This window comes from Papaver somniferum, chromosome 9 (genome assembly GCF_003573695.1).
Source record: "Papaver somniferum cultivar HN1 chromosome 9, ASM357369v1, whole genome shotgun sequence".
Taxonomy (NCBI): domain Eukaryota; kingdom Viridiplantae; phylum Streptophyta; class Magnoliopsida; order Ranunculales; family Papaveraceae; genus Papaver; species Papaver somniferum.
This window is the reverse complement of record NC_039366.1, coordinates 120,292,691-120,364,779: the sequence shown is the minus strand read 5'-3', so window position 1 is coordinate 120,364,779 and position 72,089 is coordinate 120,292,691. Positions and strand designations below refer to the sequence as shown.

General features: G+C 38.7%; 1 long non-coding RNA gene and 1 other non-coding gene across 2 annotated transcripts; one reads left to right on the top strand and one right to left on the bottom strand.

The window, feature by feature from the left end:
- Positions 1 to 38,690: 38,690 nt before the first annotated feature.
- LOC113309622 lies at positions 38,691 to 40,137 on the top strand. Its single transcript, XR_003340690.1, has 2 exons — positions 38,691 to 39,679; positions 39,806 to 40,137. It is a non-coding gene; the product is annotated as an uncharacterized LOC113309622 (long non-coding RNA).
- Positions 40,138 to 48,126: 7,989 nt separating this feature from the next.
- Positions 48,127 to 48,210, bottom strand: TRNAL-CAA. Its single transcript has one exon. It is a non-coding gene; the product is annotated as a tRNA-Leu (tRNA).
- Between the last annotated feature and the right edge of the window lie 23,879 nt (positions 48,211 to 72,089).

The following is a 72,089-nucleotide window of genomic DNA, read 5'->3' as shown; positions in this document are numbered from 1 at the left end:
GAAGAATGGCTTGTTGCCAGTCCGCGAACTCAGTCCGCGAACTGCCGAAGTTCTCAAACCCGAGAATTTCTGATGGAGTTGATAAACTACTTGCATGAGCTAAGTCCGTGAACCCAGTCCGCGAACCGACGGAAGGTCTCTTGCCGAGATTTTCTGCTGGAGTTTGTAAACTCTGCCGGTTGCTTAAGTCCGCGAACCTAGTGTGCGAACTTAAGAAGGTTATATATCTGAAGATGATTTCTGAACTTAAACTTTAAAAAGACTAAGGAATGCAGTTTGCAAACCGTGGCTATAAAAGTTCATGAACCGATTCAAGTGAATCAAATCATCTTTGCTTCAATTGTGTCTTGTGTAGTTACATAAGATTTCCTTGCAATTGAACAAATCTCTAACTAGTTCATTTGAGTCATTTTAACTAGTTATGGTAAAGAAGAACATGGTTGATATGAAATGCTCATATGGCTAAGCTTTTGGTTAACTATTGTTGAACCAACAATGTACACGTTTGGGTACGGTTAACAAACCTAGAAGCGTGCAGTTCATTTGTGTATAACAAGCTAAGTTTTCGATCTAACGGTTGAGAAATATTAGCTTGAATCTAAATCAGGTTTTCATCTAACGGTTAATATTGATTACTTTGTTACCAAGGCAAAACCCTGATTTGAAAGACTATATAAAAGAGACATCTAGTATTGTGCAAAACTAATCCCCACACCTTACGTGTGATACTAGTTTGCGTACTAGAGTCGGTTCTCCTTTAACCTTTGGTTTTCTTCTTCTAAAACCAGGTTAAAGACTTAAAGACTTCATTGGGATTGTGAAGCCAGACCGATACTACTTTTATCGTAGTTGTGTGATATGATCTTGCATCTTCATCGTACGAGTACAATCAGATTGATTGGCTTGAGATTTGATATCTCCGATAGGCAAGATATAAAAAGTAATCACAAACATATTCGTCTCATTGTTTGTGATTCCACAACATCTTTCTTCGCTAACATACGATTAAGATTGTTGTGAAGTGATTGATTAATCTAGGTTGTTGTTCGGGAATATAAGACCGGATTATCAATTGGTTCCTGTTCACTTTGATTATTATCAAAAGACGGAACAAAAACTTTAGGGTTTTTCTGTGGGAGACAGATTGATCCTTTGATAGACTTGTCTGTGTGAGACAGATTTGTTTATTGTCAAAGCCTGCGATTTTGGGTCGTAGCAACTCTTAGTTGTGGGTGAGATCAACTAAGGGAATCAAGTGCGCAGTATCCTACTGGGATCAGAGGCGTAGGGAGTACAACTGTACCTTGGATCAGTGGGAGACTGATTAGGGTTCAAATACAGTCCAGTCCGAAGTTAGCTTGGAGTAGGCTAGTGTCTGTAGCGGCTTAATACAGTGTGTGTTCAATCTGGACTAGGTCCCGGGATTTTCATGCATTTGCGGTTTCCTCGTTAACAAAATTTCTGGTGTCTGTGTTATTTCAATTTCCGCATTATATTGTTTTATCTTTATAATTGAAATAATACAGGTAGTGCGTTAGATCAATCAATTGGAGAATCCGACCTAACAGTTGTTGATTGACACTTGGATATTGGTCTTTGGTACCATCAAAGTTATTCCTTGTATTTGATTAGTACTCGCAGTTTCTGTTTGAGGAAATCAAATCAAGAGAGAGATATAAACTCGTTGATATACTTTTAATTGATTGAGTCTTGTTGATTCTCTTAAAAGTATATTCGAGTTTGTCCATACAGATTGCTAAGCGAAATATTGGGTGGTGTTGTTAGACCCCCGCTTTTTCAATTTGTATCAGAGCAGGCAAACATGTTTAAGACCTCAAAAGTCTGTGTTTGTAGCGATCTGACTATATGGACCATAAAGTCTCAATTGACGCCTCACCAGGTTTAAAAACCAAACGTAGAAAAAAGTCTGATAAACTGGTTACTCTTCAAAAAGGGTTGGATGAAAAAATCCGGATCAACTCTGGTCTTGTTGCAGAAATTGCAAATCTTAAGGATTTGATATCTTGTGAAAGTCCCTTGATGAATCTGAGTAACTCCAGTTTTTCCTCCTTAAAGAATAGTCGTAAATCAGATGGTAATCAACGACCAGTTGTTATGAAAACTGATATGACTAGGAACCACTCAGACAAACTTGAAATTCTTGGCACATGTTGGTGTTGTGATTATTCCGATCACCGTCAACAAGTCAGTATGTCGTTTCAAAGGAGCCTAAATGTTGCAAGTGATCTTTGTAATAAAGCTAAACAACTTTTTGATACTCAGAAAGGACATACAAAACTAGTAGGAAACTCTAAACAGAGAAGTACTAATAGTATGGGTGCCTTTGCTTTAAGATCTACGTCTCCCTTCCAATGGTTTCTTGATAGTGGATGTAGTAGACATATGACAGGCGATGTCACATGGTTTGTTTCGTTTATTGACTATGAAGGAGGTCATGTAACGTTCGGAGATGGGAGTTGTTGCTACATCAGCAAGAAGGGAACGATCAAACTGCCCGGTGTTCCAGAAATCCATGATGTAGTATACGTAAAAGGTATGACTGCTAATCTTCTTTCTATTAGTCAAATCTGTGACAAAGGCCATCGAGTTGTCTTCAATGCAAACGGATGTGACATTGTAGACAAAACCGGGAAAGTAATTTTTCATGGAACTCGTGGTAAAAACAACTGTTATCTTCTCGATACTCAGTTCAGTAACCGTTGCAATTGACTAATGTGGAATATACACATCTTTGGCATGAGTGTTTTGGTCGCATCAATTATCGTCTTCAAACTAAGATCATTAACAAAGAACTTGTTAGAGGCATTCCCAAAATTAATGCAAAGATTGAAGGTGTATGTGGTGCCTGTCAAAAGGGTAAACAAACGAAGGTCCACCACAAATCATCTAGAGATATTCTCACTAAAGCTCCACTTGATTCAATTCATATGGATCTCTTCGGACCAATTCAACAACCCACTATTGCTGGTAAGAAGTATGCTTTAGTTATGGTAGATGATTACTCCAGATTCACTTGGGTTGCATTCCTATCTCATAAGAATGAAACTCTTAGTGAATTCAAGATTATTGTTAAAAGGATCCAGAACGAACAAGGTCGCAAGCTAAAGAAAACTAGAAGCGATCGTGGAACTGAATTCAAAGACACCAAAGTATTTGAATTCTGTGACGAACTGGGAATCATTCAACAATACTCACCACCTATTACTCCTCAAGCTAATGAAGTTGCTGAAAGAAAAAATAGGAATATTCAGGAAATGGCCAGGGTAATGCTCCATAACAAAAACTTACCATTAAAATTTTGGGGAGAAGCTGTTTTTACAACATGTTACTTGATCAACCGTGTGTATTTACGGTCTAAAACCCTTAACACTCCTTATGAGTTGTGGTATGGAAGGAAACCCAACCTACAATATCTCAGGGTGTTTGGAAGTAAGTGTTATATTCTGAAAGATCGAGAACAGAAAGGGAAATTCGACACCAAAAGTGATGAAGGTATCTTTCTTGGCTATGCTTCTGATAGTCGTGGTTTTCGAGTATTTAATCTCATAACACAAGTCGTGATAGAATCTGCAAATGTTATCATCAACGACATTAGTAACTTTCGTCATGATAATCCTCCTGTTGAGTTGCCTCTAACCGAGACAATTGAGAAAGTCAAAGAAATTCCAGAATCAGTTGAAGTTATCCCAACGGTTACTGATCCTGACATTTCTAATGACGAGGAGAAGAGCACTGATCAAGCCATTCCTGACGAACAAGAACGTGTCCCTCCACGACATCTCTGGGTACAAAGGAATCATGATCCCAACAGTATTATTTGAGGAACAGATTCTACAGCCAAAACAAGAGGAACTTCAAAATATGTGCAATTTTGGTTGTTATCTTTCACTAGTAGAACCAAGGAATATTGATGAAGATCTGAACGATCCCTTTTGGGTGAATGTGATGCATGAAGAGTTAAATCAATTTCAAAGACAAGATGTGTGGGAACTTGTACCTTGTCCCTCCAATATCAATATTGTTGGTACCAAATGGATATTCAAGAATAAGTCTGATGAATTTAGCACGATTGTCAGAAACAAATCTATACTTGTCGCTCAAGGATATTCACAGATTGAAGGGATTGACTTTGATGAGACCTTTGCTCTTGTGGCACGTCTTGAGTCCATTCGTCTCTTGTTAGCTCATGCTTGTTTTCTTAAGGTTAAGCTGTTTCAAATGGATATAAAATCCGCGTTCCTATACGGAATTTTAAAGGAAGAAGTCTATGTCGCTCAACCTAAGGGGTTTGAAAATCCTGAATTCCCAGATCATGTGCTAAATCTCAAAAAGGCATTGTATGGGTTGAAACAAGCACTTAGAGCCTAGTTTAAAAAACTTACTACTTCTCTCATCAGAAAAGGTTTTTCAAGAGGCGGAGCTGATAAAACTTTGTTTACCAAAGGGAGTGGGAAAGATGTGGTTATTGCTCAAATCTATGTAGATGATATCATCTATGGATCAACTTCTGAAAAATTTGCAAAGGACTTCCAAGTCTCTCTTGCTAAGGAATTTGAAATGAGCAATGTTGGTGAATTAAAATTCTTCTTAGGATTACAAATTCAATAATATAAGGATGGAATTTACTTATCCCAAGAGAAGTATGCTCGAGCCCTTGTGACAAGGTTCGGTCTGGATAAGTCTTCCCCAAGATTAACACATATGCCCACTACTAGTAAACTACATAGAGATGAGAAAGGACCAAAAGTGGATCAAAAGTTGTATCGATCTATTATTGGTAGCCTTTTGTGTCTTACAGCTACTAGACCTAATATTTCCTTCAGTGTTGGTTGTTGTGCCAGGTTTCAGGCAAATCCAAAGGAATCTCATCTTGCAGCTGCAAAAAGGATCGTTAGATATATTAATCACACTGCCGGGTATGGTTTATCTTACACTTTTGATACTAACACTGATCTATCTGCTTATTCATATGCTGATTGGGAAGGATGTGTAAAAGACATAAAAAGTACATCAGGGGGTTTCTACTATGTAGGACTGAATCTTTTAGCTTGGCATAGCAAGAAGCAAAATTCTCAATCCCTGTCTACATGTGAGGCAGAATATATTGCTGCTGGATCATGCTGTACTCAACTCCTATAGATGAAACAAATGCTAGCTGACTATGGAGTTGATACTGGAATAATGAAGATCTTTTGTGATAACTCTAGTGCGATTCGAATCACTGAGAATCCCGTTGAGCACTCAAGAACAAAGCACATTGACATAAGGTACCATTTTATTCGTGATCTCTATGAAAATGGTATCATAAGTATGGAATTTGTGCCTTCCGAACAACAATTGGCTGATATTCTTACCAAACCATTAGACACTGCTACGTTTCAACACTTGCGGCAGTCTATTGGTGTTGTTCTGGTTCATTAAAACGTTTCTATAACTCTTGCCCCTATGCTTGTCTCTATATTTTGGGCAATTGAGTTTGAAACTCCAGTAGGTTTACTCTAGTTCAGTTTCTGTAGAGTTGTCTTTGTCTTGTTAGTGTCATTTTTGTTTCAAAATCCTTCTTTTCTTTTGAAATTAAGGTCGCCCATGTTGTTCTTTCGGGAATTACATCAAATGGGGGAGAGTTATTTTGAACTTGTGCTTAATGGTCATATCTTGAGGGGTGTGCAGCTGTGGAATTTTAGAGGGGTTATCTTGTATCTTTAAACTCCTTGATGAATTCTATTAGCTTCGACTATATGATTGCATCTAAATAATATGATGTGTGTTCTTTCTTTTTAGTCATGAAATGTCTCTTACGGAAATTTCATTATGATCCCGTTCTTGTACCTTTGCCAATTTTATTGACAAAAAGGTGGAGAATTAATATGTAGTTCACACTAAAAATACATATGGTCTTCGGGTCATTATGTACGGGGGAGTGATTTCCATGTGAGATGGAGTATTGACTAAGGGGGAGTGATACATATCACCATAGTATTATTGTTGAAGTTGTGATACAATTGAACTTTGACGCTGTGTAATAATACTATGACACTGTATAACAATGATCGAGACCGATGCTTTCTCATTGTTATAGCTACGGATCTTCAACAGCGGTGATGCTAAACTTACAACCTCTGGGATCATTGGAGTACTTGAAAGTGATGAAGATTTCGAGGAATGTTGAAGATTAGACATGTGGAATGGGAGCTACTTAATTTTCTTTATCTTTTTGGTATTCCATATGTATTGATAGTTTTGTCACTAAAATTGACAAAGGGGGAGATTGTTAGAGCATTGCTCGGTCGAACTCGCATGCGTTGCTATCTCAAGCATGTTTGTCAATATTAGTGATCAAAACTATAAGTCTTGATTTCTAGTCTATTATAGCTAAGTCTCGGACTAGGATAGAAAGTGTAGTTGAGCTCAAGGAATTCATGGCGATTCATCATACAAGTAGAATAACTACTCTCAAGGAACCGGTGAAACTTCTCGACAAAAAGGTATGTGAAGACTTGAACTTATCTGTCACTCAAAAGCCTATCTAATCTATCTCCTACTTCTTGAGATAAAAAGTCGTATGCTATATATATAGACTTAGATTATACACATTTGGTATTTCGAGCCGAGTATACCTCGCATATCTATATCTCGAAATATGTGTTGGTAAGTTTTTCGCTTCGACCAAGTTTATCTTTACCTAGTAACGAAAGTCATGATATGTTTCAATCATCTTGAAAATTGCTTTGACGAAAAATGGTGTAACAACTATATAACGTCCTCTAAGAATATTTCAATGATTGGAATGAGAGTTTAGATTACATAACCAATGATGGACATAAGCATTGTTGTGGAAACACATTTATGTATAAGTCCTATTCCTTGAGCCAAAGTTTGCGAACTTTGTTGATCAAGAGAAACCAGAAGAATGGCTTGTTGCCAAGTCCGCGAACTTAGTCCGCGAACTGCCTAAGATCTCAAACCCGAGAATTTCTGCTGGAGTCGACAAACTACTTGCGTGAGCTAAGTCCGCGAACCCAGTCCGTGAACCGGCGGAAGGTCTCTTGCCGATATTTTCTGCTGGAGTTTGTAAACTCCGCCGGTTGATTAAGTCCGCGAACCTAGTGTGCGAACTTAAGAAGGTTATATATTTGAAGATGATTTCTGAACTTAAACTTTAAAAAGACTAAGGAATGCAGTTTGCAAAACGTGGCTATAAAAGTTCATGAACCGATTCAAGTGAATCAAATCATCTTTGCTTCAATTGTGTCTTGTGTAGTTACATAAGATTTCCTTGCAATTGAACAACTCTCTAACTAGTTCATTTGAGTCATTTGAACTAGTTATGGTGAAGAAGAACATGGTTGATATGAAATGCTCATATGGCTAACCTTTTGATTAACTATGGTTGAACCAACAATGTACACGTTTGGGTACGGTTAACAAACCTAGAAGCGTGCAGTTCATTTGTGTATAACAAGCTAAGTTTTCGATCTAACGGTTGAGAAATATTAGCTTGAATCTAAATCAGGTTTTCATCTAATGGTGAATATTGGTTGCTTTGTTACCAAGGCAAACCCTGATTTAAAAGACTATATAAAGGAGACATCTAGTATTGTGCGAAACTAATCCCCACACCTTACGTGTGATACTAGTTTGCGCACTAGACTCGGTTCTCCTTTAACCTTTGGTTTTCTTCTTCTAAAACCAGGTTAACGACTTAAACACTTCATTGGGATTGTGAAGCCAGACCGATACTACTTTTATCGTAGTTGTGTGATCTGATCTTGCATCTTCTATCGTACGAGTACAATCAGATTGATTGGCTTGAGATTTGATATCTCCGATAGGAAAGATATAAAAAGTAATCACAAACATCTTCGTCTCATTGTTTGTGATTCCACAACATCTTGTTTCGCTACCATACGATTAAGATTGTTGTGAGGTGATTGATTAATCTAGGTTGTTCTTCGGGAATATAAGACCGGATTATCAATTGGTTCCTGTTCACCTTGATTATTATCAAAATACATAACAAAAATTTTAGGGTTTTTCTGTGGGAGACAGATTGATCCTTTGTTAGACTTGTCCGTGTGAGACAGATTTGTTTATTGTCAAAGCCTGCGATTTTGGGTCGTAGCAACTCTTAGTTGTGGGTGAGATCAGCTAAGGGAATCAAGTGCGCAGTATCCTGCTGGGATCAGAGGCGTAGGAGTACAACTGTACCTTGGATCAGTGGGAGACTGACTGGGGTTCAACTACAGTCCAGTCCGAAGTTAGCTTGGAGTAGGCTAGTGTCTGTAGCGGCTTAATACAGTGTGTGTTCAATCTGTACTAGGTCCCGGGGTTTTCCTGCATTTGCGGTTTCCTCGTTAACAAAATTTCTGGTGTCTGTGTTATTTCAATTTCCGCATTATATTGTTTTATCTTTATAATTGAAATAATACAGGTTGTGCGTTAGATCAATCAATTGGAGAATCCGACCTAACGGTTCTTGATTGATATTGATTGACACTTGGATATTGGTCTTTGGTACCATCCAAGTTATTCCTTGTATTTGATTAGTACTCGCAGTTTCTGTTTGAGGAAATCAAATCAAGAGAGAGATATAAACTCGTTGATATACCTTTAGTTGATTGAGTCTTGTTGATTCTCTTAAAAGTATATTCGAGTTTGTCCATACAGATTGCTAAGCGAAATATTGGGTGGTGTTGTTAGACCCCCTCTTTTTCATAAACAAGTTGATATGTACTTTTCTTTGGTCTTGAAGCATCTCCATGGAAATTTCATTAGGATCCCGTTTTCGTACCTTTGCCAATTTTATTGACAAAAAGTGTTAGAGCACTGTTCGGTCGAACTCGCATGCGTTGCTATCTCAAGCATGTTTGTCAAGTTTAGGTGTCAAAACTATATGTATTGATTTCTAGACTACTTATAACTAAGTCTCGGTTTAGGACAGATTAGTGTAGTTGAGCTCCAGACTCCATGGCGATCATTTTACGAAGACGAAAAACTACTCGAGGAACTAGTGGAACTTCATCCGACTAAAAGTTATGTGGAGACTTGAACTTATCTATCATTCAAAAGTATATCTCTCTATATCCTACTCTTGAGACAAAGTCGTATAAGTATGATAATTTTCATACATACACATTTGCTATTTCGAGCAGAGTTTACTCGCCTATCTTTTACTCGAAATACGTGTTGGTAAGTTTTCGCTTTAACCACTTTTCATCTTTATCCGTGACGAAAGTCATGATGACGTTTCAATCTTGAAAATATCTTTGATGACGATAGTCGTGAATAAAGATTGTTATGACATTATAGAAGAATGATTCAATGATTGAAATGTAGAGTTGAGATTATGTAACCAACTACAGATATAAGCATATATAGTGTGTTCGAAAATTAGTGTATAAATCCATGTGCCGGAAACCAATTTTGTGCACTTGTGCATGCGACATTGGTAAAGGAGACAGGTTGGGTACGCGTACTGGCGGAAGTTTTCGACCGAAAACTTCTGCCGGAGTTTGTAGTTTACAAACTGGAAAACCAGTCACCTTAGGTACGCGTACCCGTACGCATACTCATGGAAGTTTTCTAACCGAAAATTTCTGTTGAGTTTCCAAACTCAAATCCGGTAGCTAAGGTACGCATACCCGTACGCGTACCCAAGCTGGTTATTTCTCAAATCGGAAGTTCATGAACTTAAAACAATAAATGCAATCTTTCAAACCGTGGCTATATTGTTCATGAATTGATTCAAGTGAATCAAACCGATTTTGTTTCAATTGTGTCTATTCATAAATAACTAAGCAATTGAACAACTCTTAAACTAGTTCTTATGAGTCATTTTAACTAGTTATGAGAAAGATGAATACGGTTAATATGAAAGTGCTCATATGGCTAACCATTGGTTAACTATTTGTGAACCAACTAAGTGGACACCTTTAGTACGGCTACTCAAACCTAAATGAAATACATTTCATTTGTGTGTGACAAGCTAAGTTTCGATCTAACGGTTGAAAGATATTAGCTTGGTTAAATCAGGTTTTCATCTAACGATGAATATTGAATGCTTTGTTACCAAGGTAACTTGGATTGCAAACCCTGATTTGAAAACTATATAAAGGAGACATCTAGCAATTGGAAAAACTAATTTCCACACCTCATGTGTGATACTAGTTAGTTTGCTAGAGTCCATTCTCCTTTAACCTTAGGTTTCTTCCCGAGACCCTATAGGTTAACGACTGAAAGACTTAATTGGGATTGTGAAGCCAGACGAAACTACTTCTCTTGTAGTTGAGCGATCTGATCTTGCCATTTTTTATCGTACGAGTTCAATTGAATAATTGACTTGAGATTATATCTCCGATAGGGCAAGATAAAAAGAAATCACAAACATCTTCGTCTCATCGTTTGTGATTCCGCAACATCTTGTTTCGCTACCATACGATTAAGATTGTTGCGAGGTGATTGTTAATACTAGGCTGTTCTTCGGGAATATAAGTCCGGATTATCAATTAGTTCCTGATCACCTTGATTTATCAAAAGGTGGAACAAAAACTCATAGATTTATCTATGGGAGGTAGATTTATCTATTATCATAGACTTTTCTGTGTGATACAGATTTGTTTATTAAAGTCTTCAACTTTGGGTCGTAGAAACTCTTGGTTGTGGGTGAGATCAGCTAAGGGAATCAAGTGAGTAGTAACCTGCTGGGATCAGAGGCGTAAGGAGCGCAACTGTACCTTGAATCATTGTGATATTGATTAGGGTTCAACTACATTCCAGACTGAAGTTAGTTTGTAGTAGGATAGTGTCTGTAGCGGCTTAATACAGTGTGGTTTTCAATCTGGACTAGGTCCCGGGATTTTTCTGCATTTGCGGTTTCCTTGTTAACGAAATTTCTGGTGTTTGTGTTATTTCTATTCCGCATTATATTTTGTTATATAATTGAAATATCACAGGTTGTGCGTTGTATTGATCAGTTGTGAAATCCAAACTTTGGTTGTTGATTGGAAATTGATTGATCCTTGGATATTGGTCTTTGGTACCATCCAAGTTTATATCTCTTGTATTTAATAAAGACTCGCAGATTTCTATTTGCTTGAGTATAGATTAAATCAAGAGATCGAGATATTAACTCCTTGATATACTTTTTATTAAAGATTGAGTCTGACTGTCTAGTTGATTCTCTTAAAAGTATATTAGAGTTAGTCCATACAGATTGCTAATCGAAATATTGGATGAGGTTGTTAGACCCTCGCTTTTTCAAAAAGGGGGAGAATTAATATGTAGTTCACACTACAAATACATATGGTTTCCGTGTTTTACGGATCATTATGTAAGGGGGAGTGGTTTTCATGTTGAGATGAAAGTATTGACTAAGGGGGAGTGATACATATCACCATAGTATTGTTGTCGAAGTTGTGATATAAGAACTTTGATACTGTGTAATAATACTATGACATTGTATAACAATGATCGAGGGATTTTGTTTTCTCATTGTTATGGCTACAGATCTTCAACAACTATGATGCTGAATTGAACATCTATAGAATCATGGGAGTACTTGGAAAAGACGAAGTTTTCGAGTAATGTTGAAGCACCAAGGAGATCAAGCATGTGGACGAGAAGCTACAAAGTTTTATTTATTTTGTAATCCATATGTATTGATAGTTTTTCCACTAAAATTGACAAAGGAGGAGATTGTTAGAGCATTTCTCGTCGAACTCGCGTGCGTTGCTATCTCAAGCATGTTTGTCAAGTAGTTGTAAAAACTATATGTCTTGATTTCTAGACTACTTATAACCAAGTCTCGTTTTAGGATAGTTTAGTGTAGTTGAGCTCCAGATTCCATGGCGGTCATCTTACAAAGACGAAGAACTACTCAAGGAACCAGTGGAACTTCATCCGACTAAAAGGTATGTGGAGACTTGAACTTATCTATCACTCAAAAGTCTATCTACTCTATCTCCTGCTCTTGAGACAAAGTCGTATAAGTATGATAGTTTTCATACATACACATTTGCTATTTCGAGCCGAGTTTACTCACCTATCTTTTTCTCGAAATATGTGTTGGTAAGCTTTCGCATTAACCAATATTCATCTTTACCCGTGACGAAAGTCATGATGACGTTTTAATCTTGAAAATAGCTTTGATGACGATAGTTGTGAATAACGAATGTTATAACACTATAGAAGAATGTTTCAATGATTTGAAATGTAGAGTTGATATTACGCAACCAACTATGGATATAAGCATATATAGTGTGTTCGCACATTAGTGTATAAATCCATGTGACGGAAACCAAGTGTGTGCATATGTGTGCATACGGTATTGGTGAAGGAGACAGGTTGAGTACGCGTACCAGCGGAAGTTTTCGAACCGAAAATTTCTACCGAGTTTGTAAACTCAAATCTGGTAGCTATGGTACGCGTACCCGTACACGTACCCAAGCTGGTTATTTCTCAAATCAGAAGTTCATGAACTTAAAACAATAAATTATAAGGAATGCAATCTTTCAAACCGTGGCTACATTGTTCATGAATTGATTCAAGTGAATCAAACCGATTTTGTTTCAATTATGTCTATTCATAAAGACCTAAGCAATTGAACGACTCCTAAACTAGTTCTTATGAGTCATTTTAACTAGTTATGAGAAAGAAGAATACGGTTAATATGAAAGTGCTCATATGGATAACCATTGGTTAACTATTTGTGAACCAACTACGTGGACACGTTTAGTACGGTTACTCAAACCTAAATGAAATACATTTCATTTGTGTGTGACAAGCTAAGTTTCGATCTAACGGTTGAAAGATATTAGCTTGGTTAAATAAGGTTTTTCATCTAACGGTGAATATTGAATGCTTTGTTACCAAGGTAACTTGGATTGCAAACCCTGATTTGAAAACTATATAAAGGAGACATCTAGCAACTGGAAAAACTATTCCCCACACCTCCTATGTGATACTAGTTGGTTTTGATAGAGTCGATTCTCCTTTAACCTTAGGTTTCTTCTCGAGACCCTGTAGGTTAACGACTGAAAGACTTCATTGGGATTGTGAAGCCAGACGAAACTACTTCTCTTGTAGTTGAGCATTCTGATCTTGCCATTTTCTATCGTACGATTTCAATTGAATAATTGACTTGAGATTATATCTCCGATAGGGCAAGATAAAAAGAAATCACAAACATCTTCGTCTCATCGTTTGTGATTCTACAATATCTAGTTTCGCTACCATATGATTTAAATTATTGTGAGGTGATTGATAATTCTAGGATGTTCTTCGGGAATTTAAGTCCGGGTTATCAAGTAGTTCTTGTTCACCTTGATTTTATCATAAGACGGAACAAAACTCAAAGGTTTATTTGTGGGAGACAGATTTATCTATTATCATATACTTTTCTGTGTGATACAGATTTGTTTATTAAAGTTTTCGACTTTGGGTCGTAGCAACTCTTGGTTGTGGGTGAGATCAGCTAAGGGAATCAAGTGCGTAGTATCCTGCTGGGATCAAAGACGTAAGGAGCGCAACTTTACCTTGAATCAGTGTGAGATTGATTAGGGTTCAACTACAGTCCAGACCGAAGTTAGTTTGTAGTAGGCTAGTGTCTGTAGCGGCTTAATACAGCGTGGCGTTCAATCTGGACTAGGTCCCGGGGTTTTTCTGCATTTAGGTTTCCTCGTTAACAAAATTTCTGGTGTCTGTGTTATTTCTATTCCGCATTATATTTTGTGAAAAAGCGGGGGTCTAACAACACCACCCAGTATTTCGCTTAGCAATCTGTATGGACTAACTCCGAAATACTTTGCTAGAGAATCAACTAGACAATCAGACTCAATCTAGATAAAAGTATCTCAAGGAGTTAATATCTCTCTCTTGATTTGATTTTTACTCAAGTTAAAAACAATAGCGAGTCTTTAGCAAATACAAGGAATAACTTGGACGGTACCAAAGACCAATGTCCAAGTGTTAATCAATAAAATCGACAATCACAAGGTCGGATCTCCAATTGATTAACCTTTAACGCATGATAGGTGTCTAAAACACCTAATTTTATATCTTGTATTTATACTTTCTTTGCTATTGTCTTTGTAAATTATGTATCTTATTTTTGCTTTCGAGTGTTATTAGGTGTTTTGGAGTCATACGGAGAAAAAGAAGAAGAAATCATCCAGGTTGAGTCAAAAAGGGCAAAATAATCATTTCGCAGGCTTAACACTGTTTGGAGCCAAAGCAAAGGTTAAAGGACGACCCTTTTAGAGGAGTGTTAAACAAAGATCAGTCGAGGCTAAGGGGATGCTAGCTGGGTGGTTCTACAGTTGGGTGTCTAAATCCCACCCAAATCATTACAAGTTTACAACCCTAATATTGAGAAGAATTGTTTCCTCTCAATCATTATTGACACCTGAACCTGAAATTGAGAAACAAAAGAAAGCAGCGCAGCTGCTGCTGAAATCGAGAGAGATTGGAAGGGACATAAGAGCAAAGATGATGTTCATAGCTCGTAGAGAGGAAGAATTAGCAAGACCTGTTGCTGGAATAAGAAATGATGAAGAAGGAGCAGTTGGAGTTAGGGTTTGCTGAAAATGGAGAAATTGAAGCTCTGTAATGAATTACTGAGTTGGGATTGAGCTCGATTTGAAACCAGAAGAAGGTATTGATGTTCCTGCTACAATTCGACAGAAAGGGAAGAGATTAGACGCGGGTTTGGTTTAACATCGAAAATGGGATTTGTTTGGTGGTTGTTCTTGAAGGGGTTGAGAGCATCAATCAGTGATGTCATGGCCGTAATTGATTAGGGTTTCAGTTAGTTTCTTGTTAAGGGAGTGATGGCAAGAAGGTTCAGGGTTTGATTTCATGTAATTTGAAGACAAGAAGAATCAGAGATGTTGTTGTTAAGGAGAGTTGATGAGCCATAGACAAACTCCGCTTGTAATACACACAAGGCGTTTGAGTGAATGCCTGAGTTACCAGGGAAGCTGAAGTTGTTGCAGCTGATTCTGCTAGTCATGGTTCAAGGGCCAAGTAGAAGGGGTGTGTTCGACAAAGCCAAGACTTGTGGGCTGTAAGTTGGTGGTGATGCTGTCAGGTTGAGTTGGAGTTAGATGGAAGAGTCTGTAATGAGTTGAGCTTGAGACAGCGTGTTTGATATTGAAGATGACATGGAGGTGATGCTCAGATTACAAGAATTGTGGTGGCTTAAGGCTGGGAAATGATTGCAGTTCAGATGGAACTGAGTAGAATGTTGCAGTGGTGATTGCAGGTGGATGGATGTTGAGCATATGGTTGTGACAATTGGTGGATCTAGACAGCTAAAATGAGTTCTGAGATAGAAGTTGTGAGCTGATGAGATGGAGGAATTGAATTGCAAAGGTGTTATGGACTGATGCACTGCAATGAGAATGAAGTGTATTAGATGTAAGCTAGGACATTACAATGGAAGCTTGATGAATTATGGGTCATTGGTGTTGCTATTGTGGGCTTGAGGATCTGGTGGTGCTGAGTTCAAATGGTGAAGTTGAACTGGAGTACAGTTGGCTGGGAACAACGATTGCAAAGCTGAGTATGGCTCAATGGTGAACAAGAAGGGTTAAGCTCATTCTTGAGCTGTGAAGTAACAGAGAAGGTGGTGGTTGCGGCTACAAATGGGTTATGCTGGTTGCAGGTGATGCAGGGTTACAGTGCAATGCTGTGAAGGGTGCAGAACCTCAATGACAAACGTATGATGGTCCTGGTGGTGTTGTTTTGGAGATGCAATGGACAAGTTTGTGGTGGTTGAATGGTTCAAGCTTATGAAATTGCAGGTGGTAGCTGGTGCAGTTGATGTTGCAGTGCAAAACTCAAGGAAACGGTGAACTGAAATTGCTTGAATTTAGAAGGCTGGCGAGTGCCTGAGGTGGAATGAATTGCAAGCTGATGAGCAGGTGCTGGATGAATTGAGTCTGTGCATTACAGGGAGTAGGCCGTTGTGTTACTAGGCTGAGTTCTGGTGGCAATGGGAATGTAATGTTGGCTCAACTATGTTGCTGTTGGCCTTACTGAATAGCTGGGAATTATGAATTGGTGCTGAGTGATTGTTGTTGCAGATGCAAGTTGGTAATGGTAGTTCTGGTTTCAAGGCCGTGAGAATGGGTTTACTGGAGATTATGTTGCTGAGAAGTTGTAATAGAAGGTTTGGCAAGAACTGAAGTCCTCTTGGAGTGCTGCATTAGATGAATGATTAGGAAGGAAGCTGAGACAAAGAATGATGCAGAGGCTGGTCTGAGATGGCAGTTGAGCTGCAAATGGTGACTGCAATTGACGTTGGTGGTTGAGATGATAATTGCAGCTGCAGTTCGAGACTCGCATGTGGTGCAGTGCAGGAATGGAGACTGGTGGAGCTGTTGTCGTGGAGTTGAGCTTGCTACTGTCTCAGTGGGGTGACTAAATTGTTGGTGTCCTTGAATTGCAGTTGAGATTAAGAAGCTGCTACGACTGGTGTGTGAATGGTGTTGATACAGAGAATGGCTGATGCAGTGGTGAATGGGAGCATATGAAGCAAATGTATAGATGTATGCTAGGATTGCAGGGGACGACCTAATGAGAAATGGGAAATGGAGCAAAAACAGACATAACTCGGCTGGAATTCTGTTTCAGCGAGTTGACTCACCGATCCATGCATGACTCAGATGTACTTGGACCTGGGCTTCACACATGGGCTGGTTCAGTAACTGACTTTTGGATGCGTCCTAAAGTATGAGATGGAAGGTGAAGGCAGTATATATAAAAAGAGGAGTTCCATTCTAATTGAATATCTAATCTCATCTTCTACTTTTGTTCTAGGGTTTTAGACATGAAAATTCTTATTTTTCTTCTTGTTATGAACTCCATTAACGTGAGTAGTTAATTTTATCATTGGTTATGGAATAATTAGATTTCACATAATATGCTCTTTGATATGATAAATTAGTTTTGTCTCCATATTATCGTTTATGATTCACTATTGATATTGTCTTATGATTTCAATACTTGTTTGATCGAGTCGCGAATCGGTTGAGTTTGTGTTCATCTCCATTGCTAGATTAGGATTTATTATACGCAAAAGTGATAAATTCCTGATTACAAGTAGCATAATTGTGATTATTGCTTGTAGTGATACATCCTAGTAATCACATGTGAGTCATAACCTTTGCTAAATCGGATTAGTGCTTTTACACGTTCGATTGCTTTGATTGACCTGATTTCATAGAACGTAATGCATCTAGGGAATTAAACTTGATTAGTGCTTTTACACGTTAGGTTGTTCTCTTAGGTAGAATTCATATTCGCATCTTTTAATGTGTTTGTTGATGACAAGAGGAGATTTGCGGGATATTCTTGCGATCAAGGTATCCTAGGGCCTTTGATAAAAGTTGAGATTAAAATATCAATTCTAGTTATTGTGTCGAAAACATGTTTGTGATTGAAGACGAAATCCTTAACCAATATCTTCACATATTTGCGTGTTGCTTTGCTTGTTTGCTTTTAGTTTAATTTCCTTTACATAAAAATCAGAAATCCCCCCCCCCCCTTGTTTATATAAGAAATCGAAACAAACGACAACCTACATCTCTCTGTGGGAACGATCCTTTCTTACCCTTGCTATATTATATATTTTGAGTAGTGAGAAAGTGTAATTTATTTTTGACGCCTACGACAGCGATCAACGTACAACATGTATTATTTTAATTATAAAGATAAACAATTTAATGCTGAAAATGAAATAACACATACACCAGAAATTTTTACGAGGAAATCGCAAATGCAGAAAAACCCCGTGACCTAGTCCAGATTGAATACACACTGTATTAAGCCGCTACAGACACTAGCCTACTCCAAGCTAACTTCGGACTGGACTATAGTTGAACCCCAATCAGTCTCCCACTAATTCAAGGTACAGTTGTACTCCTACGCCTCTGATCCCAGCAGGATACTGCGCACTTGATTCCCTTAGCTGATCTCACCCACAACCAAGAGTTGCTGCAACCCAAAATCGCAGACTTGATAATAAACAAATCTGTCTCACACATAAAAGTCTATCAAAGGATAAATCTGTCTTCCACAGAAAAACCCTAGGTTTTTGTTCCGTTTTAAGATATGAAATCAAGGTGAACAGGAACCAATTGATAATCCGGTCTTATATTCCCGAAGAACAGCCTAGATTAATCAATCACCTCTCAACAGTCTTACTTGAATACACAAGAGGACGTCGAGGAATCACAAACAGTGAGACGAAGATGTTTGTGAATTCTTTATCTTGCCTTATCGGAGAACTCTCACGATCTCAAGCCAATCAAATATTGTACTCGTACGATAGAAGATGCAAGATCAGATCACACAACTACGATAAAAGTAGTATCGGTCTGGCTTCACAATCCCAATGAAGTCTTTAAGTCGTTAACCTGGTTTTAGAGAAGAAAACCAAAGGTTAGATTAGAATTGACTCTAGCGAGCGTACTAGTATCACACAGATGTGTGGGGATTAGTTTTTCCCAATGCTAGATGTCTCCTATATATAGTCTTCAAATCAGGGTTTTGCCTTAATTACAAAGAAATCAATATTCATCGTTAGATGAAAACCTGATTTATATTCAAGCTAATATTTCTCAACCGTTAGATCGAAAACTTAGCTTGTCACACACACTTGAGATATACGTTTACTGGGTTTGTGAAAATCGTGCCCAGACGTGTACGTGTATGTTGGTTCAACATAGTAACCCAAAAGGTCAACCATATGAGCATTTCATATTAACCTTGTTCTTCTTCACCATAACTAGTTCAATTGACTCAAATGAACTAGTTAGAGAGTTGTTCAATTGCTATGAGATCTTATGTAACTACACAAGACACAATTGAAACAAAGATGATTCGATTCGATTGAATCGGCTCATGAACATTATAGCCACGGTTTGCATACTGCATTCCTTAGTAATTTAAGTTTCATGTTTAGAGCACATCTTTATATCATAACCCACTCAAGTACGCAAACAATTTCGCGGACTTAAGACAACCGGCAGAGTTTTCCAAACTCAGCAGAAAATCTCGGCAAGGAGATTTCCGCCAGTTCGCGGACTAAACACGCAAACGAGTTTTTGGAAAATCCCAGCAGAAATTCTCGGCAAGAGAACTTCCGTCAGTTCGCGGACTGAGTTCGCAAACTTAGTTCGCGGACTTGGCAAAGCCAATTCCTCCGGTTTCTCTCAATCAACAAAGTTCGCAAACTTCATATTAAGGAATAGGACTTATGCACATATGTGTTTCCACACAATGCTTATATCCATCATTGGTTATATATACCTAAACTCTCATTCCAACCATTGAAACATTCTTAGAGGACGTTATACAGTTGTTACACTATTTCTCGTCAAAGCGATTTTCAAAGTGATTGAAACATTATGACTTTCGTCATTAGGTGAAGATAAACCCGATCAAAGCGAAACGCTTTACCAACACATGATTTCGAGATATAGATAGGCGAGATATACTCGGCTCGAAATATCAAATGTGCATGATCCAGTCTATATAGCATACGACTTCTGTCTCATAAGAAGTAGGAGATAGAAGAGATAGACTTTTGAGTGATAGATAAGTTCAAGTCTCCACATACATTTTAGTTGATGAAGTTCCACGATTATTTGAGTAGATCTTCGTCGTTGTATGATGAATCGCCATGAAGTAGTTGAGCTCAACTACACTTTTCTATCCTAGTCCGAGACTTAGCTATGTAGACTAGAAATCAAGACTCATAGTTTTGATCACTAACATTGACAAACATGTTTGAGATAGCAACGCATGCGAGGTCGACCGAGCTATGCTCTAACATTTTATTATATAATTTCAATATCACAGGTTGTGCGTTAAGATCAATCAATTAGAATATCCAACCTTTGGTTGTTGATTTAAATTGATTGACACTTGGATATTGGTCTTTGTTACCATCCAAGTTATCTCTCTAGTATTTGATAAAGACTCGCAGATTTCCATTTGCTTGAGTATAAATCAAATCGAGATATTGAGATATTAACTCTTTGATATACTTTTATCTACATTGAGTGACTGTCTAGTTGATTCTCTAGAAAGTATATTAGAGTTCGTCCATACATATTGCTAATCGAAATATTGGGTGAGGTTGGTAGACCCTCACTTTTTCACTAACACCACCAGCTCTTGCACAACCGCACCTGCCAATTCTAAGTCATGCCTAAAACTCCTCAACTCGACCAATTGCAGCTTCAATTAACTACCAACAGCACCACTAGTTCCCTGTAATCATTCTCACTGGAAAACACCATCTGACACCATCTCAACTGATTTCGAGAACCAACTCATACTGCCAGGTTCTTCCTTGTCTCAGACTCGCAAATCTAATTTGTTCTTTCCTGCAACTGCAGCTGCTCCTTGGCTCAGTTCCCGCACTTCCAACCACCACCTACAATGCTATTACTAGTACCATATGTAGCTCCAGCAGCAAATCCACCAACTCAGCACCAAATGAATCTCAACTGCAACCTAAACATGCATCTATTTCAGTCCATTGCATCCTTTGCAATTGCAGTTGCAATTCCATTTCCAGCCAACAATGCCACAAAGCATTCTGCATTTCAGCTCCATCCATGTCCTAGCATTCATCTATTGTATACACAAATCAAAACTCCACCAGCAATACCAGACCACCTTATCTTAATCTTTACTGCCAAGAATGGTATCAATTCAACACCAGAGGCACAAAGAAAATCTTCCTACAACCCACATATCTCTTCCATGAGCTCTTCAGTAAACCTAATTTCGATTCTCAGCCGAAACCCCAAAATTCCTTTTCCATTTCGAGCTTCTAATCAACACAACCACCGTTCATTCCACGAGCTTAATTTCCGCATCTTCTTCTTCCCTGAGTCACATCGATCTCCTCCTTTTATTACTGCAAATTCATGGCAGCGACAGATCCAGCTCTTCTTCCAAACCTCTTCCTTGAAATCAAGAGAAACCCATTATTCGATTTCAACAGACTCCCATCACTTCTTGGTTAACAAACCCATCTTTCACAACAACCATTAGATTCGTCTTCTCTCGTTCCTTTTATGTAATTATTCCAACAATTGCTCAATCTCTTTGTCGATCTCCATGGCCGCCTTCTCTCAGTTTCAGGTGGAGAGGAATAAATGTAAATGATTTGAGAAATTCTTCTCTGATTTTTAGGTCTTCTATAGGAGAATAAAAATGGATATAACAACTCAAGTGCAGGCGATAAGGACCACCCAGTTCATATATGGTCTGTCGGTTTCAAGGAACTGACAAGCTTCATCAATGCTTCCACTCATAATTTTCTTGTATGAAGTTGTAGTCACGTCATTCTTTCACCGGTGTCTTCGATCTTTTCGTTCACTTCAACATGACGAGAAGAGATACGATATTTGAGCGATTTTCACCTCCTTTTGCTCCAATGAATCCAAAACACCTATAAAACTCAAAAACAAACATAAGATACATAATTTACAAGAAAAGTAGCAAAGAAAGCATAAAAAATAGATAAATATCATGGTGTTCATAACACCTATCAATTGCAAACCCTGATTTGAAAGACTATATAAGGGAGAACTCTAGCAACTGGGAAACCTAATCCCCACACCTCTTGCGTGATACTAGTTGTATTAGCTAGAGTCGATTCTCCTTTAACCTTAGGTTTCTACCGAGACCTTGTAGGTTAACGACTTGAAGACTTCATTGGGATTGTGAAGCCAGACCGATACTACTTTTATTGTAGTTGTGTGATCTGATTTTGTTGTTTCTATCGTACTAAGTACAATCGTAAGATTGGCTTGAGATTGATTTCTCCGATAGGCAAGATATAAAAGTAACCACAAACATCTTCGTCTCATCGTTTGTGATTCAACAATAACTTGTTTCGCTAGTCGATTAAGTTTATTGTGAGGTGATTGATAATACTAGGTTGTTCTTCGGGAATATAAGTCCCGAAGAACAAAAACTTGTAGGTATTTCTGTGGGATACAGATTTATCTATTACCGTAGACTTTTCTGTGTGATACAAATTTGTTTATTAAATTCTTCGACTTTGGGTCGTAGCAACTCTTAGTTGTGGGTGAGATCAGCTAAGGGAATCAAGTGCGTAGTATCCTGCTGGGATCAGAGACGTAAGGAGCGAAACTGTACCTTGGATCAGTGTGAGATTAATAGGGGTTCAACTACAGTCCAGACCGAAGTTAGTTTGTAGTAGGATAGTGTCTGTAGCGGCTTAATACAGTGTGTGTTCAATCTGGACTAGGTCCCGGGGTTTTTCTGCATTTGCGGTTTCCTAGTTAACAAAACTTCTGGTGTCTGTGTTATTTATTTTCCGCATTATATTTTGTTATATAATTGAAATATCACAGGTTGTGCGTTGTATCTATCAATTGTGAAATCCAACCTTTGGTTTTTGATTAGAAATTGATTGATCGTTGGATATTGGTCTTTGTTACCATCCAAGTTTATATCTCTTATATTCAATCGGGCTCACAGATTTCTATTTGTTGATTGCAGATTGATCGAATTTTATATAGTGGTAAATAGAGTTGTCGTTCACTCGGACTCGATGAATTGATTTTAAGAATTAATAAACTAAAAGAAAAGAAAAAATATACACAAAATATTGTCACAGGATGAAGAGTGTTACTGGGACTAGGATTTCGTCGAATTCATAACATATGGTTCAATTTATTTATTCTCAACAATTAAATCTCAATGAATAAAATTAACATGGACTCTGGTTTTGCCAAGGTAGATTCTCAAAAGATTAGTTGTAAATCCTAAGCATGATGTATCAAAACATTTAAGCTAAGCATACCTCATCAAATTAAATGACAACCAATTAATTCAAATCATATTTCAATTAAAATTAATGCAAAAGTCTTAAAAAGAATTAAATAATTTTACCCATGTATGAAATTCGTCTTCCTCCGTCGTCCCAGTGTTGGGTTTAGCTCATCACGTCGAAAACACACTTAAAATATTTATTCATGGCTCAAAAAGTGTTTACAAGATGATGAAATGTAATGAGAAGAATAAAACAATGATTTTGCTCTCCCAAAGCTCCCCTCTCTCCCTCCCTCTGTTTGATCCTAGTAGCACCCTATTTATACACAACAACCCATTACTCAAACATCTTTTCAGAATCTTCTTCCATAACTCCATCAGATCTTCTCTTTAATGAAAGATATATCATGAATAATTTCTTTCTCCGTTATCACAAATCTTCTTTATTTGCTAGAATAAAATCCTAAGGATATTATCTTTTTTTATTTTTTTAAATAAAACTCCGGATTTTCTTTCTCCTTTTCAATAAAAACCAACTCATAAATATATTATCTCTTTTACCTTCAAGATATGGAAACTTTATGTATAATAGGCAAGAAGATATCTTTGCCTCGAATCTTTAAAATATCCCATAAATTCCGTGAATTTGTTTCAAAATGAAGAAGGAGAGGGTGCCTCTATCCATTTGCTGGGTGCCTTTAACAAGATTGGTGCTCTTATCTGAAATGAGGATGCCTTTAACACTTTTAAGCCAATTCTTCCAAAAATGTTTATTCCCCAAACATACCTACAAACACAAAAAACACTGTAAATAAATACGAAATCGAGTGCCAACAATATATAATATTGAGATCAATTTAGACACAAAAATGTGTCTATCAAATACCCCCAAACTTATTATTTGCTAGTCCTCTAGCAAATCTAATATAGAAAAATAAAATGACTACACTTAGCACGTGCATAAATCCATTAAACCGCTAGGTGGCCCTACCGACGGAGTGTTGTCTCCGGAGGGTTTATCAGAGGTGTACCCACAAAACCTTTACTCCAGACCCTAGCTATCTACGCAGAACCTTGGAAGGCACTAAAGAATCTCCTTGGTTGGCATACTCTCATTGACTACAGGAGGAAGTACCCTGATGCGAAATTCCAATTGCTGTACACGAGTTTGCACTCAAGCATACTAAAATTCATATAAGTGACAGAGCTCTACTCAGATAGTTTTTGTACATCATAACCGGAGTCAACCAATCACATGGAAAGATTAAGAAGATGGATGTAAAGAAAAACGTAGATGGTTTTGATGTAGACTAAGGTGAACCTATCCAAATGGACTGAGATACTGGTCTGGACTAATATCAACACACCGGCATATACAAGGGAACCAGTGATCGATAATCCTAACTCTAGGTCAACTCATCTACAAGGGTACCAGTGGTCGACTTTATTGTATTTATTCCGGTTGGTCTGGTCTCTTTTTTTTTTTAATCTCAGTCACTCTATTTCACCCTAAAAATGGTAAAAAGAAAAAAATAGAAGTGATCAGGATTCTTTCGATGTTTCCATCACGAGGATATGGCGAAACTACCATGTTTTTTTTTCTTTCCTAACACCTGAGCTCTATGCTTTTATGAATAGACTCTTTAGATGTTTCCATCTAATCATATTGGTTCCTCAACTCCTATAACCAAGATGCTTCCATCCACTTAGATTGGTTAGTGCCATCCTTAATAAACATAAATTTCTAGGCTCTGGAGTTTATTTAATGCAACTAAAAAGTTTCTCCCAAACCCCCAAACTTAAATCTAACATTGTCCTCAATGTTCTAAAGATAAAATTAAAAGCATGAATAAGGAGAAACTGTTACCACTTGAAGCAAAAGATATAAGGAAAGATATTACCGTGTCGCATGAATATTGGGTTACCTCCCAAGAAGTGTTAAGTTTAAAGTCTTCAGCCAGACTAAGAAAGGATTAGTCACCACGAAGAATCATATAGCAGCAGCAGGAAAAATTTTGGGTCATCTGGATCAAAAAGTGTTACCCACTAGAAGAGGAAACTGCAACAGACCAAGAAGATACCGAACATACCCTTGCTTAAGACAACTACATCTAGTTGTGGTTCAGGTTCAGGCTCTATAAAAGGGTCTAAGTAAAAGGTTTTCATCGGTTGGATTTCCTCAAAGCTAAGATCCGGTTCAGGTATTAAATTCTGGAAAAACTCAACTAAGAACTTAGAAGCACATAACAACAACCTGAATAATTGGGGATCCTCTAAGTCAATTAGATTTGACTCACATAGTTGACCACAATAATGGTCATTCTTAAGAAAATGTGTCGACCCTAATATCCTAAAGTAATTAGGTTTAGTCTCAAAACTTAATAACCGACACATCTGAAATTCAAACGTTCCCACAATTGGAATAAAAGTTTTTGGTGGGAAAACAAAATAAATCTGGGTATCATAGCCTGGGTAAACCACATCAACCAGAGGATGGGTTTCTAATAACTTAACTTCTTCCTGGACATTATTAGGTTCGGGAGAGATAGTATGAAGGTAATCTGGCACAATGGTTGAGGCACATATATCAAGTCCCAAGTGAGGGATCTATGTAAGAGCTAAAGGTAAGGCACAAGGAGAATGATAATCACCCCAAAACTTAGAGTTTTGGGTGTCTCTATATAGACTAGCTACAATTTCCCTAATTTCTAGATCATCGGAATCCTGAAAATGGTCAATTGCTTCGTGTAGATTATACTCAGGTGATGCATCCTCACTCATATTTAAAAGCTCTACGAGTTCATCTTCTTCGTCTAAGACTAATGTTTCTAAATCACTAGACTCTAAAACAATATTATCAGAATAAACTCGTTCCTCTAAACTATCGTTGGCTTCGTAATCATAAGGAAATACTACATCGTCTAAAATGGGAGTATCTCTAGTCAAATCCTCGTCCTTTTGAATAAGTGAATAATTATTAAAATTATTTGGATTTGAACAAGAAACATTATCATTATTAAGTTGAATTGGAGTAACAAGTTCCTGATTACTATGCCTACTTATTTCAAATTCTTCATCAACACTATCCTCATCATAATCATCATTATAATAACATGAAAATGATTGGACTTCATCTAAACAAGTAGTGTTACCAATTTTATCCTCGTCATCTTGATTATGTGAATAACTATCTTCATTCTCAAAGGTATTATTGGATACACTATATTGGAAATTCAAGTTATTTCGATCAATACTTTCGTTCGTCTCTAACTCAAGTCTACGTCGACTCAGCTATCCTCTCAAGGGTCTCCTCCAAAGAAAGTTCCCTTAGTTTTGGATCTAAGTTTTGAGTTAATATATTGAGGATATCTTCTAAAGATTCAGTCGTTGTTGCAATCCTTTCGTCCATAACTACGTTATTCACCTCAGCTAACTTACATGTCGATTCAGCTAACTTCCGTGTCGACTTAGCTAAACTCCTGAGAGACTCTTCTAGAGAAGGAATAGGAACTGAAGGATCATAAAAATGACTACTTTTCAAAAGTTTGATTGTATCCTCTAAATACGAAAAACTAGTATTATAATCTTCTTGCTCGTAAGACTGATGCGCATGCGGATAGTAATTGGGATCGCCATGGTATGACCCAAAATCTTGAAAAGGTTGGCGTGCCCAACCACTATTCACACTATGATCATAAAAAGAGTAATGTCCATGTTGCTCGGATGGATAATCATTGTATTGGCTATACCAGTTCGACATCCTAACTGCAAGGGGATTCTAAACAAGCACAAAGAAGGATGACTCGACCACAACAAGCCTATTTTATCTAGCAAACAAAAAGCATGATGGCTCCACTTAGATTGTTTCTAGACCAGCTTCTAATCCTTTGAAAGGGAATTCGTTACAATTTAAGCAAACCCCTCTGGAATCAATCCGAGTCAAAGTAAGTTGAATAGAGGCGAGGGAAGCTACGTGTATCTTTGATACCCAAGGCCTCACCGCATTACAAGGCGGCGCAATCACGCATTCAACTCACAGAAACCATCATGAACTTCGAAGTATGCTTAATAGAGTAACCAATATTTTTCGAATGACATTCCTATTAAGATCGTTACCCTATCGGTCTCGTTCTAGTCAAAATTTTAGGCTTAGGTTCGCGTTTGGTTTCGTTTTCCTAAGGCGGGCAAGAAGAGAACGGTGATGAAATCTGAACCCTTATCTTGTATGGCCAGGCCTTTCCCTTTACTAGGAAATTAAAACAGCCGTATTCGATTCCTCAACATATATGCATACAAAATCATCCAGTAAACCCGCTGACAGGGGATTCGCGGGTGTTTAGAATTCTTACCTCCCGTTCCAGACGGGGGATAAACCGTTGAAGTCGACTCGGGCCACAACTCCTATGTCATGTACGAACCCGAGGGGCCGAGGCGATATCGCAATCGCCGTCCTTCTCTGCCCTTCCGTAGGGTTTAAAAAAAGAATGTCCAAAGTCCAAGTCCAAAGTCCAAAAAAATAAAGTGCAAAAGAAAAAGAAAAGTCTAAAAAAAAAAATATCTAAAAAAAAATGTCTTTCTTTTTTTTTCTCTCTCTTTTTTTTATTAAATAAAAAAAGTCTTCTTCTTTCGCTCCTTTCGATTTTCCTTTTACTCCAAGTCTTTAAGTATTCACCAAAAGCTTTGGCAAAATATTCTTTCGCTCCAATTCCAAATTGTGTAAGGAAAAGACAAAAACCCAAAAACTTAAAGAAGAACAAATAAAATAAAACAAATAAAAACCTAAAAAAGAAAAAAAATCTAAAAACTCTAGCCTAAAGACAAGTCCGCGTCGGCGGCGCCAAAAATTGATCGAATTTTATATAGTGGTAAATAGAGTTGTCGTTCACTCGGACTTGATGAATTGATTTTAAGAATTAAAAAACTAAAAGAAAAGAAAAAATATACACAAAATATTGTCACAGGATGAAGACTGTTACTGGGACTAGGATTTCGTCGAATTCACAACATAGGGTTCAATTTATTTATTCTCAACAATTAAATCTCAATGAATAAAATTAACATGGACTCTGGTTTTGCCAAGGTAGATTCTCAAAAGATTAGTTTTAAATCCTAAGCATGATGTATCAAAACATTTAAGCTAAGCATACCTCATCAAATTAAATGACAACCAATTAATTCAAATCATATTTCAATTAAAATTAATGCAAAAGTCTTAAAAAGAATTAAATAATTTTACCCATGTATGAAATTCGTCTTCCTCCGTCGTCCCAGTGTTGGGGTTTAGCTCATCACGTCGAAAACACACTTAAAATATTTATTCATGGCTCAAAAAGTGTTTACAAGATGATGAAATGTAATGAGAATAGTAAACAATGATTTTGCTCTCCCAAAACTCCCCTCTCTCCCTCCCTCTGTTTGTTCCTACTAGCACCCTATTTATACACAATAACCTATTACTCAAACATCTTTTCAAAATCTTCTTCCATAACTCCATCAGATCTTCTCTTTAATGAAAGATATCTCATGAATAATTTCTTTCTCCGTTATCACAAATCTTCTTTATTTGCTAGAATAAAATCCTAAGGATATTATCTTTTTTTATTTTTTAAATAAAACCCCAGATTTTCTTTCTCCTTTTCAATAAAAACCAACTCATAAATATATTATCTCTTTTACCTTCAAGATATGGAAACTTTATGTATAATAGGCAAGAATATATCTTTGCCTCGAATCTTTAAAATATCCAATAAATTCCGTGAATTTGTTTCAAAATGAAGAAGGAGATGGTGCCTCTATCCATTTTCTGGGTGCCTTTAACAAGATTGGTGCTCTTATCTAAAATGAGGATGCCTTTAACACTTTTAAGCCAATTCTTCCAAAAATGTTTATTCCCCAAACATACCTACAAACACAAAAAACACTGTAAATAAATACGAAATCGAGTGTCAACAATATATAGTATTGAGATCAATTTAGACACAAAAATGTGTCTATCACAGATTGAATTAGAGATTGAGATATTTAACTCCTCGATATATCTTTCTTAAGATTGAGTCTGACTGTCTAGTTGATTCTCTTAAGAGTATACTGGAGTTTGTCCATACAGATTGCTAAGCAAAATATTGGGTGTGGTTGTTAGACCCCCACTGTTTCAATTGGTATCAGAGCAGGCAAACACGTTTAAAGGCCTTACATGTCTGTGTTTGTAGCGATCTGACTCTGTGGACAGAATCTCATCTCTGGCATATATGCATGCCAAGATGCCTTCCAAAGAGAGATTTTAGCCATGTCAAATGTCTTGGGATCACCTCAAAGGATTATTCCTTAGCTGATTCTTCTGAATCCCAAGGTAGAAATGCAGCTCTATCAAATAATGTTGATATATGTCCATCTAATAAGACATTCGACACCATCGCAAAAGCTGAAATGGAGCTCACCAGAATCTCGAAATTCGACTGAGACTATTGATTTTCAGAACCATGCTCAACTCATTGATGAATTTGAAAAGTCACTTGGTCGAGAACGTGAACTCTATAATATGATTGAATCCTTCTCTAACAATGTTGAAAAACTTCTTCAAGAGACTTCTCTACAGCGTGAAAGATTAGTGTTCTTGAGGATATTGTCAAGGAAGATTCAATTAGAGAAAAACGTTTGATCGAGGCGCATTCATCAGATCTAAACAGACTTCGTGTCAAAAAAGAGAAACTAGGAGCATCCCTTATTCTATCCCGAGAACAGTACAAATCCTTGGAAAAGGAAAACTCTGTTTTAAGGAAAAATTCTTCTGTACCGACTAATTCTCAATCTGAATTACAACACATGAAGAGATGTTTTCCAAAAGAAGTTTTTGTCAAGAACAGGATTACATGACTTGCAAACTTCTAATACGGATAGGAATTTAAAACAGGTTCCAGTTAATGTCTCTCTTCCAAGAACCCGTTCATTCTGTGGGAAAAAGAATCACTATATTCTTCATGTTTTATTCGAAGGAAACAAATTTCTAATCTCCATAATTTGCTTCTTTCTACTGTCAATGGAGTAAATCTTCTGAGGAAATCTACAGTGAATCTCTTGCCAACAGAAAACCAGAAATCTTATGAAAATGATCTCTCTTCAAGAAATCATCACAGGTTGCATGCTCCCCATTACGGTACAAACTCTTGTGCTACTAATGAAGACTTTTCCTATGTATATAAGATCAAGTCTGGTAAGTATAGATCAAGAAAATGGAAACCCTCCAAATTTCCTTTTCTGGAACCTATTTCTAGAGGTCCTAGACTCAGTCCTCGGAAAAATCCTTCAGATGGACTATTGAAAATGTTTATGACAAATTATTCTGTAATAGGTTATAATCGATGGAAAGGTGGTAAAACACAAGTAAAACACTCAAAAAACTTGTACAACCCTTCTCCCATGATTCGCAATGAGATCACTTCTCACTCTGTTACCTGACTCTAGGTAACCTCATCCTTGAATCAATCTTGAGAGGTACAAGGATGATGATTATGGGAATCTGAAGAGTTGTTGTATATTTTTGTGTTGTTTTCTTTTGTCAATCAATCTGAGATATGATTCTATCATAACTCAGGCTCTAATTTAAAGATTATTGAGCTATATTGACAAACATTATGTTTTCCCCTTATTAGATTTATTTTCATCTTTTTCTTGTAAACGGTCCGTGTACGTCCGTGTCCTACTTTTGCAAGTTCATAGGGTTTTCATAACAAGAGTTCCTTCTCATGTTGATAAACACATATATATTCTCTATATTCTGTTATTCCATCCCTAACAAAAGAAATTCATATGGAGAACTCTGTTTTTTCTCAAGAGGTTGTGCATCTTGATATGAAGGAAGACACTCAAGGACGTGAGTCAATTCAAGAGCTGGTTCTAAAGAAGATGCTTGAAAGAAAGGATCAAAACTCTTGGATTGATGATTCTGTCAAGGATTTAACTCGTTTTCAGAACGATTCAAAGGTCGATCTTGCAAATCTTCAACTGTAAATAAACCAACTCTTAGATGGTCAGGCCAGAATCCTTTCTAATCAGAATATTCTAATACGGAATCAAAAGAAGCTTATCATGGACTGTGTCAAGGCTAGACAGCTTGCTCGAGTTGTTAATCGCAAAGTTAGTGTTCTAACTCACGAACATGGAGTGTCTACGGTCAAGAGAGTAAAGGAAATCAATGATACCTTCTTTGATGGATTCATTGAAAGGTATGAGGTTCTCAATGAACTGTGATTTTATTTCTTCTAATAAATCTTCTCATGAGAATTTTATTCTTATGTTTTTAGGAAGAATAACTAGTTTTTGGAATAGCCATTATTGTGATTACACATATCTATGTCCAATGTTTTCATCTTTATTTTTTAGGTTTATTTGATTAAATTCTAAAAAGTTGTTTGGAAGATGATTTTCGCAGTATTAATCTTTATGGTTTTATATATTGAAATATGTTATGGGATATGTGTGTTTGCGTCCGTGAACTATGATTGTCTCATATCTTGTCAAAAGTTAAGTCTTTCATATGTCGATATGCAAGTATTGATAAAAGAATGAATGAACTATTGACATGACAAAAGTTTTAAGCCTAATATGTCATTATACAAGTATTGATGGAAGATAGGATGAAATTTTGTTTACGAGGATTATGTCTATTGTATGTCATTGTGCAAATAGTGATGGAAAATAGAATGAATCCTTGTTTATTCCGCAGTATTGATCTTCCTTGATCCATATTTTTATGTATACATTGTGCGGCTCCGTAAGTTCTCTTATGTTGAGCATTTCCGATTAAATTAATCATGGGTTTTCTTGTGATAATTTAATTGATTATTTTTAGATTCAAATTCATATTCGTATGTGATTTGTTATGTCCAAAGAAATCCTTCTTTTCTTGTGAAAGTAAGATCGCTCTTGTTGTTCTTTCGGGAATGAAATTTATGGGGGAGAGTTCTTAATTGAACTTGTTCTTAATTTCCAAATCTTTGTGGGGAGTGCGGCTGTGGAATATTATAGGAGTTATCTTGTATCTTTATAAACTCCTTGATGAAAGCATTTATCTTCGGCTATATGATTGCATCTAAAAATTTGATATGTGCTTTCTTTTTTGTCATGAAATGTCTCTATGGAAATTTCATTAGGATCCCACTAGTTTTCGTACCTTTGCCAATTTTATTGACAAAAAGGGGGATAATTAATGTGTAGTTCACACTACAAATACATATGGTTTACGGATCATTATGTAAGGGGGAGTGGTTTCCATGTGAGATGGAGTATTGACTAAGGGGGAGTGATACATATCACCATAGTATTGTTGTCGAAGTTGTGATACAATTGAACTTTGATGTTGTGTAATAATACTATGACATTGGTAACAATGATCGGGAATTCTTGTTTTCTCATTGATATAGCTACGGATTTTCAACAACGATGATACTAAACTTACAACCTTTGGAATTATTGGAGTACTTGGAATTGACAAAGATTTTGAGTAATGTTGAAGAACAAAGAAGATCAGGCATGTGGAAGAGAAGCTACAAAGTTTATTTATTTATTTTGTATTCCATATGTATTGATAATTTTGTCACTAAAATTGAAAAAGAGGGAGATTGTTAGAGCACTGCTCGGTCGAACTCGCATGCGTTGCTATCTCAAGCATCTTTGTCAATGTTAGTGATCAAAACTATAAGTATTGATTTCTAGTCTACTTATAGCTAAGTCTCGGACTAGGATAGAAAGTGTAGTTGAGCTCAAGAACTCTATGACGATCATCATACAAGACGAAGAACTACTCAAGAAACTGGTGGAACTTCATCGACTAAAAGGTATGTGGAGACTTGAACTTATCTGTCACTCAAAAGTCTATCTACTCTATCTCCTATCTTGAGACAAAAGTCGTTTTGCTATATATACTATGATTATACACAATTGCTATTTCGAGCCGAGTTTATCTCGCTTATCTATTTCTCGAAATATGTGTTGGTAAGCTTTCGCTTTGGCCAAGTTCATCTTTACTAGTGACGAAAGTCATGTTATGTTTCAATTACTTGAAAATGGCTTTGACGAAAAATGGTTTGTGAATAACAATCATATAACGTCCTCTAAGAATGTTTCAGTAATTGAAATGTGAGTTTAGATTATATAACCATGGTTGGATATAATCATTGTGAGGTAACTCGTACATGTATAAGTCCTTATTCCTTGAACCAAAGTATGCGTACTTTGTTGATCAGGAAAACCGGAACTAGAGTCCGCGAACCCAGTCCGCGTACTTCCGGAGGTTCTCATCCCGAGAATTTCTGCTGGAGTTTGTGAATTGAAAACAAACTTATTCCGGGTACTTAAGTCCGCGTACCAGTCCGCGTAATTAAGTTGGTTATTTTCTAAAAACGATTATTCGTGAACTTAAACTTATATAAACTAAGGAATGCAAGTTTGCAAACTGTGGCTATAAAGTTCATGAATTGATCAAATCATTTTTGTTTCAATTGTGTCTATTGTAAAGATCTAAGCAATTGAACAACTCTCTAACTAGTTCATTTGAGTCATTTGAACTAGTTATGGAAAAGAAGAATATGGTTGATATGAAATTGCTCATGTGGCTAACCATTTGGTTAACTACTGTTAACCAACTAGATGTACATGTTTGGGTACGGTTACACGAACCTAGATGAACGTGCATTTCATTTGTGTGTAACAAGCTAAGTTTCGATCTAACGGTTGAAAGATATTAGCTTGAATCTAATCAGGCTTTCATCTAACGGTGAATATTGAATGCTTTGTTACTAAGCTAACATTGATTGCAAACCCTGATTTAAAAGACTATATAAGGGAGAACTCTAGCAACTGGGAAACCTAATCCCCACACCTCCTAAGTGATACTAGTTGTATTATCTAGAGTAGATTCTCCTTTAACCTTAGGTTTCTACCAAGACCCCGTAGGTTAACGACTTGAAGACTTCATTGGGATCGTGAAGCCAGACCGATACTACTTTTCTTGTAGTTGTATGATCTGATCTTGTTGTTTCTATCGTACTAAGTACAATCGTAAGATTGGTTTGAGATTGATTTCTCCAATAGGCAAGATATAAAAGTAATAAGAAACATCTTCGTCTCATTATTTGTGATTCCACAATAACTTGTTTCGCTAGTCGATTAAGTTTATTGTGAGATGATTGATAATACTAGGCTGTTCTTCGGGAATATAAGTCCGGATTATCAATTGGTTCCTGTTCACCTTGATTTATCAAAAGATGGAACAAAAACTCGTAGGTATTTCTGTGGGAGACAGATTTATCTATTACCGTAGACTTTTCTGTGTGATACAAATTTCTTTATTAAAGTCTTCGACTTTGGGTCGTAGCATCTCTTAGTTGTGGGTGAGATCAGCTAAGGGAATCAAGTGGGTAGTATCATGCTGGGATCAGAGACGTAAGGAGCGCAACTGTACCTTGGACCAGTGTGAGATTAATAGGGGTTCAACTACAGTCCAGACCAAAGTTAGTTTGTAGTAGGATAGTGTCTGTAGCGGCTTAATACATTGTGTGTTTAATCTGGACTAGGTCCCGGGATTTTTTTGCATTTGCGGTTTCCTCGTTAACAAAACTTCTGGTGTTTGTGTTATTTCTTTTTCGCATTATATTTTATTATATATTTGAAATATCACAGGTTGTGCGTTGTATAGATCAATTGTGAAATCCAACCTTTGGTTGTTGATTGGAAATTGATTGATCCTTGGATATTGGTCTTTGGTACCATCCAAGTTTATATATCTTATATTCAATCGGGTTCACAGATTTCTATTTGATGATTGCAGATTGAATTAGAGATTAAGATATTTAACTCCTCGATATATCTTTCTTAAGATTTAGTTTGACTGTCTAGTTGATTCTCTTAGAGTATATTGGAGTTTGTCCATACAGATTGCTAAGCGAAATATTTGGTGTGGTTGTTAGACCTCCGCTTTCTCACAAACGCCTCAAACCCAATAATGTTTCCAGTGGTATCTAATTAGATGTTCTTTTTCTTTTTTGGTTTCTAGTTAACTCATTGTAGGAATTTTATTCTTATTGTTTTAAGGAGAAACACTAGCTTTTGGAGTAGCGTTTTTATGCATTTCACATTAACTACTCCAAATACTATCATCTTGCAGTGATTAAAGTTTATTTATTTAAATTTTATTTTGAAGATGACTTGCAGTATCTAATCTTTATCAATTACATGTATGTATTACTTATATCGTGAGATTTAAACTTTGTTATCGTATTTCTGGTGAATAGAATGGATATATCATATGTTCTCACAGGCTAAGCTCTTAACTTGTTGTGTTCACCACTGGCTAAAAGAGGAGTAAACTACTTTGATTATTGCAATATTTATCTTCCAACGATTACACTATTGTGAATATATTGCATGGACTCCTTAAGATGTTCTCTAGTTGTCACCATTCCTCCCCGAAACCGTAACTGGCAGGGAATAAGATCGAGAACTTTAATCTCTACGTCCGTACATGTCTAAAGAAGATATAACTCTTATGTTGAGTCATATCGCTAAAATTGTCCTCTTTATTTGTAACTGGCATAGAGACTAGTTTTTGTCGATGATTATTTTTACCACGAAAGTAATTTATCATAGTGCATCTAATATTAAGATCATTTTTTTAACTTCTTTATTCGTAACTGGCGAGAAGAGAGAAAAATATCTGGGATACAAATCTACTTTATTCGTAACTGGAAAGTAAATTTGTTAATGTTCTAGAAATTCCTTCTCTTGTTATTAGAGAAAGGTCTCTCATGTTATTCTTTTGTCAATGACATCAAATGGTGGAGAGCCCAATTTGAACTTGTCTTAATTGATATATCTATGTGGGGAGTGCGGCTGTGGAAATGTAGGAGATGCATGTACGTTTATATCTTCTTGATAAAGACGCTAGGTCTATTTGATGAACTCGTTTAAATAAAAAGCTGGTATGTTATATATAGTCTCCATAACTCTTTTTTAATTCATTGATCCCTTGTTTTTCTCCTTTGCTGATTTTGCTTACAAAACGGGGGAGAATTATTTAGTAGTATCCTAGTATATAACATATGGCTTTTCGGAGCATTATGTAAAGGGGAGCGGATTATAATATATAGGTTTTACCTATTATGAAAAAGATGTAAGTAATGCCTAAGGGTGGGAATATATCACCGTGGTATTGCTTCAGAATTATGTTATAAATCAACTTTGAAGAAGGTAACAATACTATGTTTTGGTATAACAACAATTGAGTTGAGTGATTTTATCATTCTAGAAAACATTTGTACGAGCATTCTCATAAGTTGTTATCAAGCATGATAGATTTTGCGCTGAAAGATCTATTTTACTTTGAGTCCATATGTATTGATAGTTTAATCACTAAAATTAACAAAAGGGGAGATTGTTAGAGCACTGCTCGGTCGAACTCACAAGTTTTTCTATCTCAAAATTTATTGTTAATGTTAGTAGAGAAAAACTATATCTTGATTTCTAGTCTACTAAATTCAAGTCCTCGACTAGGATTACAGTATGGTAGTTGACTAACCGACTTCACTAAATAACTCTCGAAAATGGAAGGCTGAAGATCAAACGAAGACATTTGGAGCAAAGAGGTATGTGAAGACTGAACCATCCCATTCTTTCACGACATTACCATTCTATCTAGATGAGACTATATCGTATGACTAGTAGATTTAATATTGCAAAGAAGAAGTTTCGAGTCAAGCTTGTCTTGTTAAACATCTCGAATATGATTCAAGCAATGGATGCTCACAGATCCTTAGCAATCTTAGTTAAGAACAACTTATTGCTCAATAACTATTTTTGTTTCAAGTTGATAATTGCCTAAATAATGATATTCCATATATATGAAGATTGAGAATATTGCAAACTATGAAAGAAAATTTCCAGAATTACTGAAATCTAGACACAAGGTAGGAAATACCCAATACGCATACCCTAGACATATGAGTTCCAGAACATATGTAGGTAGAATAAGCAATACGCGTACCTTGAGGTTCTGAAGTTTTAAAGGGGGAAGGTATGCATACCTAGTATGCATTCCCCAAGGGCCTAAATTCGAGAACTTCTAAGGGTACACATACCCAATGCGCATAGCCTAGCACCCTGAATTCACGAACTCTTATATAGGTACATATACAACTACACATACCTACTCAGGACGAATTAAGTAGTTTCTCATAAATTATTTTCCCAAATATGTTTGGCATTGATACAACTCCCATAAAAACTTCTAAGACATCTTTGATCACTAAATCACTCTGTGTTTGTGAATCATGATTTAAGTCTTGAGTGTCAAATAAACACGATTATACTTATGCGTTCATATGGCATACTTGCCATGAACTATCATTATACACTATTTCATCCAAACTGAGAAGGTGTTTGCTTGAGTCCCAATTTATCTTGGCTTGAATTCAAATAAACCTTTAGTCTTGAAAGTCTATAAATAGAGAGACTCAAACAATAGAGAATTTCAATCCCTGACACTTCTATGTCCTAGTTGTATATTAGAGTCTTCATCTATTAACCTAGGTTTTGTCTGAGAAACATAATGAGTCGTGCTACAACACGGTCATCCGCATAACTCAAAAAAAAAAAAAACGGTCGCACCTTGGCGCCGTTGGATATTCAATTTATTAAGATACACTAGATCAGATCCTTCTAGTGATTCAAATTTATACTTAATTATTTTATAGCCCTCCAATTGTATTCTTTAGGAAATCCTGATCCGATATATTAGTCACCATCATTACGTCTGCTTAAAAAAAACATTATTACGTCGTTTATGGTTGCAGTAGATGGTGATATGAGCTGCATATGAAAAAAAATTTGATGAGAATATTAGACATTATGGAAATTGGTTTTCTTTTTTGTTGCAATGCATGAAGGAGTATTAGACACAAAAATGGGTTGATGGTTCAATCATTCAATCGGATTAAGGACCGATAAGAAGTGGATCAGAGAAATCTTGGATTTAAACATTACGATTAATTGATTAAAAATTTTGGCTCAAATGACTCTAACTTTTTTCTTTTTGGAGCATATTTATTCTAGATTATTGATGCTCATCAACAGAAAAAATATTTTTAATGGTCATCGATATATTGAGATGATGATGATGTAAATCAAGCTGGTTCGCACCTCTGATTTCAGCTTCATGCCTGATTCTCTAGTCATTGCGCACCGTGAAGTGAGGAAAATGAAGCATTGTAAGGACTTGTGTGCAAATAATTAATAAATTGAGGTTTAAGAAAAAGTTAAAATTGTGCATCTCTAAGATGTGATAATCTAAAGTTATCTAACAATGCAAAGGTGCGACCGTTTTTTTTGAGTTATGCGAACGAGCGTGTTGTAGCACGACTCAAACATAATTAGATTAATGACTTAAACACTTCACTTAGAGATTCATGAATTATGCATAAAGTTAGGAACTATGCATAAAGTTATTAACGGTGGAGGTTTGTTAGGAATTATGCATAAAGTTAGAAAGGGGGAGGTTTGTTAGGAATTATGCATAAATTTAGGTTTATGCAAAATTAGGTTTGTTAGGTTTTTTAGGAATTATGCATAAATTAGGTTTTTTTAGGTTTGTTAGGAATTATGCATAAAGTTATTAACGGTTCTTTTTTTTAAAGAAAATAAAATAATTGCCTTCTTTATTTAGAGAAAGGTTATTTTTATAATCAAGTTATTTTTTTAACTAATTATAGGTTACCTATAAATTGTATCTAAATGGTGGATTTTTATATAGGAAAAAAAATATTTGGGCTAGAAATAATTATGGATAAAATTATTGATGCATTCAATAAAATTAGCTACGTTTTTAACTGTTGCTTAATTGCGGGAGTTCACTGTTATGGGTCGTTAGCTAAAGTTTAGGAACTTTGTGAAGTTGTGGGAATGCCCACGAACTGTTTGCTTTATGTTATATAAATAAGCTTGAGTCCATTAGCTGAAGTTTATTTCTCTTACCTCTGCAGTTCTATTAACATAAGGATCCGTAGAGAGTTGAAGAGTGAGATAGAAAATGGATGAATTTTCTGGTTATGGTGGTGAGTTTGTGAGGTTCATAAACGTCTGGAGTACAGCTTTTCTGTCATTAATTTACTGTTATTAGATCGCTCGAAATATTCCGAAAGGATTTCCAAGACTTTTATCTGTCTTACCAATTGTATACATTTTTAGCCTTCTTCCTCTCAATCTCACTTCTATTCATCTTATTTTGGGAGCTGGGTATTCCATAAGTTGGCTTGCTAACTTCAAACTTCTTCTGTTCTGTTTTGATGCGGGTCCTCTTTCATCGAATCCATTACAGTTGTACCATCACTAACGTCGTCCATTACCCTTCTCCCTTTTCTTGCCATCACTTGTCTACCAATCAAGCTTAAAAAATCGAATCCCTCTTCGTCTCCGTCTCCGTCTTCATCATCATCATCATCGAGTCTTCATATACATGGACTGACTTGTTATGTAATGGAAGGTTTTTTCCTAGGCTTAATACTTATCTATGGGTATAGCGAACAGTATCATCACAAACAAAAATTACTAAACTTTATGATCATCAACTTTTCGCATTTCTTTCATATAGGTATAATAGTCGAGTTACCTCTCGTCATATATGCTTCCGCAGCAAGGCTTCTGCTCGACCTAGAGGTTGAACCACCATTTGGGAACCTTTTGGTGTTATCATCTTCATTTCATGAGTTTTGGGGGAGGAAATGGAACAAAGTTACTTCAAGTCTTTTACGACCGCTCGTATAAGAACCTGTACGACGTATTACTAAACAAGGTTGGGGTATATACGTTGCCTTATTAGCGACATTTGTTTGTCTCCGGTTTAATGCATGAGTTAATGGTCTTCTATATCAGCCGTAAACAACCCTGTGGGCGTCAACTGGTTTTCTTTATGTTTCAGGGGGTTGGTACGTCTGTTGAGATTTAGTGGAAGAGGTCTTTGAATGGGAAGTGACAGTTCAATCGGTTGGCTTCGCAACTTATCCTTCCTATAAGTTTTATATCGTTATTTTTTTACTTGATACACCCTTCGCTTGAGAAGGTTAGGGTTCACCTCATGGTAGGTGAGGAGATTGCTAATCTCACCAAGCTTCTTAAGGATGTACTAGCGAGCTGAATTCTCGTGCTGATTACATGGCGTTTGCTGGCCATTCATCTATCAACAATATCCTTTCCTGTTACACAACTAATAGACGTTTTCGTCAAGTGAAGTCCTTGGTTATTATTGATATACTTTACCAGAATTCAAAGCTCCAACCAGTTGAGAACCATCAAGTGGTCTGATGATTCTCATGCTCCCTGCCACTACGAAGATAGGAATTTGAACCCGTAATTTCCAAACCAACTCCAATTTAGTAGTGATCGAAGGAATTTGGACAACTTAAATAGATCATCTTAGACTAAAGATATACAAACACCGCGTTACAAAATTTAGGATGGTGCTGCAAGCCCTCACGGCGATAACAAAACACGGTTCTTGATTGGCAAGAGTAGCTTATATTTTCTATTCTCTCCGTCTTTTATTAACGGTCCTAATTGACAAGTCAAAATATTAAGGAGACCGTACAAAATGTCATGACTAACTCTATTAAATACTATATTATTACTAAAGTTAGAATTAATATATAGATTATGTATGAATAGGTAGAAGTTTTATTAAGAATTTTATAGTTGTCCATGAATATTTTTATTTAAAAAGGGAATGACGATTAAAAATGATTTTATTTAAAATCTATTTAAGATTTTGGATTGAGTTTATATTAAAAATGATTTTATAATTATAAAAAAATGAAGGATATATTTGATAGTCTAAGAAAAAAATATGTCTATAAACAGACGACAGATAAAGAAAGACAGACCAAAATAGAATATATAACGGTAAAAAAAAATAGAAGGAATATTTATTTTCAAAGATCGAAGACTTTTATTGCAACAGTAACCTCACGGCCAAATATGTAGATAGGAATTTGAAAGATTAGCCCTTATATTGAATTATTATTAAATCAAGAAATTGGTAATCAAGGTTTGTATAATGATCAAGGATTCAAGATTAGGAAACTTAATTGAATTAGGAAATTGATCATGGTTAGCCATATTATAAGCAACTCGTTAACGGAGGCTAGTTATGTTTAAGTCATTTGAGATCGGGCTAACCATGTTTAAGTCTGTTAAGGTCGGCCAGGTCATAATCTTTGCCGTCCCTCTATCTTGAGAGATGTAATGAATGCTCGGATTTGTCTGGAAGACAAACTCACCGATCGGTTCATCTTAACCATCCACAACGTATTTTCAATGGCCAGATCTGTTTCATAGACAGACACCACTTCTTTCTATAATATAGATATATCAACTTTAATTTAGATGATATCACAGAGTGAAAAATACTTAGTGCTCATCTATGAGATTTAAGATATAAGCATCCTCTGTAAATTCCACATCCACTCTCCCCACACAAAGATATAGCAATTAAGCACAAGTTCATTTAAGAACTCTTACTTTAATGAAAAATAAGGATTTTGTTGGACATTAACAAATCACATGAATTTGTATCCTAAACATCGACATAAATTAATCTCAACGCCAGTTACGAACAAGGAGATAATTCAATCGATATAACTCAACATAAGAAAATCTTACGGAGTGGATAATGCAGCAATTACACAAGAGCGTGACCACGAGTAGATTAATACGACGAAAATCTCTCACAAAGCTTGTTCTATTTTTAGTTCATAAAACATAATAAATTTAACTTTTGAGCATATATGAGATATCAGTTCAATTCACGAAACAAAAAGGACACATATATCTCATAAGACTTTGCAATACATATAACCAATAAAGATTAAAATACTGCAAGTTAGTCAACATTATTTGTTTCTTCAAACCTGAACATTTAAAAATCTAAACACAAATCAAATTAGGTAGTCATGAATGACACACAAGGTACATGGATCATTAGCCGTATTGGTTTATCTATTGTAAGTACTTCACCTACGATCCTTTCTCTTTGCTAATAATGGTGAATGATGTACCCGGAATCAGTATGATTATCATGTCTTGAGACTTTTACCCATAACCTAAGTTTAAATATCAATATTATGATTAGATAGAATATCTATTGCATACCCCTCTTATCTTATTATGTGGAAATTCCCATAGATCCTTTTCTCGTCTCTTGTTAGGAGTCAGATAGGCAGGGAGAACTCTACAAAGAGCATAAGAAGTGTTGATACCCACATCAAGTCATAAGAATTTGGACTCACAAGCGACGTGGTACACCTTGAGTCGTATATAACTACATTGACTCTTTTATAGGTGCATAGGAGACAAGCATGACAATCACTATGGATTTTATTGTCATAAACCATTTAGACAATAGATTATAAACCTATTGACATGGAATCATCTCTTTGGAGCGTAGGATCAACAAGGTATAGATACAAATTCTTGTCTTCTGAAACATTGGGTGTTGAACTTAATGTATATTTAAACAACCAATCATGACGATACTCGGGTTTCCACCAGAACACTTAGCGAAAAATAAGAATGTGAGTAAAAATGACAATTTTTTTTTTTGATATTAATATATCATGGCATCAAGCTATTGTTAGATCATTGCTCGGTCGAACTCACAAGTGTTTCTATCTCAAGCTTGTTGTCAAATTAAGTTGTCAAAACTATATCTTGATTTCTAGTCTACAATTAGTTAAGCCTCGGACTAGGATAGTGAAAAGACGAGGGTACCCAGATACACCACAATCTTTTTGTTTCAACCTATAAGTCCTCTACCGAAACTGATCGTATATGGATAGAGTCGAGACAATACAACAATTCGGTTCACATTTCGTGTGATTGTCCATGGATACAAGATCGAGACAATACAACAACAAGATAACTTGTGTGATTGACTATGGATACAAGATCGAGACAATACGAAAACGAAGTATGTTACTTGATAATAGGTTCGGACTTAACCAAACTCTATAAGATCACTATCAAGTAATACGGAGTTAACGTAAGTGCAATTTACTTTGATTATAATAAAAAATTATAATGCGGAAAAGTAAAGTAAATGGCACAGCAAGACTTTATTAACGAGGAAACTGCAAATGCATAAAAACCCGGGACCTAGTCCAGAATTGAATACTCTCAGAATTAAGACGCTATACAAAATCTAAACCAACTTCGTATAGTTGAGACCAAGCAGACTACCCCTAGCCACTTAGCTTCCTTAGTATCCCTGCGCTTCCGACTTCAAGAGTCACGCACTAGTAAAATTCTTTTGGATCGTACTCCAAACAATAAAGGAACAACAAATTTGTTTGGTAACAACTTCTTAGATTCTTTTCAAGATAAAGATATCTTAATTCATATGCAAAGGCTCTTCCGTTTAATCTAATAAACCTTTGCCTGGTTAGATCAATATAACTTTAACTATCGAAATAGTTAAGTCTATATTCACAATCAATCAATATAGATCTCAAAGAGAAACTATAAAGCGATGCCGATCTCACGCAACTAATCAATCGAATAAATCGGATTCTAGTTGGATCCCAACCGATCAAGGTTTGTGCACACAATTCACAAGATACAAAAACTAATAAGAAATCTTCTTCGTTTTCAAATCTTCTTTAATCTTCAATAACCTGCACAACACCACTTGAATCTCTTGTGATCAACCACGCACAAAATGGAGTCTGTTAACAATGGATTATCACAAGATGTCTTTAGATCTAACAACAGTTCTAAAGATCCTGTCGATACTTCGATCTAGTTTGAGTGAATATTATCTTATATCAGAAGAGAAGATTCTCAAGAATAAACAAACTAGGTGCAATCAAAGTTTCAAACAATCAAATCAATCGAAAACTAATAACACTGCAATTATCTAGTTTGCCACCAACGGTACTGGTAGAGCTTCTTGATCCACGGAAGTCTTAAAACGAGCGGTCGTAAGAGATTTCACCTAATTAGGATACTTTTCTCTCCGAATAGATGGCTCCACCAGAAACAACAAGAAATGAAGTTTGCCTGGCTCTTAGGATAGTTTGATAGAAATGCAAACTTAGGTATTTATAGACCAAGAATGTTTGGACATCAAGGAATTTCCAAAACCGAAAATATTCTCAAGATTTGCAATGAATGAAAAAATTCAGTTTTCCTAATTCCAATAAATAAATGTTTGTCCAATATTTCCGAAATATCTCAATAGAAAATATGCAATTAGTAAATACACATTACTAATTTTTATTCTTTAGAGATATGCATTAATTGTTGGTAATTAAAGCATATAAAACCAAAAACCTTAATCAAAAGATTCTCAACTTAGTTCGGCACATGATCACCTTGAGTACTAAGGAATATCTTTGAACAATAAATAATAAGAGTTACTGCTCGTGTTCAAAGTATGTTGACATCTTTTCACTGCAAATCCTTATTTCATATTTACGTGGATTTGGATTCTTGGAATCGGTTAACCAAACTTCCAAAAAAGTTTAGAATTATATTGGTTCACCTTTTTTCCAAGACTACTATGTGATTGATCAAATACCAAATCACATACATGGGTTCAATCGGTTCTTCCAATCACTAGGATCGGTTATACCTAAATATGAAAATACTTGTGATCGGTCACACCAGTCACTAGGATCGGTTACACCAGTTACCAGTACCGATTACACCAGTTCCAGGACCGATTACACATACTCATGATTGGTCACACCAATTACTAGGATCGGTCATACCAATAACAAGTATCGATCATACCATCACATGGTGATTGCTTAGGATCGGTTACTCCAATTAATAAAAGCCAGTCATACCAAATCATAAGTCATGCAGTGTGATTAGTTATACCAAGATACATAATATAAGTTAAGATCGGTTCTACCATCCCACACATATTGGTCATCCAAAGATTTGCAATGAATAGCCAGACCAATAAGCCTAATGGAATCTCTTTTGATTCACGAAAACAAGTTCATGAATGTACTTCCTTGAAACAAATATAAAACATTATTTCCTAGGATGAAATCTTCACCATAACCCATTCACATAATCATAACAATATATACAAGATTATGTTGATGTCATATCTAGGAAGTTCAAAATATAAGCATTATACTTCGTAGTCTAATTCTATAATGCTATGATCATACAATTATGACCATGTCACATCACTGGAGTATTATACAATATGTACAGTATATACAGCTTCGCAGTTATGTTTTCAATATAGCACGACTTGAAAGATACGTTAGGAATGAAACAGTGCAAGTCAATATTACTAACCTGAAGTGGAAGGATGATGTTGTTGTTGTAGTTCGCTACCTCTTCACATTCTTCAGGTCTTCGGAGTAATACTTTTATGTCTCAACATTCCTAGACTTTCTAGTCTAACCTAAACGAAATTGACTCTAGTATTTAATCAAACGACTTTAGATGAGTTTTGACACACTAAAATATGACAACCAAACTTGACATACCGACGCATGGTGAGTTCAACCGATCTATGCTCTAATAATCTCCCCCTTTGTTAATTTTAGTGACAAAACTCTTATTACATGTGGATAAACAAATTACAAAAGAATTCATTTTACATACGCTTGATTCCAAGTTTCTACAGCACAATAACCTGCATATATTCAATAAATAAATGTCGTTATTGACATTTGAATAACAAAAGATTTTACTCCCCCTAAAGGTAAGCTAGGTAAATATTCAATCCGAACATCTTTGTTATTCCCCTTTTTGTAGTTAGAAATACTACAACGGAAATATGATATGTTTCTCCCCCTTAGTCAATGCCTTACTCTTTCGTTAGAGATAACGTTTAAGCACAATTGTCCTTTCCTTAGTGATTGCAAATCACTTGTTTACTCCATATATATCTCCCCCTTTTTGTCACAAAATGACAAACGTTCGAGCAAATAAAAGACAAACCTAAAGGATCTTACAAATCTAAAAGACTTGTAAACAACCTATAAGAGTTAAGCACGAAGGTTTAACATACCACTTTAGATAATCAATATTAAAACCGAAACTACAAGTAATTTAGTTTTAATATGTTATCAAGGGAAAAATTTCCCGAAGAAATTTTTCCTAATAGTTTAACAAATCGACTAAGAAACTTAATTCCCTTGTTAAACCGCGATTGTCAAAAAATATGTTTCACGCATACACAACCGGTTCATTCGATATGACCAAAATAAAGATCAAAATTAACTTTATTTTTCTCATCATGCTCTAATTATTCAGACAATAACTTAGACCATTCTCTTTAGACAAGAAAAACACTAGGTTAGTTAACTAGTTTTTCTTGTCAAGGCATTCGATTAAACTTGAATAACCGAATCCTCCAATTTGATATGTCTAACTAAGATCAGAATTAACTTAGTTTCTCTTATCCAGAATCAATTTGGACTAAACAAATGATCTCGTATTTTGTTAAGCCATAAACATACACATGGTCATGTGAGGGATACTTTGTATGATATTTTATGGAGAGCGGTATTTCAGCAAAGAAATAAGCGGTTGTCAACTTTTTGATAAATCCACTCGAAGGGAGATCAACACTTAGGCAGCCGATGTTCTTATTTTTGGGTGGGAAAACGGGAAACATGCATGTGTTGACCTCACCGGGGTTTCCCCTTCAGTGGGTATTGGACATGGCTCGTTTATAGTGGGACAAGCAGCATTGGGGGATGCCTCAGGTAAGATGGCGAAACATGAGAAAGCATGTCATGATAATGGACATGCCTTTATACCCTTCGCTTTTGACACATTTGGTTTTTTGGCTCCTGAGGCGGTTGGACTTCTCAAGAGAGTCCAGAAAGTCATGCACAGTAATGTCATGACTCCTGATTCGAGAGAGTTTATTTTTAAAAGGATAGGATTTGCAATTCATAAAGGACTTGCAGCGCAGCTTGTTGCGCGCTTACCCAATACGTTAATGTAACTAGATATTAAAGTCATCCCATTCTAATATCAAATTATAATCATCCTTTAGGGTTATGTTCTGATAATTTATTTATTCATTAGACTGCAGTAGTCTATCAAATTTTAAAACGAAGTTAATTTTTGCTACCATGTTTGACATTAAGATACTTTCTATAAGGAGAAAAAAAAAAGGTAAAATACGCCAATCCACCTACATCCTGTAGGCCCACACGCCAACCCATACTCACCTTAAGGTCCCTAAATGTGGTAAGTGATAACATTAGGGACGAAGCTATCTAGAGACTTAAAGGTCTAGACAAATAAAACTCCCACGTTGAATGGTGAGGGTTTCTTCGCTTCCTATTGGTCGAAATAGGTCTTCTTCTTTTTTTAGTTTTGTAAAACGAGCGTTTTGGTGAGGACACTTGGCAACGTATGATTAATTTAAAAAGAATAGGAAAAATATTTTTTTAAAAAAAAGGAAACCAAATATAATATTTAGGTGAGGACACTTGGCAACGTGTGATTGGTTTGAAAATTACAAACTTAAAAGGAAAAACCTAACTTACTGTGCTTGGAATTTTATGGAAGTCCAAATTCAATTTGGAAATCGAGTAACTACTATATTACGACTTCTTTTTCCAAATTAATATATAAAGGGGAAAAAATCCACATATTTTCTGCGAAAATAAAAGGAAAAAATAAATTAAATCTGCACATATTCTCCACCTATTTAATGTATTTGCCCCACCACGTCAGATAAAAAATACATCGCCACGGGCCGCGCAAACCAAATCAAAAATAAATTAAATTTGCACATATTCTCCACATATTTAATGGATTTGCCCCACCACATCAGATCAAAAATACATCGCCATGGGCCCGCGCAAACCAAATCAAAAAATGTTATCATGGGGCTAGGCGAAACCCCGCGCATACCAAATCAAAAATGCATTGCCACGGGGCGAGGCGAAACCGCACGCACACCAATTTAAAAGAAAAAATATGCCCGGGGAGCAAATCCAGTGCTAGTTAAAAGCCCAATACCTTCTTTAATCTTGCCCACTCAAGTAAAGTCAGCCCAAATATACCAATTTCCAGTCCACCTCCTGCCCTGCTTGTGTCTACTTCTTATGCTCGAGTGGGGCGGTAGAATTACGTTGATGTTTCGTCATCTGCCAACCACGGACGAGGCTTCGTGGGGGTGTATTGCAGCGTCCAAAATGGAAAAAAACTATGCTTCGTGGGGGTATATTGCAGCGTCCAAAATGGAAAAAACTATGCTGTCAGATGTGGGATTTGAACCCACGCCCTCTTTCGAAGACCAGAACTTGAGTCTGGCGCCTTAGACCACTCGGCCAACCTGACTTGTTGCTGCACAAATTACTTTACTGAACATCATACGGCGTACATTTTGAAAGAAGCCCGGCCATCTCTGCCGGCAAGCATGAAATAATCGGCGTCATACTCCAGTTCCCCGCGAGTCACTACATGGTTCCTCTAATGTTCATGCACATGCATACTACATCTCTTGGGCCTATGATGCGACGTATCTTGATCTAATCATGAGGCAAGGCAGCTTCTCTTTCAGGTCTTCATCTCTTAGTGGGCTATTGTGTCGAAAACTCTATACATCAATTATTCAACTATCTGGTCAAACTTTCAACCAAAACGATGTGCCATAATCTGCTTGCTTGGCTATTAATGTCTCATGCCGCCCACCAGTACATTGCATACTGAGGAGTGGGAGCAGGGATTTTAGATGGTTTGATATTCAATAAAACTTCGTTGGTTGAAAGATCAGACTGGAAATTGAAGACCATAACTGGGATTGCTGTTATGTGCCATCTCTTTGTGAACACATAAATCACGAAGGCATCTATATGTTCACAAGCAATATTCGCATTCTATACACATGCTCGCACTGATGAGACAATTGCATTGATTCCTCGGCTCAAAACCTTCGGGTTTATCATTGCCTCGTCTAATATCATCACCAGGGGTGTTTACATAGAGGAAGATAAAGAAAACGAAGTGTAATCGTAAAACTCGTGGAGTATGAAATGAATGTAAAGTGCTGAAGTGTAAATAAGACTGGGATTTACGTGGTTCAGCACTAAGGCCTACATCCACGGGGTTGTCGTTTTCACTATGCATTTGATGATTACAGAGGTAGTCGAATGACTTTGGAGTTTACATAGGTCTGCGAATTGTAAAAGGTAAACTTACACTAACAATTCTTCTCTCTCCACTTCTCTCTCAACCTCTCTCTTTTCTCCGATCCCCCCTCTCTTGGTGGAGAGGGGATATTTATAGGGTTAGAGTTTCTGAGGGCCGTTGGAACCTTATCTTCTTGTGCTTTGTATCCATCACGCAGAGGTCTTCGTTCATTGCTTGATCACGCAGAGTCATCCTCGTTCGTTCCACGGGTTGATCTACACGTACACTGCTCAGAGTGTTTAATGCGGGTAGTTGAGACGCATGCTCGTGTCAGACAAGTGTCTTCTGCCCCTGTCACGTCCATGTCAGTCAACCTTCTCTTCACCGTTGATCTTGGCTTCTTTTGGGGATGAGATAAAGTAACTCTTCGGGAGTTATTTGGTGCTCCGCAGTACACCGTGCTTTTGGTACATCTTTTAACTTCTGCCCTTGGATTTGTTCGGGCAAAGATCCGACGTCGACGGGATGGGCTTCTTGGCTGTGGGCGTGTGTCATCATGTTTTGATGACTTGGTCTGCATGCTCTCCATTTGTCTTCCTACATACACGTGTTTGATGATGAAATATGTACACACAATTTTCCCCTTTTCTTCGGGCTTGAGTGTTTAGTGGGAGCATTGAAGAAAACAGACGTTACATATTCCTCCTCTCTCCTAATAACTTCTCCTAGATACTTGGGCACGTTTCTTACTCGTGCATTAACTGCTCATTTAATGGGAACGTTTCTCATTCCTCCATTAACTTCCTTCTCTTTCTTTCGAGTATATTAAGGAGAGGGAAAAAAATTAATTTCATTCTCCTTGAAAATTAATTTCATTCTCCCTGTCAGACTTCATCATTTGTTCTTCAACCATTAAATTCTCTCTGCCCTAGCATTAATCACGCTCGTTTCTTCTTTGTTCCTGGTTTGTTCTCTCATTTGTCTTCTTTTGGGATTTTGTTTGTGGTGGTAAGGTTTCTTTTCTTCGTTTCTGTTGTTTTAAGTTTTGTGTTGATTGTGTTGATTGTAAATTTCCTGCTATTGTCGTACCTTGTTTGTGATGAAGAACATCTTTTGATGCATGTATGCTAGTTTGCTCCTGTTCTTCTTCTCAAGTCGAGGAGGCCATTGTTTCAATTGTATTGATTGAACTGTTAAGTTTAGGGTATTAGGGTTTTAGGGTATACATGCATGTATGCATGTATGCTAGTTTTAGGGTTTCTGAACTGTTAATTTTGTGGTTTTTTGATCTTTGGTGATGCCCTCGTGTTTGCTTCTAACTTGTTTTTTGTACCTCCTTGCAGCCATGTCTGACCGTCCGCGGCTTCCTTATCAAACTCCGGCTTCCAGTCCGCCGAGATCCCCTCCGCGTAGAGAGTCTAATACATCTCCACATGGGGGATATCTCTCTAAATTTTCGCAAATGGATCCCCGCGGTAGTAAAGTTTCGTCTTCTTCTAGGACGAAGGCTTCTCCTCCTAGGAAGGGGGATCCATCGAAGGGTCCTTCCGGGTCTCGATACGCTGCCAGCTGTGCTCCTTCTCGTTCTCGTGATGACTCCAGGTGTACGCAGACACCTCCTCGTGGTGGCACCTTCGATATTCCCCCTCTTCGTTCTATAGTGCCCGTGCAGAACCCTCTGTCGCCGCCTCCAGTACTTTCTTTCAAAGGGAAGAACTCCAAAGGTGGTGTGCCGAGAGCTGAATCATCTAAAAATCCTTCTTTCAAAAGAAAAGCTTCCGAAGCTTTTGTTGGTTCGTCCGATCCCGCGGAAGAAGAGGAGGCTGCCCCGGTGATACGCAGCGTTTCGGTTAGCAAGAAGAAAGTCACGTTTAAGCACATTGACCTTGAAGTTTTCAAGGAAAAGCATGAGCTCCAAGCCTTCGAGGTTCTTTTCTATGCCCCTGAGGATGATATTACTTACGAGCTCATCTCGAAGTATCAGTTTGATGAGTTTCACCTGTTGACTACGGTTGGAGCCTTCGAGGCGGGTCTTATGCTGCCGTTGTATAAGTCTGGTGATTCCTTTTACTATGACGTGTTGGCTGGTCACGAAGGATCTTCCACCAATACTCATAGTCGTTCCGTGTCGCAATTGTCGGGGAACTATCTCCGTGCACTGAGGGAATGTTATCTGCGGAGTAAGGGGGAGACGACGATGACATGTTATGTTCCATATCCCGCTGAGAGAGAGTGGTATACTCCTGAAAACTTCAACAACTCCTTTGGGGATTATGTCAATAATAGGAACCGTAAACCGTGGAGCTAGTCTTCGTAACCTCGCTGCTCCTCGGGGCGAAATTCGTCTCTTAAGTGAGGTGAGCGATACCAAACTGAAATACGTTCCAGGCACCGAGGGGTCGGCTCAGCGGAAACTTTTTCCTTCTCGTGAAAGTATCAAGCGTGACCATGATTATGAGTGGCATGCCACTGTCATTGAAATTGTTGGTCCTTGGGTGTATGGTTGGATTCCAAGTCCGCGCGGTTGGCGTCCTTCTGAGAGTAGCAGACCTCGTGATTCTCCTCCTGCTCGTTATGGAGATTTCTGTCCCTGGCGTTTAAATTTCGAGGGCATGAACTTTCCTTATGCTCTCGACGTTGTTGATGGAGACGGGGAAGAGGGTTCTGGTGCTATACTTCCACCGAAGATTGCCGCTGCTACCAAGGTATGGTTATTGCAGATTCTGGCCGCGCCCCTCCTTTTTTGAAAATCAAACTGTGTATGAGGAAATAACTCTTTTTGTGGGACGTGTATTGGTTTGCAGGTGTCAAAAAAGAAAAATATTGGGCCCAAGCAGTCTTCTACCATTGTGACGGGTGAGGCTAAGGTTCATGAAGAAGTTACCAGTCCGGTGAACGAAGAGTTTGCCGAGGATGAGGAAATGTCTGATGGGGAAGAACGCACTGATACTTCCCCTCCTGTTGTCGAGGAAGAGGTTGGTGCGGGTTGTGATGGTGTTGATGGGGGAAATAATGCTGCGGTGGCCGAGGGAGGTGTTACCGCGGAAATGTCTGCTCCTGCTGGTGATCCGGAATTTATCGGAGGAGGTGAGGCTGCGGAAACTCTCCCCACCATTTCTCAAGGGTTCTCCTTTGACAGGATATATTCCGCAAGGGAACTCTTTGATGATGCCCTCGGTTTTCCCGAAGATTTTTCTTTACTTTCCCCCAATGATAATTGGGATGTGCTTGGGGATTGTGGTAAGGAAAATGCTGTTGTTCAGAGTGAGTGCGCGGATGATCCTATTGCGCGTGGTGGTGCCGAGACTTGTGCTGATGGGGAGATGACATCAAAGGGGAAGTCTGTGGTTGATTCACCTTCCGAGGATTTCCCTCACTCGCTGATGTTTGATGGTGAGGATTCCATAATGGATTGGCTCAAGAAAAAGAGTCTGTTGTTTGTTCCTCATCCTGCTCCGGTGGTTGCTGGCGAGAAAGATTCTGATGCTTATACTCGTCGGATGATGGAGCTATCTTCCGAGGCGCGTGTTGCCGAGATGTGGGGGAAAAGCTTGAGAGTTCCAGAGGCTACCCTCGTAGCGGACCCTCCATCTTCTGTTGCTGAAATTATGGCCATAGCCGATGGGTACCAATATGGTTTTCCCCAGCAGCATGTCTTGGAGGTAAGTCCTCGTACATATCTCTTCGTGACACTCGAATCCTTCGGTGTAATAATGTTTGTCGTTTGATGTGTAGATGATGAGGAGTGAGCATTGTAACCATGTGTTGTATCAATTCTTTAAAGCGAAATCTTTGAAGCTGGAGGCTAAGCTTCGTCACAGGGAAAAGGCATTATCTGTGGCTGAGGTGGAGATAGAAGAACTGAAGAATAGCCTTAAAGAGAAAGAAAGGATGGGTGAAGCGGAGGCTGGTCTTCGTTCAGAACTGAAGAATAGCCTTAAAGAGAAGAATAGCCAAAAAGTGGGACGCTCGGGCTGAGGGATGGCGCGCAAGGCATGTTTAAATGGTTGATATGCAGAATCTGTATAACCATGACCGTATTTTGTTCAATGGTACGCTGCTGTGGACACGTGAGAATCTGAGGGAATCCCGTGAGCGTACTTCGTTGTTAGAGGCTAGAATACATCTTCTGGAAGAGGAATTACGAAAGGCTCGCTCCCTTCCTTTTCCGGGAATTAAGGAGAGTATGATGTGTCTTACCAGAGAAAGGGACGATGCCAGAGCCGAGGTTGGGGCTCTCAGCAAATTCCTTGCTGCGTCTCGCGCTGAAATAGCCCGCCAGGCTGAGTCTGAGAGAAATCTCGAAGTATGTATGTACAGACTTAGCAAAGGGGTAACAGAGATAAACAACGAAGTCAACCACCTTCGTCACATGGATTCGATGAAGCAAGTAGAATTAGATGCAAGTCAATTTACTCTCACCAACCTTCAACTAGATTATAAGAAATTATCCGAGGAATATGACTATCTTGATGAAGCGCGAGACGTAGTTGTTAATGTGTATGAAGAGGCTTCGGCTTGTGTTGAAGGTATAACCTCATTTCGTCGAGTGTGATTGTGTCTTTTCTGTGCTAACTCCCTTGTGTTGTATTTTTCAGATATCGAGGGACAACTCCGCGCTGCAAATGAAAAATTTGAAAAGGCTCAATCTTCCTTAGCACAGCAGGAAGGACAGACTAATTATTTTAAGAGTCTGGCGGCATCCCGCGAGGAGGCCGTTGGTGCTGCTTCTAAAGAAGTGAATCGTCTATCCTCGTTGTTATCTCAAGCCCACCAGCGAATGACAATTATTATGCATAAGGTTCGATGTCAATTGGTGGAGGAGACAAACAAGATGCTGGAGAAGATTGAGATTGGCCTTAAGACCGAGCATGGCCTCGTCAAGAGCTATCCACGTTGTCATGTACCTGCCTCCTTGCCTGGCTCCTCGGGACCCTCTTCTGGTGAGAGCGTCCCTTCAACTCTTCGGAACAACCCTGCTGATGGGGCGGCATCTTCCAAGTAGAAACCACGGCATTAGCCTTCAGTTAGATTTTACTAGTATTTTTTAAAAAGAATGTTTTTGATGTGTATTTTTCCTTGAATTGGCCTTGCCGCTTTTCGTAACCAACCTTTATGAAATGGATCCTTCTTTTGGTATACCTGCAGTATCAGTTTGTTTTTTACATTAAGCATTGTGAGAAAGGACATTAAAAACAAAAGAAGAATGTTTTAAGTGTTTGGGTGCGATACCGAAGGGAGGTACCTTCGTGATCGTCTTGAGACCTGTCACCCCGCTGGCGAACCCTGGGCCAGAGGATTCCCATACGGTGGGGGCCGAGGCAACGTTCTAGGATATGGGGTTAAAATATTTACATACACCCATTCCGTCGACCCGTTGCCTTAAGATTGGTTGGGTATCTCTTTCTGCTGGGTGCCTTCCCCCTGGTCTTACACTCATGGACACTGATGGGGGAGCCCTGAGAGATTGTAGATTAACTACTTTCCCCAATATTGTTGGTAAGTTTTGTTTACTTGAAGGTTTCAGAAAGCTTGTTTGATTGATAGGTTGAGGCCTGTTACTCCTCGTCCAGAGATAGAAACATGTAAAGCAGTTACGCTGCCTTCTTCTTCTGGTATTCTTCACACAGATGCAAAGCTGCGTTGCTCCTATGGGTAGTACGGTTTGAGCCACTTAGCATTCCAAGGATGCCGGAGGACCTCGCCTTTCAGATTGCGAAGATAGTAGGAACTGTTTCCCGAAATGTCGTGTATTATAAAAGGTCCTCCCCATGTAGGTGCTAACTTTCCCCATTTCTTTTCTCGTTGATACTGTGGGATTGTTCTTAGCACATACTGCCCCTCTACAAAATTTCGAATCTTTACCTTTTTGTTGTACTCCCTTGCTAGTCTTCGTTGATAATTTTCCATCTTCTGTAATGCTGCTTCCCTTCTTCCTTCCAGGTCGTCCAATCTCTCTAACGTCATGTCTGTTGTGAGATTTTTCTCCCATGCCTCGGTCTTTGTGGTTGGCATGAGGATCTATGTTGGGATGACTTCTTCAGCTCCATAAGTGAGGAGAAACGGGGATTCCCCAGTGGCAGATCTTCGTGTTGTCCTGTATACCCATAACACATTGTGCAGCTGTTCACACCATCACCCCTTATGTTCGTCTAATTGTTTTTTGAGGATAAGGGCGAGGGTCTTGTTAGTGGCTTCCGCTTGTCCGTTGCTTTGAGGGTATATGGGGGTGGATTTGTTCTTCCTTATTTTGAAAGTATCGAAGAGCATGTCTATATTTTTCCCCTATAATTGCTTACCATTATCGGACACGATTTCCGCTGGTATGCCGAACCTGCAAATGATGTTCTGGAATATGAAAGTAAACACATCCATGTCTCTGATCCTGGCTAAAGCTTTAGCTTCCACCCATTTACTGAAGTAGTCCGTGGCTACTATCAAAAATCGTCTTTTCCCTGATCCTTCGATGAAAGGCCCGACGATATCTATGCCCCATTTTGCAAATGGCCACGGGCTATCTACAGAATTTAACGTTGTTGCTGGCGCGTGTATCTTTTTGGCGAAACGCTGAAATTCTTCACATCGTCGGGACATTCTTGCGGCATCCTGTATCATTGTGGGCCAGTAATATCCTTGCATTTTTTCTTTGTCGGCTAATGATCTCATGCCGCTATGATTCCCTGCGTCACCATAATGGATGTCGTTTAGAATTCGATGCCCCTCTTTTCTGAACAAGTAACGTAGTAACGGTCTGAGGAAAGATTTCTTGTACAGGACCCCATCCCGAAGATCATATCTTCCTACTTTGGGGAGTATTTTCCTGGCTTGTTTATGATCCGCGGGTAAGGTTCCCTCTTCGAGAAACGCATGGATCACCATTCTCCAATCATCTTCGTTGCTGAAATCTTTGTCTTGATTTGCTCTTGACAGGATATCTTCTTCGTCAAAATCGTTATGGATGTCTTCTCCTACCTGGTCTTCGATATTTTCTTCCACTGTATCTTGATTGGTAGCGAAGGAGAATTGCGATGCAATTGAAGGCTCGTATACCCTTGTTATTTTAATAGCTTCGACGCTTTTGTCCTTCAGCATGGATGATATATATGCTAGGGCATCCGCGTGCCTGAGATCCCTTCTGCATAAGTGCCGGAACTTGATGTTCGGAATTTGTGATGCCAATTTTTGGACCAAGGCCATGTAAGCTGAGAGGGTGTCGTCGTACACATTGTACTCGAGCCCTATTTGCCGTATGAAAAGCTGTGAATCACTTGTCAGTCTTACATCGGTTACCCCCATCTCTATTATTAAGCGGAAGGCGTGTACGACTGCCTCGTATTCGACGATGTTGTTAGTATGCTCTTTGAATTCTAACCTGAGTGCATGTACGATCCTTTCTCCAGTTGGGGTGGTGATGACAATGCCTATTCCTGCTCCTTACTTATTTTTGGAACCATCGACGAATACTTCCCATTGTCTTTGACTCGCAGGTTCGAGGATATCCATTGGATCCTTGCTTTCTTCCCCGGCTTCTGGTATTCCCTTAATCTCTTCGTCGTTGTCCAGGGGAAGGTCTTCTAAGAAATCCGCCAAAACTTGGGATTTTTGGGAATGTTGAATTTCATGAATGATGTTGAATTGGTTCAGGTGGGTGTTCCACTTGGCTATTCTGCCTACTTTTCCCGCGATTTTGAGGACTGCTTCCAGTGGTGCTTTGCATGGGACGCGGATGAAGTGAGTTAGGAAATAGGTTCTCAGCTTTTGAGTAGACCATACCAATGCCAGGATAAGTTGTTCGATCTTCGTGTAGTTCCTTTCCGCAGAATTGAGGGTCTTACTGACATAATAGATAGGCTGTTCTATCTTCGTATTGGTTTTGACCAACACTGCGCTAACTGCGTCTTCTGTCGCTGCTATGTACACTGCCAAAACCTCATCAGGATCAGGCTTCTGCAGGATTGGAATTGAAGCCAGGTGTTCTTTGATTTTTTGGAAGGCTTCTTCGCATTCTGCGGTCCATTCAAACTTACTCCCTTTTTTGAGAATATTGAAAAAATGTTTGCATTTGTCCGAGGATCGGGCAATAAATCTGCCCAAGGCTGCTATGGACCCATTGAGCTTCTGCACTTCTTTTAAATTCTTCGGGGATGGCATTTCTATTATGGTATGAATCTTCGTTGGGTCTACCTCAATGCCCCTTTTTGTTACCAGATATCCGAGGAATTTCCCTGAGGTGACACCGAAAGTGCATTTCTCTGGATTTACTTTCATGTGATGTTTCCTCATTGCTTCGAAGATATCTCTCAGATCCTGGTGGTGATCTTTGCGCAGCTTACTTTTGACGAGCATGTCATCAACGTAGACTTCTAAGGTACTACCAATCCATGGCCTGAAGATAGCATCGACCATTATTGGTACGTTGCCCCTGCGTTTCGAAGTCCAAAGGGCATTCTAGTGTAGCAATAAAGACCATATGGGGTGTAGAATGCTGTGTGTAGTTGATCTTCTTATGCCAGGGCTACTTGGTTGTAGCCAGAATATCCATCCATGAATGACAGCTCTTCGTATCCTTCTACTGCTTCAACCAGCTGATCTATGCTTGGCAGGGGATAGCTGTCCTTTGGACATGCCTTCTTGAGGTTAGTAAAATCGATGCATATCCTAACCCCTCCATTTTTCTTAGGAACGACGACCATGTTGGAGATACATGTAGGGTACTTGACTTCCTTGATGAACCCTGCTTTTAGTATTTTCCGAAGTTCTTTTTACACTGCCTTATGATTCTCCGGTGCAACTTTTCTTATTTTCTGCCTGAAAGGTGGCGTGCCTGGTTTGATGCGCAGCTCGTGTTGGATTATTTTCCAGTCAATCCCCGGCATATCTCCTATCTTCCAGGCGAATACATCCGCGTATTCTTTAAGTAATTTGGTTAAGGAATATTCTCTTCCTTCTCCCATTATGGTCCCTACTTTGATCATCTTCGGGTTTTCTTCCGTTCCTTTGTTAATTTCTTTTACGGGCTCTACTGGTGTGAACACCGTCTTCGGATCCCCGAGGACTGGGACGTTCTTTGATTGCTATTTGGTATGTTTCTATCCTTCGTTGGCTGCTGAAGTACCTGTTTCTGTGTTTAGGACATTATCATCCTTTGTCAAACCCCCCACGTGGTTTCCTTGAGGAACAGGTCTATGGCCTTTTCTTTCGCGGCTTCTTTATTTTTAATTCTTCGGGTTTCTCGCTGCTCTTCTTGTTCGTTGTTGATACGACCCTGAAGGTTGGCGGGTGCGCGGGTTGATGTGTTCTGGATTCATCCACCCTTTTTTTTGGTTGATGAAATTGATTCGTAGCAAACGTTTTGCTGGTTTCTGCATCCTTCGGGGCTGCCGCAGCCGTACTGTACTTTGTCGCCGCTGCTCTGAGAGCCGCGGCTGCAACGGAGTTAGCGTTCATAGACGAAGTGATTTCCGCAGTATCCTGCCTCTGACTAGTCATTTTGGCTTTGTCTCCTTTCTGCTTGCTTCGGGTGATGACCGGGGTTGTCCTTGGTGCTTCCTTTGACGAGGCTTTGGATTTTCCTGCTTCCTGTGTCTTTTCCATCGTGGGTCCTTTTGTTGCTTTCTTTCTGCACAAGGGAATTTCAAACAGCGAGAAACAGAAATGTCCGTGCGGATCGGGTTAGTTTGCGAAATACCTTACTCCAAGATGGGGAAAAACTGCCCGAGGGCCACATAGAAAACTTTTAGGGAGGCTCATTTGATTAAAACATATGAGTTAAAATACATGGGTTAAGGTCTTATAAAAAGTGCGGATTCATTGAAAATACGTGAAAACGCGTGGAGATCCCTTGGAAGATGCATGTAGATCCTTTGAAAATGTACGAAAACCCACCGAAAAGACAGGTCCGTACGAGATCTAAAAAATGTAAATCCATGGATCTAAGCAATAAATCTTTTAACCAGTTTAAACTGCTTCGATAGATACTGTCGGAGCTATCGAAGATAATGGGTGTGTTTTTTAATATAGTAAACAAAAGATAAATACTGCTAGAGCTAATGAACCAGAGCAATAATATGCTAGTTTAAGATGAAATCACAGGATAAGATAAATCTTTTACCGGGACGAAGTCCCTGTTTCTAGCGCCAAATTGTGAACACATAAATCACGAAGGCATCTATATGTTCACAAGCAATATTCGCATTCTATACACATGCTCGCACTGATGAGACAGTTGCATTGATTCCTCGACTCAAAACCTTCGGGTTTATCATTGCCTCGTCTAATATCATCACCAGGGGTGTTTACATAGAGGAAGATAAAGAAAACGAAGTGTAATCGTAAAACTCGTGGAGTATGAAATGAATGTAAAGTGCTGAAGTGTAAATAAGACTGGGATTTACGTGGTTCAGCACTAAGGCCTACATCCACGGGGTTGTCGTTTTCACTATGCATTTGATGATTACAGAGGTAGTCGAATGACTTTGGAGCTTACATAGGTCTGCGAATTGTAAAAGGTAAACTTACACTAACAATTCTTCTCTCTCCACTTCTCTCTCAACCTCTCTCTTTTTTCCGATCCCCCCTCTCTTGGTGGAGAGGGGGTATTTATAGGGTTAGAGTGTGGGACCCGTTTCTGAGGGCCGTTGGAACCTTATCTTCTTGTGCTTTGTGTCCATCACGCAGAGGTCTTCGTTCATTGCTTGATCACGCAGAGTCATCCTCGTTCGTTCCACGGGTTGATCGACACGTACACTGCTCAGAGTGTTTAATGCGGGTAGTTGAGACGCATGCTCGTGTCAGACAAGTGTCTTCTGCCCCTGTCACGTCCATGTCAGTCAACCTTCTCTTCACCGTTGATCTTGGCTTCTTTGGGGATGAGATAAAGTAACTCTTCGGGAGTTATTTGGTGCTCCGCAGTACACCGTGCTTTTGGTACATCTTTTAACTTCTGCCCTTGGATTTGTTCGGGCAAAGATCCGACGTCGACGGGATGGACTTCTTGGCTGTGGACGTGTGCATCATGTTTTGATGACTTGGTCCGCATGCTCTTCACGTGTCTTCCTACATACACGTGTTTGATGATGAAATATGTACACACTCTTCTTTCAGTCTTAGGATACGAGTGGCAGATGGGTAATGCCTGCAACTGGCCGCCGACCCAGCAGGAGAATTGAGATCGTTATGGAGATGTACTGAAGTGTCAATGGTCGTGGTGCTACTCCATTTTAAACACGTATAGCCTTTTCATTTTTCTTCCCAGCTCTAGTTAGCATCATCCAGAAGTCTCTCCATGCTTTTCAAATCTGTACGCAAGAGGAAACAAGGAGTCAAACTTCATTCTACATTTCTGATGCTGTGTATCAACTTTAAATGTCTGACTCCACACATGGCATTTTGCTCATGCACCAATGAATGAGAGAACTCGATCAGGATTTTATATTGGATTCTTGAGAAACATTTATTACTGGTTTCCACCTGATTTTGTTATCTATTATCCCAATACAAAAAGATGCGGCGAAACGTTGAACCTATATTCAGAGTTTCAGCACCGGCCGCATAAAATTTCTTCTTTCCAATTTACGGAGTCTGAAAATCTGACAAGCAGCTGCCTTAAGATGTTCTCGAACCATTCAGGTATTGATTAATGCATTGAATCCAACAAAATCATTTGATATCCTACTTCAAGCTTATCAAACTTCTAAACTCCTGCACTCATCATCTAGTCCTCTCTGGTCCGCATAACATGAAATACTACTACGTGTTCTTGGTTGCTTTTTCTTTTTCTGAAAGGACGATGCATATTTCAGCCTACCCAACCAACAAATATTAGTGGTGCGCCATGCAGTTTGCCTTAAAAGCGAAAATGATAGTCGAACCACTTATACTTGCACATATAGGTGCGTACGTAGGACCAAATAGAGGAACTTGATTGAAAAACCTAAGAAGCATCTACACACCGACAAGATCCTATAGCAAGTAGGACCAATGGAATAGGGTACTGTTCCATCTTTGGATTTCCGTCTTCTACTGCCATTCTTGCTGGTGAAATGCTTGGAATCCAAAGCTACAGATGCTTGATGGAAACACCATTTCCAGCGGTTGGGAAGCTAGATGGTGTAATACATTGATAAACGACTATTCAGTACTTAAAAACACTGTTATGCCCTTGTGGAGTACGTTAATATGTGGGGGGTTGCTCTACATTAGATAAATGAGACATGGAACGGCTTCAAGTAAAAACAAAAATCAATTTCAGGTGGGTAGTGGAAGTGGTAGTAAAGAAATGGTAGCAAAGTCCCGAGGAGTTGACATTTAAAAAGGACCAGACTAGCATGGTCATCCCTTTTCACACTTTATATGGGTCTAGCATGTCCCTCAAATTTTAGCGCACATTTTGGGTCCCAACCACCTAACATTTTTGTTTTGTTTTCTTTACCCAGCTCCACTCCACCCGCGATTCAATATCGCAAAATATGTTACTGAATTCTACAGTAGATGTCAACACCAAACGAGCTAAGCAATAGTGTGCTTTTGTTGATATTGCACGACTACTGCTACACAAATCTGTCGTTGATTTGCTATCCCATCTGATGTAGTGTCTAGTTACTACTACAAAGTACAACAGACACTCCATGTTATGGTGAATTAATGTTTGTTTGCTGGATAAGGTTCTGCATTTGGCTGCAAACGCAAGGATTTGCTTGTACCTGAAAACAAAAATAGTGAATCCTTCTTGGCTGAGCTTCTAGTCCACCAAAAGTAACGTTGAAAACATAGTCCGTGCGCATACTTTTTGAATTGTTTGGCGAATAATTGCCACATTTACGAACACATGAAAACAGGTAAAATAGTAGAAGTTGGAAATGAAGTACCAAAAGTAATTGCGCTGTTGATCAATCTACTTCATTGACCTTTGAGGTTTCAAGTTGAAACTGAAAACTAAAAACTGAATTTGATAGACAGAAACCAAACATCGTGACGTAAAATTTAATCAAACATGGTTCAGTTTAACTCATATGATCATATAAAATGTTAAATATGATAATAAATATCCAAATTAATCAAAGTAATTATCGTTTGTATGTGTATCAATAATTATTGTGCCAAATCCAGGGACAAACAAACATGGAGTAAAGAAAAATGTGGGTTGGAAGGGGAGATAGTCAAAGACACAAAAAATAGTGAAAATGATTTTTCTTAAATAATGCAATTTCTTTTCCAATATATTTTTATGTTTGCCCATTTTCTCAAATTCAAAATGAATTTTATAATTATGAATAATGAATTTTATTTTATATCTATTTAACCAATGAGGTCATGATAGTGCACTACAAATCATTCATTCCATTTCCACCTTTAAAACCTCTCATCGGTATCTTCCTTCTTCACCACACACACCTCTCTTTCTCTCATGCACCACTCTATTAATGGTTAATATGATGAAGCTGAACACTAGATTTCTTATGGTATTAGTGGTATTGATGTTCATCTGTTCTTTTATGTTTGATTGTAGAATAGAAGCATCTAGGGTTACAGTAAGTGAGGTTGAAAAGCATTGCCTGCACCACCACATGAGTAGTACTTCTCTTGGCAGCAGCCGCCAACCAGTAGTTATTCATCGACACCGTGCTCCTGCTCTTGCGAGAAAAACTAGATCAAAGCGACAGCAGCGAAGTAAAACTACTAGTACTGCAACTGAAATGACAACAACGACGTTATCGCCAGTGCATAATAAGTCTCAAGTTTTGGCAGAAGATTCATCTGTTCCAAGTCCTGGCATCGGCCACTAAGATAATCAATATCGATGAATTTAGTTACAATAAACAAAAAAATAGTATATGGGTGAGTTTTATTACGTTTTTTCGTTTTTTTTGACATAGAAGTTATATTATGTTCACTATACACATGTTCATAATAGCATCATTATCAGTATGGTTCTTTGTGCTATCATGCACATGTATGATACTGCAAGTCTGCAACTATTTACATTATTTTTGATCCTCATCTTATTCACAGTTAGGAATACTGTTAGAAAGTTTTGGGTTATAGGTATTTAATTATTATTTTCTAAGTTTTAACAATGTTCGACTATGAGAAGTTGTTTTCTTTATGTAAGATCTAATGATTCTCAACTTATAAAGTTTTAAAGAGAAGTTGTCTCATTTTTTTTATTCGTTCGGTTTGTATATATTCATCATCCATCATGTTCATGGCACTCTTAAAACTCGTCAGAGTTGAAAACGAGATGAACCGCGCGCTTCTGTATTAGTATGCTTGAGGACCTGACCCCATTTCCTTAAGCTACTTGGTGGTGCGTCTACTCAAAGTTCTTAAACGCTCAAGTATGGTACTTATTTTTTTGGACAACGTGATACAACAAAAAATCATTACATTAAAGGTTTTACATAATAAAAAAAAAAAAGGAAACATGATTACGATTAAAAGAGATCACCGATAACAGAGGTACAATTGTTGAAACCTTCGATTCCAAGTATTAAGAGGCTCTTGGTCAATTGGGTTGTTCCCTGTTTGTTTTTTTGTAAGATGAATATCTTGATCTAGGACGACTGGTGCGAGTGTTTCGAATGGTCGTGTTACCCATGTAGGAAATACGGGTTTGGATGGCGCCCCAAATCCATTTCCGGAAGGTGAATAGAAATTGAGTATGTTCCCAAAAGATATATCCCAACAGTTGTGTCTTAACGTTTTGAATTGAAACCGTTTTTTCAACCGTCGTGTTTTTTGAAGTGTTATAAAAACCTTATTTTGCAACAACGGAAAGACACAGAAAATTCTCAGTCGCTTGTACAAAAATAAACTTTGCTTTTGAAAGTCTTCATAGAGAGAGTTTGGTGCTGCTTCATACGTTCGATTGATTGGTGTTATTCCTGTTCAAAGCTAACATCAATAGGTATAGTTGTATCTTGGCTAAACTTATTTCTGGATTCGTCATTTGCCCCATTAATGGACGGAAAGTTAAAGTTTTCAGGAAAGAGGATTACCTCGCCTCTATACGCCACTTGCATTCATTGTTTTACCGTTTGCATCTTGTTTTAACATGTCTTATGTTCTTAGAGAATTCTACCACTGTTTTGCTTTTGTGAACACTCAAATCACGAAGGCATCCGAATGCTCATAACCAATCATCGTAATCTAGAGTGATTTGTGATGATGATATCTTAGTGTTGATTCCTTGGCTCAAAACCTTCGGGTTTATCACAGCCTCATCTAACAACTCCATGCGGGGCGTTTGCGCACGGGATATAGGTAAAAACAAAGAAAACAATACATACAAGTAAAGATCCATGGGGTTAGGCAAATATAAAGTGCTGAAATATAAACAAGACCGAGGTTTACGTGGTTCAGCACTAAGGCCTACGTCCACGGGGTTTGTTGTTTCACTATGTTCTTCACGGTTACAAGAGTAGTCGAATGACTTTTGGGCTTACATGTATTTTCTCTTCTAAAGGATTAACTTACACTCGAAATCTCTCTCTCCTTCCCTTCCTGATTTTTCCGATCCTCTTTCCTCTTGGTGGAGAGGGGGTATTTATAGGGTTAGAGTGTGAGACCCCTCTCTGAAGGCCGTTGGAACCTTATCTTCTAGTGTCTTGTGTCCATCACGCAGAGGTCTGCGTTTGCCACTTGATCACGCAGAGACATCCTCGCTCGTCCCACGGGTTGATCGACACGTATACTGCTCAGAGTGTTTAATGAGGGTAGTTGAGATGCCTGCTCGTGTCAGACAAGTGTCTTCTGCCCCTGTCACGTCCGTGTCAGCTAACTTTCTCTCCACCGTTGATCTTAGCTTCTTTTGGGGATGAGATAAAGTAACTCCTTGGGGTTTATTTGGTGTTCCGTAGTGCATCGTATTTTGATGTCTTGGCCTGCATGCTTTCCACGTATCTTTCTATATACACGTGTCTGATGGTGAGATATATGTATACACAATTTGCCCCTTTTCTTCGGGCTTGAATGTTTAATGGGTGCATTGAAGAAAACAGTCGTTGCATATTCTTCTATCTCTCCTAATAACTTTTCCTAGATACTTGGGCACGTCTTTTATTTGTGCATTAACTGCTCATGTAACGGGCACGTTTCCAATTCCTCCATTAATTTCCTTCTCTTTCTTTCGTATATTAAGGAGAGAAAGAAAATTAATTTCATTCTTCCTAAACATTCTCTCGGTTTTCATTCTTCGTTTTTCAGCCCTTAAATTCTCTGTCAGTCTTCATTCTTCCGCCCTTAAATTCTCTGTCAGTCTTCATTCTTCAGCCCTTAAATTCTCTCCACCTTAGCATTAATCACGCTTGCCTCCTCTTTATTTCTGATTTGTTCTTTCTGCTGCTGTTTTTGCTGGTAAGTTTTTCTTTTCTTTGTTTCCATGGTTTTGCGCTATGTTGATTTGTAAATTTTCTGCTACTGTTGTTCCTTGTTTGTGATGAAGAACTTCTTTTAATGCTTGCATGCTAGTTTTCCCCTGTTCTTCGTCTTAAATCAAGGAGGCCATTGTTTTCTTGTATTGATTGAGCTTTTCAGGGTAGGGATTTTATGGAATTTCGAGCATGTATGCTAATTTTAGGGTTTCTGCGTTATCGTGTGTGGATTGCTATTTATATGGTTTTTTGATCGTTGGTAATGTCCTTGAGTTTGTTTTTGACTTGTTTATGATTAATCTTTTCGCAGCCATGTCTGACCGTCCGCGGCTTCCTTATCAGACTCCTGGTTCTGGTCTATCGAGATCTCCTCCGCGTAGAGAGTCTCAAGATGATGTTCGTAGAAGTCGAGTTTCTTCTGGGGCGAAGGCCTCATCTTCTAGGGAAGAGATTACTTCGACAAATCCTTCTACGGCTCGAAAAGTCTTCGATTGCTCGGTGTCTCGTCCTCGTGATGATGTTAGGAGTACGCAGGCACCGACTCGTGCTGTCGTTTTTGATGTTCCTCCTCTACGTTCTGTAGTGCCCGAGCATCATCTGCCGCCCCCTCCTACAACTTCTTTTAAAGGGAAGAATACGAAAGGTGGTGTTCCGAGGGCGGAATCTTCAAAAAATCCTTCTTTGAAGAGAAAGGCTTCCGGGGCGTTCATTGGTTCATCTGGTCCCGCCGAGGAGGATGAGGCTGCCCCATTGATACGCAGCGTTTCGGTCAGCAAGAAAAAAGTAACGTTCAAGCATATTGAACTCGAAATTTTCAAGGAAAAGCATGAGCTTCAAGCCTTCGAGGTTCGTTTCTATGCCCCTGAGGATGATATTACTTATGAGCTTATCTCAAAGTATGAGTTCGATGAATTTCATTTGTTGACTACGGTTGGAGCGTTCGAAGCTGGTCTTATGCTTCCGTTGTACAAGTCAGGTGATTCCTTCTACTATGATGTGCTTGCTAGTCGTGAAGGCTCTTCCACCAATACTCACAGCCGTTCTGTATCGCAACTATCGGGGAATTATCTCCGTGCCCTGAGGGAGTGCTAACTGCGGAGTAAGGGGGAGACGACAATGACTTGTTACGTTCCCAATCCCGCGGAAAAGGAATGGTATACTCCTGAGAATTTCAATAACTCCTTCGATGATTACGTCAATAGTAGGAACCGTAATCCGTGGAGTGTCAGCCTTCGGAATATCGCTGCTCCTCGGGGAGAAATTCGTCTGTTAAATGAGGTCAGCTATGCCAAGCTGAAGTATGTTCCCGGCACAGAGGGGTCTAGTCAGCGGAAACTTTTACCGGCCCCCGAGAGGATCAAGCGCGACCATGACTAGGAGTGGCACGCTACCGTTATCGAAGTTGTTGGTCCATGGGCGTACGGTTGGATCCCTGGTCCACGCGGTTGGCGTCCTACTGAGAGTAGCAAGCCACGTGAATCTCCTCCTGCTCGTTATGGAGATTTCTGTCCCTGGCGTTTAAACTTCGCAGGTATGAATTTTCCTTATGCCCTTGACGTCGTTGAGGGAGACGAGGAGGAAGGTTCTGGTGCTATACTTCCACCGAGGAGTGCCTTGACTGCTCAGGTACGCGGATTCTAGCTGCGCTTCTCCTTCTTTAGAAATTCAACTGTTCGGGAAAAATAATTCTTTTTGTGGTGTTGGTTTTCAGGTGTCGAAGAAGAAAAAGATTAAGCCGAAGCAGTCTTCTACCATTGTGATGGGTGAGGCTGAGGCCCATGAAGAAGTTACAAGTCCGGTGAACGAAGAGTTTGCTGAGGATGAGGAGATTACAGATGGGGAGGAACGTACTGGTACTTCCCCTATCAATGTCGAAGAACAGGTCTGTGTGGGTCATGATGGTGATGAAGGGAGAAAAAACGCCGTGGTAGCTGATGACGGTGTTATTGGCGATATTTCTGTCCCTGTTGGGGATGCCGCGGATACTCTCCCCACCCTTTCCCAAGAGTTTTCTTTTGACCGGATGTATTCCACAGAGGAGTTTATGGATGATGCCCTCGATTTTCCTGAGGACTTCTCTCTACTTTCCCCCAATGATGATTGGGATGTCCTCGGGGGTGCTAGTAACGGAGACGTTGCTGTTCAAGATGGTGGCGCGGAGGAGCATGGTGTGCATGTTGGTGCCGACATTTGTGCTGAAGGGGCCGTGTCAGAAAAGGGGAAGTCGGTGATTGATTCTCCTGCTGCGGATCTTCCTCATTCGCCGACATCTGAGGGTGAGGACGCCATAATGGATTGGCTCAAGGAAAAGAATCTGTTATTTGTCCCGCATCCCGCCCCTGTTGTTGCTGGTGAAAAGGATTCTGATGCGTATACCTGTCGTATGATGGAAATGTCTTCCAAAGCGCGGGTGTCTGAGGCCTGGGGAAGAAATTTGAGTGTTCCCGAAGCTAGCCTTGTGTCGGAGCCTCCTAATTCCGTTGCAGATATGATGGCCATAGCCGACGGGTATCAATATGGCTTTCCTCAGCAGCGTGTCTTGGAGGTAAATTTTCGTACATACTTCTACGTGACGATCCAATTCTTCGGTGAAATAATGTTTTTCGTCTTGATGTGTAGATGATGAGGAGTGAGCATTGTAACCACGTGCTTTATCAGTTCTTCAAAGCGAAATCTCTGAAGCTCGAGGCTAAGCTTCGTCACAGATAAAAGGAATTATCTGCGGCTGAGGTGGAAATAGAAGAGCTGAAGAAAAGCCTCAAGGAGAAATAAAAACTGGGTGAAGCGGAGGCCGGTCTTCGTTCAGAGCTTGTTGTTGTTCGCGCTGAGTTAGAGCAAACTCGCGGCCAAGTTTCAGCTTTCACAAGTTTGGTTCTTTTTTCTCTTTTTCCCTCGCAGTGTGTCGTCATTCCTCTATTTCTTAGTTGTTCTGTCTGAGTCTCCCCACCCTATCTCCAGTGGGTGGCGTCCTAGCACGGCAAAGATCTCGTATTAAAGATCTTGTTGAGAAAATTAAGAGTGAAGCCAAGAAATGGGATGCTCGGGCTGAGGTATGGCGCGCAAGGCATGTTCAAATGGTCGACATGAAAAATTTGTATAACCATGACCGTGCTTTATCTAATGGTACGCTGCTGTGGACACGTGATAGTCTGCGGGAATCCCGTGAGCGTACTTCCTTGTTGGAGTCTAGGATTCAGCTTCTGGAAGAAGAATTACAGAAGTCTCGGTCCATTCCTCTTCCAGGAGTTAAGGACAGTATGCTATGTCTTGCCAGATAAAGAGACGATGCACGTGCCGAAGTCTGTGCTCTCAGCAATGCCCTTGCCGCGTCCCGTGCTGAAGTAGCTCGTCAGGCTGAGTCTGAGAGAAATATTGAAGTATGTATGTACCGACTTAGCAAAGGGGTATCAGAGATAAATAAAGAAGTCGACCACCTTCGTCACATGGTTTCGATGAAGCAGGTAGAATTAGATGCCTGTCAATTTACTCTCACCAACCTTCAACTAGACTATAATAAATTATCCGCGGAATATGAACATCTTGATGAAGCACGAGATGCGGTTGTTAATGAGTATGAAGAGGCTTCGGCTTGTGTCGAAGGTATAACCCTATTTCATCGAGTGTGATTGTGTCTTTTCTGTGCTAACTCCCTGGTGTTGTCTTTTTCAGAGCTCGAGGGACAACTCCGCGTTGCGAATGAAAAATTGGAAAAGGCTCGATTTTCCTTAACGCAGCAGGAAGAACAGACCAACCATTTTAAGATTTTGGCGGCAACACGCGAGGAGGCCGTTGGTGCTGCTTCTAGAGAAGTGAATCGTCTATCTTCGTTGTTATCCCAGGCCCAACAGCGGACGGCAGTTATTAAGCACAAGGCTCGGTGTCAGTTGGCTGAGGAAACGAACAAGATGACGGAGAAGATAGAACTTGGCCTAAAGAACGAGCATGGTCTTGTGAAAAACTATCCGCGTCGTCCAGTTCCTGCTGTCATGCCTGCCTCCTCGGGACCCTCATCTGGTGGGAGCGTCCCTTCAAGTCTTCCGAACAATCCTGCTGATGGGGCGGCATTATCTAGGTAGAGACCGCAACATTATTATCCTTCCCTTTTTTTGTAATTATGTAACAAGAATATTTTTTGCTAGTATCATGTAAAAGGAATATTTTTTGATGTGTATTCTTCCTTGAATTGGCCTTTCACTTCTTGTAATCATCCTTTGTAAGTTAATCCTTTATGAAATGGATCATTTTCTTGATATACCTGCAATGTTGGTTTGTTTTTATTTTAAGCATTGTGAAAAAATCAAAGTTTTTTAAGTGTTTGGGTGCGATACTGAAGGGAGGTACCTTCGTGATCGTCTTGAGACCTGTCACCCCGCTGGCGAATCCTGGGCCAGAGGATTCCCAGACGGTGGGGGCCGAGGCAACGTTCTAGGATATGGGGTTAAAATATTTACACACCCATTCCGTCGACCCGTTGCCTTAAAGATTGGTTGGGTATCTCTTTCTGCTGGGTGCATTCCCCCTGGTCTTACACTTATGGACACTGATGGGGGAGCCCTGAGAGATTGTAGATTAATTACTTTCCCCAATATTGTCGATAGATTTCGTTGACTTGATAATTTGAAAGCTTGTTTTATTGATAGGTTGAGGCCTGCAATTCCTCTTCTAGAGATAGAAACATGTGGAGTGGTCAGGCTCCCTTCTTCTTCTGGTACACTCCAAGCAGATGCAAGTCTGCGTTGCTCCTATGGAAAGTATGGTTTGAGCCAATTAGCATTCCAAGGATGCCGGAGGACCTCGTCTTTTAGATTACGAAGGTAGTAGGAACCGTTACCCGCAACATCGTGTATTATAAAAGGTCCTCCCCACGTAGGTGCTAATTTTCCCCATCTCTTTTCTTGCTGATACCGTGGGATTGTTCTCAACACATATTGCCCTTCTACAAAATTCCGAAGCTTTATCTTTTTGTTGTACTCCCTTGATAGTCTTCGTTGATAATTTTCCATCTTTTGTAATGCTTCTTCCCTTCTTCCTTCCAAGTCGTCCAATCTTTCTAACATCATATCTGTCGTGAGGTTTTTCTCCCAAGCTTTGGTCTTCGTGGTTGGCATGAGGATTTCCGTAGGGATGACTGCTTCAGCTCCATAAGTTAGAAGAAACGGGGATTCCCCGGTGGCGGATCTTCGCGTTGTCATGTATGCCCATAACACATTGTGCAGCTGTTCACACCATCTCCCTTTATGCTCGTCTAATTGTTTTTTGAGTATAAGGGCGAGGGTCTTGTTGGTAGCTTCCGCTTGTCCGTTTCTTTGAGGGTATATGGGGGTGGACTTGTTCTTTCTTATCTTGAAAGTACCGAAGAGCATGTATATATTTTTCCCCTGTAATTGCTTACCATTATCAGACACAATTTCAGCGGGTATACCGAATCTGCAAATGATGTTCTGGAATATGAAAGTAAACACATCCACGTCTCTGATCCTGGCCAAGGCCTTAGCCTCCACCCATTTACTGAAGTAGTCCGTGGCTACTATCAAAAATCGTCTTTTCCCTGATCCTTCGATGAAAGGCCCGACGATGTCTACGCCCCATTTTGCAAATGGCCACGGGCTATCGACGGAGTTTAACATTGTTGCCGGCGCGTGGATCTTTTTGGCGAAGCGCTGACATTCTTCACACCGTCGGGACATCCTCGCGGCATCCTGTATCATTGTCGGCCAGTAATATCCTTGCGTTTTTGCTTTGTCAGCTAGTGATCTCATGCCGCTATGATTCCCCGCGTCACCATAATGGATATCGTTTAGAATTCGATGCCCCACTTTCCGGGACAAGCAACGTAGTAATGGTCCGAGGAAGGATTTCTTGTATAGGACCCCATCCCGAAGATCATATCTTCCTACTTTGGAGAGTATCTTCCTAGCTTGTTTCTGATCCGCAGGTAAGCTTCCTTTTTCGAGAAAGGCATGGATCATCACTCTCCAATCATCTTCGTTGCTGAAGTCTTCATCTTGATTTGATCTTGACAGGATATCTTCTTCGTCAAAATCGTTATGGATGTCTTCTCCTACCTGGTCTTCGATATTTTCTTCCACTGTATCTTGATTGGTAGCGAAGGAGAATTGAGATGTAATCGAAGGCTCGTATACCCTTGCTATTTTAATAGCTTCGACGTTTTTATCCCTCAGCATGGATGATATATATGCTAGGGCATCCGTGTGCCTGAGGTCCCTTCTGCATAAGTGCCGGAACTTGATGTTCGGGATTTGTGATGCCAATGTTTGGACCAAGGACATGTAAGATGAGAGGGTGTCATCGTACACATTATACTCGATCCCTATTTGTCGTATGACAAGCTGCGAATCACTTGTCAGCCTTACATCGGTTACCCCCATCTCTATTATTATACGGAGGGCATGTACGACAGCTTCGTATTCAACGATGTTGTTGGTATGCTCTTTGAATTCTAACCTAAGTGCCTGTATAATCCTTTATCCGGTTGGGGTGATGATGACAATGCCTATTCCTGCTCCTTCTTTATTTTTGGATCCGTCGACGAAGACTTCCCATTGTATTTGACTCGCGGGTTCGAGGATATCCATTGTATCCTTGTTTTCTTCCTCGGCTTCTGGTATTCCCTTAATCTCTTCGTCGTTGTCAAGGGGGAGGTCTGCTAAGAAATCCGCCAGAACTTGGGACTTTCGAGAATGTTGAATTTCACGA